The following is a 56,121-nucleotide window of genomic DNA, read 5'->3' as shown; positions in this document are numbered from 1 at the left end:
GTGGAGATGTTATATTGGTTTCACTGGTAAAAATAAATAATTGAAATGGGTATATATTTGTTTTTGTTAAGTTGCCTAATAATTATGCACAGTAATAGTCACCTGCACACACAGATATCCCCTAAAATAGCTAAAACTAAAAACAAACTAAAAACTACTTCCAAAAACATTCAGCTTTGATATTAATGAGTTTTTTGGGTTCATTGAGAACATGGTTGTTGTTCAATAATAAAATTATTCCTCAAAAATACAACTTGCCTAATAATTCTGCACTCCCTGTATACAGGAGGATGGGGCTGTTGCTAAATGATAGTTCTTTATTATTTCTTTACGGATTAAAATCTTATTTTCAAAAAGCTTCAGCATTTGAATTAAAGTTGTTTGTACTATTATACATTTTAAATGCATTAGAGCTCTGTAAGGTATGTATAATATAAACAATGCAGCTAAAGTTAATGTAATTCAGTTTTGTCAGTCAAACATAGATAAAAGAAGTAACGCTGCTCTTTATACACATATTTAACAGCTTAAATATCATTAATAGTTTTTTGTGTGGTGTCGTCCAAGTCTGTGAAAAACCATTAACGCAGCTGCCGTTGCTAGGCTGCGTCTACTATTCCTTGCCACCCTCCCGTCACAGTTTCAAAGTTACGGTTTTGTCGACTCTAACAAAACCAGCTTCTCACAAATGAACTTCCATCAAGGTTTGCCGCTGGAGGGAGAGGGTTCATTTGGACGGGATTACAAAAGGAAACCACCAGGAAGTGACAGTGTCAAAGTAAGTAATCAGTAATTATTATTATTTTAGTTTTTTATTTGTTAAGGCTTGAATGGTGAAATCAGCGGAGGGCCTTAAACCTGTTCTGTGTGGACTGACAGAAAAATAAGGATGAAAGGGAAAATGGTGCGATGGCAGCAGCAATGTCCCCTAGAGCAGCGGTCCCCAACCCCCGGGCCTCGGACCGGTACCGGTCCGTGAGTCGTTTGGTACCGGGCCGCGAGAGTTGAGGCTCAGGTGTGAAATGTATGGTTTTCAGGGTTTTTATCGGTTTTCAGCGTTATTTTGTTATCGTTTTTATCGTTAACTCGGTTTTCCTGGGTCTTTTCACGTGTGTTATGAATAAATCTTCTTTTTTTCGGTACCGGCACTAGTTTTATTTTGTTGTATTTATCCGCGACACCTTAAAGGCCGGTCCGTGAAAATATTGTCGGGCATAAACCGGTCCGTGGCGCAAAAAAGGTTGGGGACCGCTGCCCTAGAGTGCACAACCCCAAGCCCTCCCGTGGCGATGTTTCTGTTACCTCGGGTCAGCTGGATATGATGGCTACTAATGGAAGCCTCGGACCGAAGATTCAAGCTAGGTCGACATCAAAGCACAGGTCTAAAGAGATCGGGCCGCGACTTGTGCAGAGATGCAGTAAGAAAAGCCAGGCCACACTGCGGCTGCAGGTCAGAGACAGCTGCCTTTTCCACGCATTAGAAAATATTTATACTGTATATTCTCTTTCAGTAGAGCATCTCCTTTGGTAATTAAAAAAAAAACTTGCTCTGTTAAATTAATATATACCTGACACTCAATCATTTCTTGGTCTTTCAGGATGTAAACAACAAGGAATATTGGGAGAATCTGGCCCAACTATCAGATCCCAGCAGACAAAAGAGAGAGATATTAGATTACAGTGTCATTATACCTCAGATTAAATCCAAGATCCAGGCATTTAAAGCTCAGGTAATTTGTTTCAGCCTTTCACTTGGTGTGAATTTCTCCTTCTTCAAAACAGTTTTGTATCTACTCCTTTTTTTTTTCTTGTCTTGGACAGCTAAAAGGGGGCGTGGTAAAAGAAGTTCAGCAGATTCAGCAACCAATGAGGGTCCTACATAATCTGCTAGTGATTGCTGAGGTTGAGAAGTTGAATCATGTTGGCCTTGAACTTGGACTACCCCGTGTCCTCTTTGGCCTGATCCAGGATACTGTAGACAGCTCAGATTTCATTAAGGTTGCTACTTTGCATTGAAACAGTGTTTCACAATTAACTGATCCTGCAACAATGTTTCTCACTTCTACTTTGGCACCAGCAGAGTATCCCCGTCCTTCAAGAAATGATCACAGTGGTCCTGATCTACTGGGAGAAGAACTGTGCCTGGGTGGAACAAGAACAAAGGTTAGAGTCTTTTTTTGTTCCTCGCTGAAGCTGATTTTGTTCATTTGTGAAATACTCAGTGCTTACACACGAGATTCCAACTATAGCAGCTCACCATCTGCTTCTCACTCTTTAGCCTGGAAGAGTTCACCAAGTCCTTCAAAACAATTCTTAGTCAACCAAGTCTCAGTCGTCTGGTCGTGAGTACCCACTGACATTATCCAACAGCGTCAGCCATGTTTAGCATGTTTTACATATAATATTCTGTGTCTGTAGCTTTTTGATATGCATTGAGCTGGTCTGTTGTGTGAAACACTTGATTATCTGTCTTTCAGCCTCTGGCTGCTTGTGTTTTGTCTCTCTTCACACAACACAATGTTGATGTCGAAGTTGATGTGGAGCATCTAATATCCTTGCTGAAAACTCTGGTCTTGGACCCATGTGAGGTACTGAGCTCATGTAAACCTGGCAGTAATATGAAAGCTTAAAGGGATCTGAAAATGTATGAACCATTTATTTTTCTACATTATCAGCCCCACATTTCTCCACCCTCTGGTTGGGGACTCTGTGATGGCCTGCTGTCTTTGTTCCTAGATGCACTTAATGAGGTCAGACTGCAGATGAAATTTGGATAAACATGTAAATGGGTGGATATTAGCAACATATCTGTACTAAATGTCTGTGCTTTCTTGTTTAAACAGCATGAGAATGGCCCTTTGCCCTCGGGTTTAAATCCAGCTTTCTTTCTGAATCTGTGGAAAAAGATCGGTGCTTCCCTAGAAGGTGCAACATCAGACTCTGACTTCTGTTCAGCAAATGGTAATTATACTCATCCTATGAAACCTACGGTGTCTGAAAACACTTCTAATGAGAAAATCAAACTTTACTTCTTTGTGTGTGTGTGTGTGTGTGTGTGTGTGTGTGTGTGTGTGTGTGTGTGTGTGTGTGTTACAGGGCTGTATTCCTTTCTCTCTGCTTTGCTGTTTACCTTCTGCAAGGATGCATATTTGTGCATTCCTCTGTTTTGTGATGTTGGATCAGAATGTGTGTACGCTCTCGGCCGCCTGTTGGGCACCGACTGGTTAGTGTTGAGATGTCTTAATTAAATTGCATTTTTATTTGTATTACAAGTCAGCTACAATGCCAGGAGCTAACAGTAGCATCTTTTATATCTTACAGTCTTCATTTGTTTGCCAAGGGCAATCCTGGGAGACCCAGGGTGGATCTGAATCACAACACTTTATCCACACTGAGCTGCCACTTGTTATGTTTTCCATTCGCCCTGGACCTGCCTCCACACACCATGTCCACGGTTCTCCAGTTGTATGACAGCTGTGGTATTGTTACAAGCCTCCTGCAGGTTAGGGCCTTATTTTGCTCCAATAAAGATCTCGCCAACAAACATAATTCTCTGATGCAACACATGATAACTCTTGCACTAGATTCACGTTGTTGTTTGTTGTTGCCTGTTTGATGTGTGGTGAGTTTTCTGTGTGATTTTGGGTTTTTTGTGCTTTTGCAGTTAATTGAAACCCTTCTTCTTCAGCTACTGGAGCTGCCTCTCTCCCTTCTGAGCCGCTTGCTCCTGTGTGATCCCCACCGCTCGATTGACCACCTCACAAAAGCAGCTTCTTGCTTTTTCTCGCCATCCTGGGATGACCAGCTCCCTGCCTCCAGCCATCAGAGTCCTCCAACCAGGACTGCCAGCTCTCTGCTCCTCGAACTTCTGCATCTGGAAATTCTGTGGGAAGCTGCTGTGGAGCTCCTCACTCTATTGTCTTGCATAGCCCGTTGTCCCTCCTGCCCCCTGCAACTTTATGTAGAAACCTCAGTGCTGCAGCATGCACTGACTCACTCCTATGAGCAGATCAGGGCTGCCACGTGTAGATTTTTAGGAAATTTGGATCCATTCAGGCCTCTAACACAATGTGCCCTCCAACCTGACATTTTCAAAGCCATGATAAACTGTCTTAATGATTCCTGCGTGCCTGTCCGGCAGGTGGCTTGCAGGGCGGTTGGGAACTGGTTAGGCTGTATTGCAGCTGGGCTGCATATGGACACACCCAGTGAGAAGGGGATATATAGAGAGAGTTGGTGCATAGAAAACCAACAAAATAAACAGAGATACTCAGATATTGAGGCAGCAAGTGATCTGGAAACAATAAGAGAGCAGAGAATAGAGGAGGAGGTGGAGAGGAGGTGGACACATGAAGCCAGGAGGACCGTGGCAATGCTGGTATCTCTAATCTGTGATCCTGATGCCCTCATACGTTGTCACTGCTGCGCTGCCCTGGGAAACCTGCTAAATGTTGATGGAGCCGTATCCTTGTTGCTGGAGGAAAATGTGCCCGGCTTACTTCTAAGAACTGCATGCACAGATTCCCATAGTGCAGTGAGAAAAGCTGCCATAGGATCTTTATACCTGTACAGCCAGCAGGATGCCATGCGTCAGGTAAGGAGCAGGTCACAGCAGGGCACATGCTCACATTACAATAAGACAATCTCTGTTTAGAGAATTTGGTGCTTTTGAAAAAGTTACATTTTACTTTTTAATTAGAAAATCAGAAAACAGTTCACACCTCCTGGTATTAAATTTAAAGCTGTGCTCTTACGCTCAGAGCTTGTTCTGTCCTTTAGATAAATTTGTTCACTGTTTAATCTTTCACAAGTCAGTAACACACTTTGAAACACACATTTATTGATTTATTTAGATTATTGCTTTTTTTTGTATTCATTTAAAGGTCCTGATGTCTCTTGATGCCAGTAAGAAGCTTGATCAGGCTTCACACCATGCTCCTCCACAGTGTGACTATCAGCGGCTCATTGGACAGCTGACTCCACCAGAAGAGTCAGCAGCTTAAAAACCTGCTCCCTGTTTAACTTTACAACAACATATTTGTCTGAAGCCATGTTAGAGAACGACAGTTTCCCCGTTTATGAATCAAAATAAAACTGTTTTTACTGTTTAACGTCTCAGTTCATGACAGCGAGCTGTTCTAAATGTATGAGAAAAGGAAACGATGTAACTTCTTAAAAATCACGGTAGGTTTTCTTTTTCATCGATAAAATTGTCATAACAGTAATTCAATCTGTATAAAAGTGGCGAATGAGGAGTTTAATTCATTTCTGAGTTATGAGTATTTCTACAGGCATTTCTACTGTCCATTTTTGAAAAGCTTTTCTTTAGGTGTAGTGAATGTTATTGATGGATTTTTAAGGTGACATTTTTCCATATGCAGATCAACATGTGAATTTAGAGGCTTTCGCATTTCAAAGCCCTTTAAGGTCTTCTAGAAGTCTGTGAATTTGGGCTAAATAAAGTAGAAAACAGCGAAGCTGAATTTCCGAGGATTGGACGTCGAAAGCGTTTTCATGCTTTTATGATAAATTTTGTATCGACTAAACCAGAAGTGATTGATACCCATGAAAGTTTTCAGTCCTCTCTGTGTAACTGTGTCTGTCAGCTGTCTGCTCGGCGGGGCTGGGTGAGAAAAGAAGGGCTTGTCAGGGTCCCTCAGGGACCTCAAACACTTGTAAGATGAACGCTACTAAAAGTTTTTTTACCTGTCTGGTGCAAAGAATAGCTGTGTACCAGTACGCGGGACGCTTGTCGTTGTTTTTGTTCGTCTTTTTTTTGCCAAGTGCAAAGGTTCTGCAGTGTCATGGCTGCGTTCATGGACACCTTGGGTCCTTTGTCCTCCTCGGATATAATCATGATCTTCACAACTGTAATGATGATGGAGTTGAGGCTGCTGGGGTGCTTATACAGCTTCACTGCCACTGCCATCAATGTCAAGAGACAGTACTATAATTAATCTGCGTGGAATTTTGCCATGGACTCGTCCACATCGACCAGCGCCTCCACATATCTGGGGATTGAGGCGAACCTTTTGGCTCTCCCCATCCTCCTCAGCATCATTTTGGTCACATTTCTGTGGTCTGCCAGTCACTTGTATTTCTCTAAAGACTGCACAGCCTTCCATTTTTTAAATGAAAGGCTTTTTCTCCTTAGAACAACCCTAAGAGTTTTAGTATTTTCTTAGTTTTGGTATTTGAATCCGCTTTTCATAAAGTTCTGGGGAAAATATTTCAGGAAAATCTTCTGAATCTACAGAATCTTGAAACATAAATATGTTAATATGTTAATATTACACAGTCAATTCTATTCAAGTATAAGTAGGAAACTAAATTGTTTTAGTGTCAAGTTTCAATGCATCCGTTTTCTAAATGTTAAAAATACAAAAAAGGCTACAGAATTTTAAGCATAGTTGACCGAATTAAAGTTTGACCTTGAAGAAGAGGTCAGAAGTCCAAAGTAACGTGGTATTTAGAATACATCATTCTTTACATGCCTGTATGTTGTCAACACAAACAGTAATAAGCAGCATCGCTTTCAATCCTATAAATGGCATTATTGTTACTTTGACCTTCAGATCAATCTATTGACCTTCAAGGAGAGGTCAGAGGTCAAATGTGGCATATTTTAAATCTGTATGTGGTATTTCTAAGTTATAAGGCTCTTTATCAGTTCTTGACCAATAAAGCTTGATTTTGAAGACATTGGTGGATGTAAGCCAAACTTTAATGGGCTGTTAACATTACCCCACTCCACACCTCGACAAAAATATATTAAAATCCATTCAAAACATTTCGAAATATCGTGTTTTCTAGATGAAAACTGACAGTGTGTGTGCGCGCCAGTGATACACGCAGTACGCCTGATGGGCTAATTAATTCCAGAAGATGGCAGCAATGTGAAAACAAGGATGTCAGCTACTGGAAAAACCGGAGTGAAGAAGAAGAAGAACAAGGAAGACTGCTCCAATCCTGCAGTAGGTCTGAGGCGCATTACTAGTGAGTGGCTACGTGCTGTCAAAGGGACGTAACAATGGAGTCTGTTTTCCACACTGATATGAAAAAGGAGCTTTTCTGTGTTCTGTGCACCGCTCTGCTCCTCCTCGCCACGGTCACATCTGCAGAGGAAAGCGCTCAGGTGAAAAACCCCCAGTGTCAAAGTTACGCGGGAGGACACGTCTATCCCGGAGAGGCTTTCCGTGTGCCCGTGTCCGACCATTCCCTCCACCTCAGCAAAGCCAAGAGTGAGTTTCTCTCATGCTTTCATCCAGAGGGTGCTGCTAGATTAGCATTTGCATATTTAAAGTGTGCACTGATTTAAAAAAAGAAGAAGAGGAAGTTTTACTGCTTTCTCCTTCCTGTCAAACTACGACTAGCAGCTTGTGCATGTTGATGCAGCAGGATGGTGCTGCACAGAGTACCCATGTTATGGTTTAATTTTGCAGTTATTGTTGAAATCCTCAGGTGATAGCTTTATTTAAAGTTTAAGCCTAACCTGAACTCTCATGGTTTTTGTAGGACACGTCATACTCTGAAAATCTTGGCTTGAGCACCTCTCTCCGCCCCTCTGACACATGACTGTGTGTGGCGCAGTGCCTACACTTTTTAATGCAGACCTGATAACATAAATAACACTACTTTTAAAATAATAAAAGGGGACCACTAAACTCATGTGATCATGTATGGGACATTTACTGTGAAGATGTCTGAGTCATTTTCATTACTGCAGGTTTTTCCTCTTCCATATGGAAACATGAGTTTGTAGACTTTACCGGGCATAGTGCGTAATTTTGCGCCTATTCCACAATTTGCATATTTATGACATGATGCAAATGTACTTTTTAAAAGGTTGGGGAAACCTGCAGTCAGCTGAGACTAAAGAAGTCACTTGGATGAGTGACGAAATGTTTCTCCTACTGAAAACACTAAAAACGTCCAGATGAACAGAATCAACCTTTTGGGGCTTATTCCACTGGTTAATTATAGTGCATTGCTAGTTGTAGCAGAGACTGTATAATATGTTCAGTACAGGGCAGGAAATCCAAAGGAAACAAAAATGAGTAACATAACACAGGAACCTTTACTGTGCAAAGAGCATATGAGTAAGCTCTACAATGATATTTTACAAATTTAAAGTGACTCTGGACAATGTAATACTGAGCAATCTGGGTAATCAGAATTATAAAGTGAAAAGGTAAAATGAGCTTCACGTATAAACTTTTCGGCTGAGCTTGTTTGTGCCTCAGATGAGCAGCCTTAGAGGTGTTTCTTTAATCTATACTGTCCTTTAATATTTTATACTGTGTCCCAACGTTTAACTTGGTTTTTCGTCCTGGTTTAGTTTCAAAGCCTGCACCCCACTGGGAAGGAACAGCTGTCATCAACGGTGAATTCAAGGAGCTGAAGCTGTCGGACTACAAAGGCAAATACCTCGTTTTTTTCTTCTATCCCCTGGACTTGTAAGTACCATCTGATGCACACGTTACATTATCACGTTGCACATTCTGCTGGGATTGCTGCACGGAAGTGTTCTCATGTGAAAGCATTTGTTTTGTTTTTTCTGCAGCACATTTGTCTGTCCCACTGAAATCATTGCATTCAGTGATCGTCTGCACGAGTTTCAAGCCATCAACACGGAGGTGGTCGCTTGCTCAGTGGATTCCCAGTTCACACACTTGGCCTGGTGAGATTGCCGTTTCCATCACAATTTAATGGCTGAAGATCAACTCTAATAAAAACAGATGATGTTGTATTATTTTGCTCTCCTACTTTAACCTTTTGTGTGTACTTTTGATAGACTTTAATTCATTTTATGATAATGAAGACTGATGTTTTTTGCTTTCTGTTTTTTACAGGATCAATACTCCCAGGAAGCAGGGGGGACTTGGAAAAATGAAAATCCCTCTGCTGTCTGACCTCACTCACCAGATTTCAAAAGACTATGGTGTCTACCTGGAGGACCAAGGACACACACTGAGGTGAAGTTATAGCCATCATCAAAGTTTTATATCTTAAGCAGCTTAAAGAAATATTACTTATTATGTAACATTGTTATGGCTCCTTGCTGTAGGTGAAAGGTTTTATTTGCAGCTGTAAAACTAATGGTTGTGATCAGTGTGTAAATGGTAGATGGAGTGATTCTTATATAGTGCTTTTCAACTGTACCTGAGCACTCAAAGCTCGTTATACAACATGCCTTATTCACCTTCATTTCTATACATAAGTGCTTTCTATCTAACTTTGACATATTCACAGTAGCTTGGGGTTAGTATCTTGCCCAAACATATTTGGTCTGCAGATTGGAACAATCAAGGATCAAACCACCAAACTTCCAATTAGTAGATGATCCGCTTTACCTCCTGAGCCAGACACACAAAAATTAAAAGAATCAACCTATAGTGCAGGAAGGTATAAATAGTTCTAGAACCACAAAGGGCATATATGAGGCGGGGTCCTGCTGCTGACATTTAGATAATTTACCCCCATGGAAACATTCACAGGAAGCAACGAGCAGCCCCTCATGCTCTATTCTAACTCATCCATGTTTTCCTCAGGGGTCTATTCATCATCGATGGCAAAGGTATCCTGAGGCAGATCACCATGAACGATCTTCCAGTGGGAAGATCTGTGGATGAAACTTTGCGGTTGGTCCAGGCCTTCCAGTACACAGACAAACATGGAGAAGGTAAAAAGATGGATTTTATTATTAGCAGCTGAAATGTCTGACTGTCTTTTGTTTAATGCAGAATACCTAGAAACTAACAGCTGGCTTTCAGCTGAGTCTTTGAGCTGTTTCTTCTTTAAATTCTGACTAGTTCTGTGTTATTGTTTTCACAGTGTGTCCAGCAGGATGGAAACCAGGCAGTGACACAGTAAGTATCACTGGGCCAGTGACTAATATGGATCCTTAGGCACTAACTGCTATCGTCTTCCAGCATATTAAAAAAAAAATCAGACAGGCAGACATGTATTTGTAAAAACTGATGAGCTTTCTCAGGCTGGTTTCTATAGAGAAGACTGTATATAAAGATGGATGTAGTTTCTGAGTCTGAAAAGTGAAAGCATGATGGAAGCGCTTTAAAATTGCATTGTTTCTGTTTAGCGGCCAGCAGGGGGCAGCACTAGTTGCAAAAAAGCATCTGACTGTGTAACAGGCTTAGAAAATGATCCTGCTGCTCACTTGAACGATGATCTCAGTCTGTAGTTTCAAGTCTTCTTAATGCATCGTGATTTGATTTTGTAAATTATGGTCCCATTTAGAGTAACATAGACCATATTATTGACAATTAGGTTACTATGAGATACATTGTCATTGTTTTTCCAAATCAGATCCACCACTTTTTTTTGTTATTCCTTCAAAAGAGGTTTAGCCTCGATGGTTGACCTTAAATTGGTACCCAGCAATTACACTGCAAAGATAAGAATTCACCTTTTGCTAATTTTTTCCATTGTTAAGTGGGAATTACACTATGACTAGTTTATTATCAGAAATCTACATTATGTGTCATACAGTTCTTCTTATATGAAATGTGCTGCACACTAATTTAATGATTTCTTTTCCACAGATCATTCCCGACCCTTCAGGCAAGCTGAAGTATTTCGATAAACTGAATTGATCTATTTGTTTTCCCAGTCTGTGAAATCCAACACTTACACTTTAAAATTTCCAATAAAATGTGTTTTCCTAAACTGCTGTGTGTCTGGTCTCTCAAACCATGACAATGTTGAAAGTGATGTTGAAAAACTAGTTCATGCGTTTATTACTTCTAGGCTGGACTATTGTAATTCGTTACTATCAGGATGTCCTAAAAACTCCCTGAAAACCCTTCCGCTGATCCAAAATTCTGCAGTGAGAGTACTGACAGGGACTAGAAACATTTGAACATATCCAGTGACTCCCAGATTCTGGAGACACAGAAGTGAAACTACTTGTTCCCTTTCTGCTGTCTGTGCTTTGAATTTGCTGCAATGTAAATATGTGATGAACAAACATTTTGCTGTATAAAACAGCCCCAGGCTGTCCAGCATGTGCAGTGAATAATGCAGGTAATGTCTTCAGCATTTACTTAGCACGCTGAAAATGCATTTAATCATTCTAAGTTAAAGCTGCAATATGCAAATTTCACTGTGACCTTTGGGCAGCATGGTGGCCCGTTGGCTGCACTGTTGCCTCACAGCAAGAAAGTCCTGAGTTCAAATTCAGTCTTTTTGTAGATGCACTTGTTTTTTAAATGCTTTTAAGGACTATTGCAGCAGGGCCCTGCTTGCTTGTGCTTTGCAAGAGAAACAAATGCATGCAAAAGTATCAGTGCCATTGTGATTTCAAGGGTAAGATTTGCTCTTGAATGAGTAAAACAAACTCAAATGTTGCATAAAATAAGTTTACTGAAGTTTGTTTATCAGCTGCTGGTTACTAACTTGATCACCTATAGATAAAGTTCATCCTCAACCACACCCCTCTTTTTTTTGAGCTGTTAAAAAACAGGTTATATAACCTGTTTTTAATCAACAAACTGTTTTTCTTTTTCCATCAATGCAAATAACTGCATCTGAATGCAAAGAAGCAGTAACTTTTAGCAAGAGAAGAACAACCGGCTCAATGTTAAAGGTTGATTTTGTGTTAAAAATAAAGATATTTTACATTCATTTTCAAATGTGGGTTATTCTTTACTCAGCATAACAGATGTGGTTGACATATATTTTTTTTTTTAGGTCTGGTTAATATTAACCTTTTAAACAACATTCAAATGTCGTCCAGTCAACACAAAGATAAGGAGCAGAAAGGGAAAAGAAACAGGATGTAACGGGCTGTTTGCCCATATATGGGTCACCTTTGTCTGGGATGTATAAAAGAGAAGCGTCTGAAGCTGCTCTGCCACTCTGCAACGCAGCCAATGCAGTTCTGTGTATGTTGGTTTCCCCATTTCATTGTCGGGGGGTAGACTCCTGAGGAGCGGATGAAGAAACAAATTTTGCTTTTGTTTACATTCAGAGGATTAGTGAGCAAAGGGAAAAGGGGTAAAAAGAGAAAATGGCCAATTTTATATTACGGACAGCTGAACCAAAGGATGTCTCAGATATCCTGCGACTCATAAAGGTAAACCATATGTGAATTGTTAATACTTCAAGCCTTTAACTGGGAGTGTGCTTAACTAACAGAAATATGACCAAATGATCTTGCCTTTTAGGAGCTTGCTAAATTTGAAGAGATGGAGGAGAAGGTGGTGCTGACAGAAAAAGGTGCTGTGATTTAGCTTCATGATGAAGTTTGCATTGATCTGGAGTTTGAGAAAGCTTAAAGGTTTAATAATGTTATGTTTTTTTGTTGTATGTTTTTTTGTTTTTTTCAGATCTGCTTGAAGATGGCTTTGGGGATCATCCATTCTACCACTGTTTGGTTGCTGAAGTCCCAAAAGAGAAGAGCTCAGAAGGTAAAAATGCGCCTCTTACAAAATATTCTCATATTTCTCAGGAACTATTAATGTTGTTCACGGGTCTGAGCCACTATTTAATCACCTGCTCTGTGTTTTCTTCAAGGGTACACTGTGGTTGGGTTTGCTATGTACTACTTCACATATGACCCATGGATTGGAAAGCTTCTGTACCTGGAAGATTTCTTCATCATGCAGGAGTTTCGTGGTATGTTTGATGACAAGTTTTATTGCAGTGCTAAAGGTTAATGACTAACAGAGGAGAGACAACTTCTTTCCTACTTTGCGGGACAATTTGTACTCATTGCTAAAGAACTGTCTTAATTGCCCCATGAACATGTAATCTTTCACCAGGTCTTGGCATTGGTTCAAAGGTCCTGAAGGTGCTGAGCGAGGTACTTTTAATGTTGCACACTTCAACATTTTTCTGGTGACAGAGTCATCTTTATTTCAGCTGCATTCACGCGTGCACTTTTCTTTTCTCCTTTTTCCTAGACGGCAGTGAAGACCCGCTGTAGCGCCATGCATTTCATAGTAGCAGAAAACAACACCAAGTCTATTGAGTTCTACAAGAGAAGAGGTGCAGCGGATCTGTCCTCTGAGGAGGGGTGGCGTCTTTTTGCCATTGAAAAGAAAAATCTGCTGAAAATGTCTGCCAAATAGAGTTTGCCACTCTTAAACTTGTGCTGATGTTTGGTGATAGCAGTGAACTTTGCTTTATGTGATCAGTGACTTGGAGCAGCCTCAATAAATGCATTTATCAATCAGCTGTTCCCTTCTGATCACAAACCATGTCTGGGACCTTTGAGGTCATTGCTAAATTTACACTGATCTTGGAAGTTTGGTGAACACTGAAATGTGATAATTACATGGTAATAATACTACATAGCTGGAAAGTTTGTGACACTTGAACAAGCATGCTAATAAATACATAAATAAATATAGATTTTATGTGTTTGGGATTTTCCATCACAACCTAGATATCATTCTGTGCCTCTTTGCTATGTTGCCTTTCCCAAGCTGACTAATATTATAGTGCTTTTTTTAAATTTTATCATATGCACATTGTAATTCAATCAGACCTTAGAATTATTATACGGCATTAAGAGTTTCTGGGATCATTTTACTCACTAAATGCTGAAATGTCACAATATAAGAGAAAAAAGGCCCTCTTACATATTGAGTAATTTTAACAAAGTGAAAGTGTAGCAGTGTGTATGCATAAAGATAAGTATGGAGAAGTTGTTACTATTACTGATTAACATTCTTTTCTGATAACCACTAAATTTCACATAAATGCAATTGGGTAACCACCAGTTCCTTCTAAACGGGAAATTTCTGCAATAAAAACACTATCAGTAGCTAAAACTGCAACATATTTAAAACTGATGGATACATTTCAGATATTTTCTGTCTAGTTCCTGGAAATTTCTAGCTGCACTTTAGTTTTATTTTCTCTTTAGATCACTTTTAATGGAGTTCAAAGGCTGTGCAGTTGACACACTATTTGGGAGAACCTAAAGTGCCCAGGTACAGTTGTGCTGCAGATGTGGGGGGGAAACAGCTGTGCTTGTAGGCTTAGCAAAACTGCAGAAGTGACAGGTTCATTTATAAACAGGGCAGTCGTCAGTTTGTTTAAATGTTGCAGCCATGCTCTCTATCTTGAGGTGATAGTTTAATTGTCCTTTTATCGTGATGCACTGTTGTTTGGCGCGAACTGACGTAATCCTTAGTCAAATTACCTGCTGATACACCGGGCCATAGAGCATAAACTAATTAGAGTTACCGCTGCAGCGCACGCTTTCACACGACCCGCGTTGTTCTTTAGGTTATGGCCTGTTTGGTGCCTGTCGGGCTGATTTCCACCACAACCCTTCCGCATTTTCCTGCTGCTCTCGGGCTGTGACGTGTCGTGCTGACGGCGGCCTCGGAGCTGGAGGAGCGGGGGGCTGTAGCATGACAAGATCTGGCTCGAGACGTCCTGCTTTGCTTTCAGCGGTGTTCCTGAATCAACCCCTAACCCCTCCTTCTCTTCTTCTCTCCGGCCCGCCCAAATAACACAAAATTCCCGACTGAATCCTGCCCGAGTCTGGGGGAACCAGGCGGCCTGGGAAGCCGAGGAGCGGACAGAGGCATCCCTGCAGCACGAATCTGGTACGCGGCTCGTTTTTGTGCCAAAGGCGTCCGATTTCAGAGCTGTGTTTGCATTTGTACGTGCCCGTGGCCTTTTGTTTTTTACATGCATGTTGTATTTTAATTTATTTCTTTATTTTTGCTGAGAGGCCGCAAAGGGTTGGGCCTTTTCTTTTCGGGGCCGGGGCCTCAATAGAGGCCGTAATTGGCAAATCAGGCCTATCCCGTTAGCTAGCGAGCCTCCCGAAAAAAAGGGATTGTATATTCGTCTGTCGTAGTTGGCCATCGGCATTTGTTATCGATAGCTGACAGCTGATATGCATCGCACCATTCAGCCTCAGTTTCGTCTGACACTTTGTCGTCGCCGAGGAGTGGTTTAATAAATGTTAAAATTAGCATTCGTCCAGCAGTTAAGCTAACAAAATGGCGGACGCTTGTGTGATGGAAATTGGTTGTAGAAAAGGTTTGTGTGTGTGTGGGTTCAGCCCTCCTCTCGCTAGCTGGCAGCTACAGAGCTACATAAGTGTGCACTTAACGAAAGCCTCGTTTCTTTGTATTTTTATCTTTTTGCACCTGTGTGTGTGTGTGTGTGTGTGTGTGCGTGCAATCAGCCTTTTATAAAACTGTGTTTGCACCGTGACAGTCGGGCTTTGCATGTGTAATCAGTGCTAATCTTCCTCCAGTGGTCAATTGAAGACATTGCCGTGAATCACCTCATCGGGGTTTGTGTTGTGATATAGATTTCTTGTAGTGTGTGCGATCATCCGAATTTTTTAAAATGATTTCTTTTATGTGATGTCGGTGTCTTTTGAGCACAAGTGATGCGGGGTTGTGCCGCACATCTTCCTCACACCGTTGTCATCTTTTTCCACCTGGAGGTGGGGGGATGGTACATTCAGTGGAAATTAAATGGCATCCCGGTTGCATCGTTTTCTGTTTACATCTCCGTGTCCCCTTGTGTTAGTTTCAGAGAGATATCTGTGTTTTTCTTGTCCTACATTAGCTCAACTTTACCTCCATTTTTTTGGGTGGGGAGGCGAAATGTGCCTTCGATTCTGTTAACTGTAGTGATGCGGGCATGACAATAATGCCACTGGTCATTTTAGTTTCTGTCCGTTATCGCATACACGAGCTAACAGTGTAAAGCACATTTTATTTATTATTATTTTTTAATGTTGTGGTATCCCTTTTGAAAATAGCTTAAAACCACAAAGCTGAAGTCGTGGGGTTTATGTGTGTGTGTGAATTAAAGGTCAGATAATTTGGATCTTCACAAAGAAACACTGCGTGAGCAAAGACAAGGCTGCAGCGCGATTTTAACCGGGGTTGTTCTTGATAAAGTTTGATTCAAAAGTTGGTTTATAGAGTACTGCGAGGTAACAATCAAGTCTTTGAAGCCTGGTTTGGATGCTTGACGGCTTTTAATGCTCCAAGGCAGAGCAGAGCACACTTTCTATGGGACAAAACGAGAACTGAGGTTAGTGAGTGTACACCATGTTTACAGTATCAAGCCCACAGATGCCTATACATGCCCCATTTACTGTAAAGTGAATCTTGAAAGGATACGCATTAGCTGTTATGGTGGATGCAGGAAATTGTGCAGCAAAGGCCAGTGATGGAGGAGTGTGGGTGACTGTAGAAAAGCATGGAATCAACCAAAGTGGAAAAAAGATGACTTTTAAAAGTTGATTTAATATACTTAATGCTTCTCTGTTGAGGGCTTCTGAAGCGGAGCATATCATAAAAAGTTTGAGAACCACTTTGTTAAGGCACTGCTCAAGCTACAGTACTTGTGCAATGCCAGGCCACTGGTCTGTATCATGTGAATCACGTTACAGTGATTTAACAAGTTATACTAAGTCTTTTTTTGAAAACACACTGGATGCCAGGCTCATTAGGGACTTCATGGGGTAGTGTGCAAAAGAAATGACACCAGCTTTGTTGGGCTAACATTTGGCGGTGTTGACAACGTTTGCATCAGCAGCTCGTGTGGCAACTCTGACAAATTGAAATGGATTTAAAGCAGATTTGGGGCATAAACATATGATTTTTTTTTTTAAATAAATCTTTTTTCGTTCCAGTGGCTTGAGCAGCAGCGTTTTCATCACATATCGTTGTGTGTGGTTGTGTGTCTTGAGTGACTTGCAGTGGCTGCTCTGAGTGTCATACAGAAAAGAATAACTGTACACCAGTAAAATATTGTATAAGGTGGGCAATGGTGTGTAACAGTATTACAATTTATAAGTAACCTATTATCTGCATAATTTTCTGCCTGTGCTTACTTTATACTAAGCTGTCTATCATTTGGTTTCAGCTGTCCAGTAACAAATGCAGTGCGAGGACAATGGATGAGGATGTCACCAGGCTTGCAATACATTCTGAAGAGCCTAAAATAATATTGCACGGATCGGGTAATTAGCCATGCTTATACTTACAGAGTACGTCTTGCTGGTATGAGAAGTAAAATAGTACTAGCAGGATTTCTTTCTTTTTTGTGGATGGCCAGATAACTTTAAATATTTGAATCAAAGTGTTGTTTGGAAGGAGATTATATGACCATCCACAGCAAAGTCATATTATGACCGTATGACCATTTAAATCATTATCACACAATAAACCCTTGCTCTTCACTGTTATCTGGTTAACCATGCAATCCTGCTTCTTCTAGATGAAGGTGGTGCCGGCGGGCAGGAGTTTGTTGTGGAGCTTCAAGAGACTGTGTTGGTGTCAGAAGGCGAAGGGGAAGGCATGGCGGTTCACAGGTTTGCCCCAGACGAGCTAGTGATCCAGGATGCTGTTGAGGATGTGGTTTCCGAGTATGTGCACTGCGATGAAGATGAAGATGTTGCTGTAGAAACCTGTGTGATGGCTCTGGACGGTGAGGAGGAAGGTGTTGCCATGGGAGACATCCCTGAAGATGGGCTGGACCCAGAGCAGCAGGAGGACGATGACCAAGATGGCTGTGGAGATTATCTAATGATATCCTGTAAGTTTACTAGACTGTGCTGCATTTACACTTAGCATACATGTCTTTGGTTAGTTGTATTATTATTCAAGAGTTGAATTTGAAAGTGTGGGAATTAAAAAAATGTGTCGCTTGGAGAGATGGATAATTTATATGCAATTAAAAGTTAAAGTATACCAGTAAGCAGTGGCTACTCCCCTGATCTTTTTATGAGCTGTCCTATTAACCGCAGCTTATGTTCATCTAGCATTAGTTAAACATTTCTGTGGTTTTGGTACCAAAGAGCAGAAGTAAGAACTTCTGAGCTCATAGGTACACACCCCAGTGTAGTCTAACATGAAATTAGCACAGTGATGGTACCCCTGTGAAATTAAATCAATGGGTTTTAACCATATGTAGCTTGCTCATTGTGCTGTGGCAGCCCAACTGCCATGGTGGTGGCAGATGGCTGCCCCTCCCTCAGCCTGGTTCCGTTAAAGGTTTCTTCCTGTTGAAAGGGAGTTTTTCCCTCCCGCTGTCACTCAGTGGTCGCTCATAGGGGATCGAATGATTGTTTAGCTTTTCTTATAAATAAAACTGAATTGAATGTAAATAAGTGAATCTTTCTCATTTTCAATGTGTTTTTGAATGTGTCAAGTTTTCCTTTTTATTATATATTGTACAAGTTGAAGCACTTATGTGTTTAGCTTAGTTTGCTTTAGTTAGTTTGCACATCCAGCTATATAACTGCTGCACGTGCATGTCCCTGCTGGGGAAAAAATATCACACTTATAGCCACATAATGAGATGAGGTGGTCTTTTTTTTTTTTTCTCTCTCTCTCTCCAGGCTAAATTAAAATGACAAAATAGCGGACAGACAGACTCTACAACTTCTTTCTCTTGCATAGTAGTAGTTTGCATTGAAACAAAACAAAAGATCACAGTTCGAATTTTGAAAAAAAAAAAAAAAAGACTCATTAAATCTAATTTCCCTGAGTACCCTGAGATTTGCTTTAGCCATAAATGCTATGAAGAAGTCAGTTTGAAAAGGTGGAATTGAAGTTTTGTTTTTTTTTATAAGTGATCATACTAAATCATAATAAGTTGTGATCTTTAGATTTTTAGCTTCTTAAAATATGGAGTACCTTATTTGCACTCATTTCACAGAAATATTTCCAGTATGTCATAATTTACACTGCTACCAAATCTCTGCTGGCGACTCTGTTTAACCAAGTCTGATGTGTGTCCCTTTGCTAGTGGATGAAGCTGGTAAAATGGTGTCTGAGGATGGAACAGAGGTGACAGTGGAAGGAGCTGTGGAGGACCAGGAAGTGGAGAAAGATGAGGATGGACAAGAGGTGATAAAGGTCTACATCTTCAAGGCTGATTCTGGGGAAGATGACATGGGTGAGTGGCAGTTAGCTTTCTGTTAATAAAAGAATCATGATAACAAATGATACCTGGTGAATCCTGCAGAAAGCCTTTCTATTTGGGTCTATTTTTCAGAAAGTAGAGAACTGAACTTAAGTTTCATTGTGCAGGAGAATCTGTTGACATCAGTGACGGGGACACAGAGAACGTTGCGTTAACAGAGTCTTCGGGCCATACGCTCAGAGAGAAGATGGTTTACATGTCTGTCGGGGATTCTCATCACAATCAAGGAAACCACGGTGAGTCATCTGGATGCAAGGAGCGGGGACAGCTGTCATGAAACTGAACGTCACCAGTTTTTTGGTTTTGTACCTGTTGGGCTCATCTACAGGTGGGTCCAAGGTGACTGATGAGGTTTATATGGAGGTGGTGGTAGGAGGCGAAGAGCCAGTAACTCACGACCGCTCGTATGACAGCGTGTCTCTAAGCAAGGACTTCATGCCTGTGGCCTGGGCAGCTGCTTATGGTCAGCACCCTTGTCTATTAAATTGCTATAAAAACCACACTGGAAGCCTGTGCATCAACCACGTCTCTTGGTGTCCTGGTTAAGCTTTACACGCACCGGTTTTGTTTGTTTATATGCCAAAGACGTGCCGTTTCTCTCTCAGGTGCAGAAGATAGCGAGAGCTGTGAGAACCGGAACGGTGCAGCCAGCGCGCTGCTGCATATTGACGAATCGGACGGGGTGGACGAAATCAACAGACAGCGCAACAAGACCAGGAGGCGGTCAGAGCCTCGACAAGTCCAGACAGGTGAGAACGGCGCAAATCAGACACAGACTTCTCAGGCTTCTTTGGATAAAAATGAGGATTTGTCTCGCCTTTGTAGGACTGAATAGCAGAAGAGATGATGAAAGCAGTGGTTCTATCATTTTCAGTAACAATTAATTGTGAGATATAATAGTGAGTTTTTCACACCAGTGCTCTTTTTTGTTTTTTGTTTGTTTATTTTACTTAAAAAAAACAAAACAAAACAGTGTGGTATGACTAAACGTGATTGTCATTTTCACATTGTTGGCTGTGCATATTTCTACAGTTTGTACAGCACCATCCAAACCAGTTCAGCGTTTTAGAAGCAACAACTTGTTCTGCTCTTGTTTAATAGTTGTTGACAAGCAGCTTCTGTGTGCATTACCGCCCACTCCTGGCAGTTGTAACACATTACATCCTAAAAGGCAATTCTGAGAAAAACTGAGAAAATATGTAATTTGTACAAAAAATAACCGCTTTATTTATTTATTTATTTATTTATTCTAAAATATTCCCTGTTCATATTTGGCATTAGCACTCAATATAATACATAATGATTTTTTTTTTTTTTCTATTGGTTGGTACAGTTTAAAAAGGCTCATTGTTTATGATTTGCCTTCTAGCGGCAGTTAACTAGTTTATCCGGTTTATTGTACAGATGGGCTGTTTTGATGACACTCTTTATTTAAATATGATTGTCTCTGAGCAGTAAAAGCTGGTTGACATTGAATTCAGATTTTATTTGTACACTAAGCTTGATTAAAAGAAAACAATTACTGTGTGCTGCTACTTTTGTTGCTTTGATTTTCAGTTCAGTTCATATTCGATGTTGTACAGCTAAACATTTAATTGATATTTATAATTTCACCAGTATTGAAATATTTGATGATAAATACTGCTCTTCAAAAAAAAAAAAGCTTCTGTTTATGAAGGAAATGACCATCGATGTGATCATTTCCTTCTCCTTTAAAAAAAAAAAAAAAAATTCTAATTTTTTTTCTTCTCTTTCTCTCCAGCCATTATCATCGGTCCATATGGTCAGCCCCTCACCGTTTACCCCTGCATGCTCTGTGGTAAGAAGTTCAAATCACGAGGCTTCTTGAAACGCCACACCAAGAATCATCACCAGGATGTTCTGACCAGGAAAAAGTACCAATGCACAGACTGTGATTTTACCACCAACAAGAAAGCCAGCCTCCACAATCATATGGAGGTGCATGCTCTGAGCAGCAAGGCCCCTTTCGAGTGTGAAATGTGTGGCAAGGAGTTCCACCAGCAGGCGGCACTATTTTCTCACAGACTGCAGCACCACCACCGGGAGCCCAAGAGCCAGCCACCTCCACCACCCACCAAGATGCATAAATGCAAGTTCTGTGACTATGAAACTGCCGAGCAAGGGCTGCTCAATCGACACTTATTGGCAGTTCACAGCAAAAGCTTCCCCCACATCTGTGTGGAATGTGGCAAAGGCTTTCGACATCCGTCGGAGTTAAAGAAACACATGCGCACTCACACCGGCGAGAAGCCTTACTCCTGCCTGTACTGCGACTATAAGTCGGCCGATTCCTCTAATCTCAAAACGCACATCAAGACTAAGCATAGCAAAGAGATGCCATACAAATGTGAGCGCTGTTTCCAGACGTTCGCAGAGGAGGAGGAGTTAATGCAGCACGGATTAACGCACGAGGAGAATAAGACCCACCATTGTGCCCACTGTGATCACAAAAGTTCCAACTCCAGTGACCTGAAGCGTCACATCATATCTGTTCATACCAAGGACTATCCCCACAAATGCGCCGTTTGTGGGAAAGGCTTCCACCGGCCGTCTGAACTGAAGAAGCACTCGGTATCCCACCGTACTAAGAAACTCCATCAGTGCCGGCACTGCAACTTTAAAATCGCAGACCCCTTTGTTCTCAGTCGCCACATCTTGTCAGTCCACACAAAGGAGCAACAGGCCTCACCTGAAAAGAGTGAGACCAAGAGGACAGAAACGCACGCTCCTGCTGTGACGCCGAAAAAGTCCGGGCCCAGCGGGTCGAGCGGCTCTGGTCCGCCGGCAAGAGTTAGCGCGGCCAGCTTAGCCAGCAGCGTGACTGTAGTTATTGGCAAAGGACAAAAAGAAAGGCGGATTTACCAGTGCCAGTACTGCGACTACAGCACCGGCGACGCGTCGGGTTTCAAACGCCACGTGATTTCCATTCACACAAAGGACTACCCGCACCGCTGCGAGATCTGTTCGAAAGGCTTCCGACGACCCTCGGAGAAGAACCAGCATATCATGCGTCACCACAAAGACGTGGTGCAGGCAGAGTGACTCTGACCGAGCCAAATACTGTGCCACAGCAAAGAACAATGTTGAAGCATCCGTCAGACCCCGACCACCGCGCCCTCGGCACGTCGCCATTCACATTGAAGTAGTGCGGAGTGTGTGCTCCACTCGGTCCATTCTGTTGTTTTGCTCTTTTTAAATCCTCGGCCTACTGTTTGTTCAGATATGTATACACGTGTACATAACATTAATGCTCTGTCAGAGTTAGCAAACCAAGCCCCTCTGTAGACTCGCACTTTTAACTGCATGTCCCTTGCTGGTGACAGTGTGCATGGCAGATTGTGCAGATGTCTCTTTGTAGATACACTTTTTTTTTTTTTGTTGTTTTTTTTGTTGTTTTTTTTAACTTTTGCAAATAGCAATCAGTTCTCAATCACAATGGTCCTAATTATTTGTCTTAAAAACAGATGTGTAATTTTAAAAATGTTTGCATCATTTTCTTAAAATGTACTTAACAGCAGTTTGGATTAACAACCTGTTTCCAGTAGCACTTGGTAAAAGCGTGTGTGTGCGTGTGCGTGCGTGTGTGAGAGCGGGAGAGAGAGAGAGAAACAGAGGGAGCTTGAGGGACAAAAAAGCAGCCGTTGTGCTTCCTTTGCTCTGACCCGACCACTTTGTAACATAATGCTTCTTGGTGCGTTGACTAAACTCACAAATACAGGCAGAGGGGGAGTCACTCTGAGCTTTGTCGGCAGGGGGGTTATGATCATTGATTTGCTACAAAAACACAGTGAGAAACTGGATGCATCATGTTGGTGAATAAGGTTTCACACGTGCACACAAATCGCAATGCTGTCACTTGCCCTCAATGCTTGGTTATCAAATGTCCAATATTTCTGTTACAAGTCCAAAAGCATACTGTACGTTGTTCAGAACAAGTGCCCAAAGCTGTAGAGATGACACCCTCACTAACAGTATTTTTTTATTTATTTTTTTAACCCATTAATGCTATCTCAGAAGTTAATTTGACATGACTTTTTCACCCCCCCCCCCTTTTTTTTTTTTTTTTTGTATTTGTGAAGAGAGGAAAATGTTTCCTCCTCAATTTCTTTTGAAAACTGATGAACTGTTCATACAAATGATTTTGTTTGTATCGATTGACATATCTTTTAAATCACTGAAAAAGCGTAATCTGCAAGTATCAGTATGCTACCAATGTTAGACTGGGTTATAAAAAGTATGCCAGATCAGTGTCCTAATATAAGTGTCTGGTCTAAATGAGAGTTGAACAGTATATCTGGTGCTGCTGTTATAAAACTGAACTCTTTGATTTCTCCTACACAGATGTACTTTTGCCTGTAGAAAGGGAAACATGTATATCTTTTTAGATGCAACTTCAGAAGACAGGTGCTGGTGGTGTACATGTACTTTTGGCTTTTTACATTTTTTTTTTTTTTTCTTTTTTTGTTATCACCTGTGATTATCTGTTTTATATTTATTTCATTTACAAGTTGTTGTATAGTTAAGTGTAACTAGACTTCTATGGGACGTAAATTATTGTTTTGTATACAGATCTGTACAAAGCGTGTAGATGTAAACACTTGATTAAAAAGGAGATCTCAACTGTGTTGTTATGGATGTACTTCAACGTATTTGTTAAAAAAGATAATAAAGCAAAGTATTTTAGCTGTTTGGGAGTTTTTGTTTGCCAGCAAATAGTTGGATTCAATTCAGTTTTATTTATATGGAGTCAGATGATAACAACAGTTGCCTCAAGGCAAAAGGCCCTAGAATAACCCCAAGTTTGGCCAGGTGACGCTCAAATGGAGGGAGTAATAAGGGGATTATTTATTTATTAATTAATTTATTTTATAAAATCTGAATGTTTTGGAAGCATGATAATATTTTCAGCCAGGATGCCAGTCTCCAAGGAGAACTGCCTGAACTTCTCCTGCACCTCAGCGCTGAGGTCCACATCGTGCCCTGTAAAACCACAGATATAAATTTGCTGCAGTGAATATAACTACCGAATGCAAGTGTAGAATTAGACATTTTGACTTTTTCATGCAATCTGCTAACAACAAAGCTTTCACTGCCCCCGTTGTTGATGGAGTAAGTCAGGTAGCACTGATCATACTTGGCCATGCACAAGTCAGAGTATCCACAGACTTTCAATAATAAAGCCAAGTAGATGATGTTAAAATAGGTCAAATAGTGCATTCATAATCAGTTGTATGCGTCAACTATGTGGACACATGAAGGAAAGTTGTGTAACATGTACCATAAGAGCTTCAAAGACACCGTCTTATTAGTCATTACACATCTCCTTTTAAACATTTAAACCGTTCTCCGTCTCTGTCCTCTCACAGCTTGGAGAACCAACTCCAGGCCCCACACCAGCAGCTGCGTAACAATGGCTGTGCCCATCAAAACAAAGTCTCTGAAGCTGAGAAACCACAGGTCACTACTGGTGACTCCAATCGGGTTACCTGCCAGGAAAGAAAAGCGTCTGGACTTCTTTAGGTTGCTTGAAGACGTTTCACCTCTCATCCGAGAGGCTTCTTCAGTTCTAGGGTCAAATGGTGGACAGTCCCAGATTTAAACCTTGTGGGAGTATCCCCCCAAAGAGGGACGAAGGACCCCCTGATGATCCTCTACCTAATCACATGAGCCAAGGTGTGAAAACGGGTGTGGGTCACAACCAGCCAGGGTTTCGGGTAAGCTCCTTGTGAAACCTAGCCCCACCCTATCATGTGATTTCCTGAGGTCAGATGGCCCAGGGTGTGAGCCCACCCTAGGTTTCACAAGGAGCTCATGGATGATGCTTTTTTTTGTTGGTTTAAAGATAATGAATAAAACAGTACTCTACAGACATCTTAAACCACCCCTCAAGTTTATATATTTTGTTATATAAATAAATACGGTATATAAGACAAAAACTGAGTTTATACGATACTAAGGAGCTTGAAAGTCAGTCCACCTTTATTATTCATCACAGCCTGAAGTCTCTTAGTCAAGCTTTTGTGTACTTTCTGTAAGGATGTATTCAGGAACAGTTCTTTGGATGTTGGTTGCCTTTTTTTCCAGTCTCTGTTAAGATGTTTCAGTAATGTTGAGGTCTGGGCTCTGGGAGGCCAATCCATGACTGAAGTCCTGTGATGCTTTTACTGCATTAGCAGTTTGTCATAGTGAAACATGAAGCCACTGCTGATCAGACATTTGCGTAGTGGATCAACTACTGATGGTACTTTCCTGAATTCCATACTTACAGTATGTTTGCAACACTAATGAGTATTGGTCCTGATTTTCAGTCCAGTTCCTGTGTAATGTGACATACGCCAGTCTCCCTTTTCCCCTTCCTTAAGAATAGATACAGCCATCCTTGCATTGAGACTGTTTCTGATGAGGCTTCTGTGAGCAGTAGATGGATCTCTCAGGTGGTCTAATCTTCCTATTTCTTAAGGACATGACTTACAGATACTGTTCATCTGCTGTAGCTCTTTAACCCTTCAACTTCTTTTGTTTTCCATCTCTCAATTTTCTCATTTATTTAAGGTCACACTGCACAGCAAATGCAAAGCCAACACTGTTATATAATGGAGCTGAATCTGTAATACAGTTTGATTTAAGCCAATCTAAGCGATTAAATGAATACAGTAGCCATAAAAATGTCAAGCAGAAAATTATAATAATGAAGCCATTTTCTCTTAAAGCTGAGGTTAGATGTTAGAAACCACCAGGGAGCAGAGCACAGCTCCCAGCAGAGTGGCAAGTAAATTCGTATCTGCTGATGATGAGTAAAGAAATGGTGGAGGAGATCGTGGATGAAGACCTGGAAGTGTGTTGACAGCTGTGGTTGGCTCCTTTTATATAGCAGAGTGAGGTTGTGTTTGCACATTACTATAAAACCATGTTCACTATATAGCTTAGCTGCAGACATTAACATTATTTTTTAGCTGCTTTAGCTGTTATTCCAGACATTATTCCAAGATCCTCAACACTAGCCTTGTAGTCCAACCATATAAAGACAATAAATAAATAGTTGTGTTTGTAACATTTCATGAATATGAATCACTCCAGATTACTTTAAAAATCATTGTAAACTAAATTGGAATAAATTAGTGTTTATAGATAGTTTTGTCTCAGCTGTTCGTACACAGTGTTTGAGTTCTCTTCAGATTTCCATTGTCTCAGATGTGATGAACAATCAATACCTGTACTTCTTTTGTAAGCATTTTGTTAGACCAGGTTTCCCTCATTTAAAAAAATAATCTCTGATATGATGTTTAAGATATAGAAATGCTTATTATGGGATCACTCGATGGCATTGAAAAGAGAGATTCACACAGGTAACGTGCAGGTCATCCAGTAACGAGGTTTATCTTCTCACCTCCAGTTTTCTTTGTGACACTCTCCATGTACTGTCCAGATAAGGGTGCGCACGGTTCTGCATGATCTTCTAAATTAGAAAGAGCAATTCACAACAACACTCATCACAAACCAAACATCGCTCCACCGAGCATGAAGCCATCACTGGAATTTACCGATAATCTAAAGTGAGAAGCAGGCCAGACTCACATTTGGGAATAACTAATTTTGTCTCAGTTTGAACCTTGTGATTAAACCTCTTGGCTTATTAGAGAATAATTACTGATAAAGTAAAGAACTACAGCATCTCTTGTATGAATCAAACAACGATAGTTCAGCTTAATTTTCCTCTTAATTTTGCCGAACCTCAGTGGTGGTATCATGGATAGAAATGACTCCAAATCTAAAAATAGAGAATTTAACCAGAGAAGTACACAAGCAGACACTGTTGACTTAATTTCTTTATCTGCAGCTGGACTTTAGTCTGAATTACACTGAAACTGGCAATTTTATTTACTTTTACCATTTTTTAAAAGCTATTAGGCTGCTTTGTGGCCCATTTAATACTAAACTAAGATACTTTCAGTGTGAATCACTTGCAGAAACACAGGCTGGATTTAACGTGGCCTGCAGAACTTTAAAGTCCCCGTCTCAAAGTCAGTCTAAACATGCTAACAGATCTTTGTTTTTTCCCTCCAGTTCTCATTACTTTGATGTAATTATAGAAATATTAAAGAAGCAGGCAATCTTTGTTATTTTAGTTCTATAATTACATAACATTGTCAACATTAAAAATAAATAAGATAATAAAGCACTTTTGATGTCTGCCTTTTTATTTTCCCAGCAGCACTCAGGTTGGTTCTCAGTCACATTTACATAATAGACTTTAAGGTCTTCAGGCAGCATCAGCAGCTTGACACTCATCTGAGGAAGGAAGATTTGAAAGGTGGTCAGTGCACAACATCCATCTTGATTGCATTAACAATTTTATGTAAGACATTGTATTTATTTGTATTTATATATTTTTTAAATTTTACTTAAGCAGTACCACTTTTGGGAAGGATGAAAATATTTTCAGGAAGGACGCCAGTCTGCAAGGAGAACTGCTTGAATTTCTCCTGCACCTCAGCGCTGAGGTCCACACTGCGCCCTGTGAAAACACTAGATGTTTCAGCTAAACCTTTCAAAACAGATTTGTCAGAGTGTGAAATTATGAATAAATAGGACTTTACTGTATATTTTGTTAACAAAAAAGGTTTCATTTCCCTTGGTGTTGATGGAGTAAGTCAGGGTGTATTCATCATACTTCACATCAACAATGAGCAACTGGCTCAAGTGCCCAAAGCCTGACAAAGAGATATAATTGAATAGATGAAAATACTAAAAGGTTAAACCAATAATATCTTTCTCTCTGTGTGGGTGAACTCACTCCGACTTATGTGTCTGAACTTTCCAGGCACATCGGTCTTATTGGTCACTTTTTCCATTTTCCGACATGTGCCATTATAGCTGAAAAGACATGACAGAAACATGATTGATCTTCATTTTAAATGATTTATTTATATGTAAACGCCCCTTCTCTCTGCCTGTACACTCACACTTACACACTGGTGTATGACAAATCCAAATTCCCATTGGGTAGTGGGGTAATCACATACGTGCCCATTTTCATTGTCTTTATGATTGATAATCCGCTCAGCATTCGTGGCAAGTCCAATGTGATGCCACTTACCAGCAATCTGAGGGCACACACGAGGAAAGCAGCAGGAAATTATGCAGAAACACAAGAACAGCTTTATAAAAAGCATTGTTTTAAAACTCCTTACTTAAGACTACCTGATGAACTTTACATAATTGCATATTAATTATTACACTGGCATTTGTAACCAGTTCTGCATTGAAACAGTTTAGAACCTCTTGTGTTGTTTTTACAGTGTGCTCTGAGTCACTATTTATTTGAAATGTAAAGTGCTGTCCAGTTTTGCGGTGACTACTGAAGGTGGCTGCAGTAAAGGCCTAGCAGAGAATCTGAAGGGAGGAAACACGGCATTGGGCGATGTCCATGAATTCTGTAGTTCAGAATTTCACCCAAGCAATATAATCAGTTGTTAAAAAATGCCACATTATGTGCAAAAATTGCTGTAATTAATGATTAGTTAATTAATAGAGTTGTTTACACATTTGCCTAACAAGTGGAAGCTCACCAGCTGAATCTCAGGAGGAGATAAAAAATCTCTTTGGGGTTGTGTCAGAAATGGTATCAGGCCTAAAAATCCATCAAACATGAGGCCCCGTGAGTAACGGTGCAGCTGAATGTAGCCGGCAAGCAGTTAAAGCAATTATTTTGTTAAATCCCTTCAATTAAAGCTCAAATTCTGCAGTTCAAAGACGTCTTGATTGTTTGACTTTGTACAGAGACACAGGTACAACAAAGTTCATTGTCCAAATACTTATGGGAGAAACACTTGTAGTATATTACACAATATAATCTGATGAACTTGAAAATGTACTGAAGCACGCTTTCCTGCAACCCTAAGTTGGACATGTGGTTATGAAAATAGATGGGTGATAAATAAAAATGATTATCGATGACTCTTACTGTCTGTAAGTCAAAATCTGTCTGAGGTAGGATTTCAGAAGAAGAAACCATGAGGGAGCACAGCACCACTTCCAGAAGGGTGAGAAGTGAAGCCATGGCTGCTGATGAGTGAAATGATGATGGAGGAGAACACAGATGAAGATCTGGAAGTTGCTGCCTCTTTATATAGTAGACACTGAAATTACCTTTTCCCTCCCAGCCAGCACGGACACACACACTAAAAAAACACTTACACAAACCCCCGGTTCTGGGATGGATTCAAAAACATGTCAATTCGGTAAACAAATGGACAATTTTGCAACCTCAAAGTTTAATCCTACAAGGGCAGAATTATGTCCACTGTGTGAGAGGTAAACGTAAGACAGTTAGCAAGAGAAACATTCAAAGAAATAATTTAAATAACACAAACTTAGTAGTTGGGGTGTAGATCATAAGATATCAGCGATGTGACGATTAAATTTAATTAAAAAACAAACAAACAAAAAACCCCAATAAAAAAGGCTTTTTGCTCCAAAAGGATAAACAAAGCAGGTTCAGATTAACCTGTCGGCACCTGCTGGCATGCAGAGTAACACGTAACAAAAATACATGCCCACACGACAGACGTGGTAACCTGAAATTGTTTCACTGGAAACTGTCGTTTCTCTTTTATAGGTTTAAACTTATAACTTATAACGTTTCTTCATTTGTTTGCAAGCTTTTTGAAATCCTCACTTAAACCCAAACAGCTTATTATCTGTGCAGACTTTAGTTCCCTCAGAGTAAACAAGAGAGCTTTGATCACAATGATTTTTTTTCAAATTTCATTCACTAGCAATTTTTTCAATGTCACATGATCTCAATCAGCAGATTGAACATGATAGTAAAGCACTAGTTAACACATGAAATAGATATTGGTCACTCATATCAACTGAAAGATTGCAAGACAAGTAAATGTACTATAAAAGCAGGAGAAGGCTTATTAAAAAGGTCTGGAAATGAAAATGTTTCATTATTTGCTGTTTCATAGATCATTGTCAGCCCTGTTGTTGTTTCTAAAAGCACTTTAAAAATAAAGTGGCATGGTATGGTAAAATTGAACTTGGTGTTTTGCCAATGTGAACAAAAAGTCCTTAATTTTAGCATAAAAGCTTCAGTTAACCTTTTCTATGACAGTTACTTTGGTATTTGTATTAATGCCAGAACAACTAGATTACTAAATTCCATCCAAGAGTATGTGCTGTGTGGTTAACTTTGTAACCTTTTGTACACAGTGGACAGTGGTGCCAATCCACCTGTTAGCTAGTTTATGATACTGGTTAGGGACGTGATCTGTGAGGATAAGGAGCATTTGGTTCTTTAAGGACACATCAGGTACTTGTAAGAAACTTTCTTTCAGTTTCTTTTCTCCACTGTGCAGTTTAAAACCATGACACCACGAAGAGACTGATTAGTCAGTCACCATGTAAAGACTCCTCCCGCATCCTTTGCTTGCCAGTATAAATAGACCTTTGGTCCTGGAAAACAAATATATAAAAGTTATGTTGTACAAGAAATGCATTTTATCTCACTAGTAAATGAAAGAAAATCTCTATATTTTTTTTTTTATCTGTCTGCCCGTCTGATCAGCAGTTCATCTGATCTACTTCAGACTTGGTCGCTGTTTCGTTTGGGACTAGTCCTGTGTGCTGTGTTCAGTAGGCTGTTTGGATGAGGTGCTGTTTAACTGTGTCTTTCTTCTCCCAATTGTAGACCCCTGTTGCTTATTTTTTCAGGAGGAAAACACGAACACAGTGTACAGTTGAGTCTTAATAGCTTACTTACAAATGGGCTCGTCAGGCACTCTTCTTGGCTGCAGTGGTTATTATTATATTTACATGCTTCCAGCTCCCGTGTTTGCTCCGTGACAGCTCGGACTTTTCCTTTCTCTCCCTCCCTCGCTCACAGACACATAACATGTATGGTAGTCCATTCTCGCTGCGGCACGGACTACACTGCCCATGAGGCTACATTCTTTAGGGCCATGCCTGTAGCATTCTGCCTATTAGCTTAGCACAACAACAACAACAACAAAAGCGCTCTCTCACCCAGGAAACACGCAGAGAGAGAGCGCGTCACCCTGTAACCATGGCAACCGCAACGCTGCCGCCTGGAACAACAGAACATAGCTGTCAAACAAACCCAAACAGTCCTGACCCGCGACAATATGAAACAGGAAAGTACCGCCGTGTAATCCATTTATTTCAACAAAGTAACTGTATTCTGAATACCACCTTTTTAAACGGCAACTGTAACAGAATACAGTTACTCATATTTTGTATTCTAAATACCTAACGGCGGTACATGTATTCCGTTACTCCCCAACACTGTGTTTGACTGAGGAGGAATAAAGTAGTCGTGGTAAGCCAATCAAATGACCACAGTAAGATGACAAAGCAACAAGGTGATATATACCAGTTTTTAAATTGTGTTGACAGGCCACGTAAAACCAGAGTCATGATAAACAATATATACATTGTGCTTTTTCCTGAATAGTTTCGCCACGTTTACTGTATAAGGACAGCGCTAGCAAGTACTCTCTGCTTATGACCCCCCCAAAAAAAACAAAACAAAAAAAAGCCTTTTCGTGTTGGTTGAAAAATGCACCATGTAGACCAATCAAAAATGATATGGCAACATGACACTTGGTTGTTTAGGAAGAGGGGGAAGTTTTAGGAGTGACAGCGAGGGAGGGGGAGAGAGAGAGAGAGAGAGAGAGGGAGAGAGAGAGTTTTGAGATGTGAGACATTTGCGAGCATGTTTGGAGTGTGTAGTTAATGTGTTGTCTTGTGTAGTTAGTGTGTAATGTTGTGGATAGTTTTGTGTTGTGTGTCAGAACAATGAGGTGACTGCTGTCTCCAGGTAGAAAACAGGAGTGATACACCTGCTGCTGTCAGACCTGCAGGTATCAGACTTGTGATGTTATAGTGGACAGAAATTATTTTTTTGGAGTGGCACAAATAATTTGTGTGGCACCTTATTGAATGAAGAAGAAATAATTGTCATGTAAATAGTTTGAAAGGGTAATAAAAAAGGGGGATAAAAGGTAAATGGCTGCAAATAACTTTGTTGTTTGCAAAACTTGTGCATATGATTTTAAAATTGACAATTTATATTTGCATTTAAAGTCATGAAATATGATTCATTAAACACAACAGATGCTGGCATAAGAAGGTGACAGATGAATGTGTGTGTGCGTACAGTTTAATACTATGCAATATAGCAAATCTCCAGCTGGATAGTATTAAATAAAATTATTTTCTTTTAAACTTGAAGCTTTGAAAATCTCTCCTTTTTGCATTAGGACAGAAATTAATATGACAAAGACTCTTTTCAAAATTGTTTAGGCGAATAGAAAATATTTTAAAAGATGTATATAAAAAACATGTTGATGCAGAAACATTTATTGAAGCTTCTGAGCTGTTTGTGTAATCTTCTCCTAAAGTTCTCGGGTAGATTTGGCCTTTAGATTGGGAATTTAACATCTTGTACAAAATTGAAGACTTTTATTTAAGTTTGGTAGAATTCTATTTCAAAGAAAAACAAGATTCTCTGCTAAGTTAATGACATCACATTCTACATTCTAAGCAGATGACATCACACTCAATTTGCTCTATCAGATCAAAGGAAACTGATCAAAGGAGCAAAATACATCTTCTCAAAAGTCCATAAATAGGACCCGAGTGTGCTCTCAGTATGTCTCAGAACTGTGCGACTGTTTAGAAACACACCACGAGCCAACTTTTAGGAAAAAGATTTGAAACGTTCAGCAACGAACGCAAGTCCAAACCCTGATCGAATAGAAGAAACTTCATTCTACATTGTAAGAGCAAAGACAAGAAGTATGCAGCAAAACGTTGATCCCCAGGAAGGAACCTCATCGGCCGCTGTCCGCCCTAACACTAAAGCGAAGCAGCCAAACCCAAACCCAAGAGGGAAAAACCAGGCACCAAATGAGGTGACTCCATCTGCCAAACCAAAGGGTGAAAATAAGAATAAAAAGCAAAAAAATGCAAACCCAAACCCCAGCGCCAGAAACCCTGGACCCAATCGAGGGCTTTGGCCACATCAGCCCAATGCCCACTTTAAACCCAATAATGGGCATGGGCAGCATTGGTACAATCCACATTTACCCAATAATGGGCATGGGCAGCATTGGTACAATCCACATTTACCCAATAATGGGCATGGGCAGCATTGGTACAATCCACATTTTTTACCGAACCAAGGGCCTGTGCATCACCAGCCTGACCTTAGAACCAATGGTGGACCATCTCAACAACAGCCTAATCCTCACTTTATACCAAATGATGGCAGACGTCCATATAGTGAGACTGATGAAATAGCTGCACTGAGATTCCACCTGAAGGAGGCTCGGCACATGTGGAAAACCAATCTTTACAAAATGTCAGCTGCACACCACAGAGCTACTGCGGCTAAGACACAGAATGATTGGCTTCACATGCAGCTAAAGTGCTGCAGAGAAAATGCTGAAAAAACCATTCTTGAGCTCCAAAAACAACTGGAACAGGCTCGCAGAAACAGACCCGAGGAGAACTCCACCCCTGAGGTGAGTGAGGCTCCTGTTCAAGACAGCAACACAGCTGTCACAGCTGCAGAGCTGAGTGTGGACGCTTCAACACAAACTACAGAAGCTCCACACACAGACTCTACAGAGGTGAAAACTGTTCGAGAAGCTGAGTTGGAGGTCCAGTGTAAAAAACAGCAGGAAGAGATCGAACAACTCCGCGAGCAGCTCCTCAAAACACAGAAAAATCTAGAAGAGGAAGTTGCAAAACGTAAAGAACAGGAAGAAAGAGCCTCCTGTGAGTTTGTCAAGCTCAAAGCCAAACTCTTCGTCAGTGAGGCTCTTCATGACAAAAATGATTTGGAGGTGCAAAACTTAAAAGACGAGCTGGAGAAAACCAAAGCTTTCTACCTGGAAATCGTAACGAGGAAAAACCAGGAGAACGCAACAATCCAAAAACAACTCAGGCAAACAGAAGATGAAAAGAACATACTTCAGGAGTCTTTGCAGTCTCTGCAGGAGACAAGAAAAAAGGAGGTAACTGAGTACAACGTTGCCAAGCAAGATCATTCTCCAGCCCAAAAAGAGACAATGCAGTCAAGTTCCGACAAAGAGGCCACTGTTAACAAAGCAGAAAATTCTCCAGCCCAAGTCGAGACACTCCAGGAGAATAAGCAAGAAAAGGAGGAGACCAGTGCTGCCAAACCAGTGCTGCCAGAAGGAAAACCAAAAAAGAAAAAGAAGCGCAACTGGTTTCTGAGACTATTCACTTAAGTGACTTCAACTCTGTCTCCTATAAAATCACAGTAATATACAACTAAATATTAACAGTTACTTCAAGTCCCTAAACATCCATTTTAAAGCTTATTTGCTTTAATATTTAGTTGTGTATAAATTTGTCATCGGCTCCACCCAACCGGTCGCGGCAGATGGCCGCCCCTCCCTGAGCCTGGTTCTGCCGGAGGTTTCTACCTTTTTAAAGGTAGTTTTTCCTCCCCACTGTCGCCAAGTGCTTGCTCATAGGGGATTGTTGGGTTTTTTCTTTAATTCAGTTCAGTTTAATTCATTTGTATGTAAATACTGTTGAATTGAATTGAACTGAATTAAAGAAGATTTATAGGAGACAAAGTAAGTCACAGAGTGAACCAGGGTATTATAACATCTTACCCTTAAAAAATTACAATCGAGTAATCAAATAAAAAATTGGATTAACCAAAACATCTGTTGTCTGAACATTTGATTTTGTCTCTGTTAGATTTGTATTGTTTATTGCCATTTATGCTTAGAAATATTTACTCATATATGCTTAGAAGTATATAATTGATTGTGTAGTGATAGGAGGTTTGATCCTTAATAGTCTGTAACAACTCTGTGTAGCATGAAGAGGGGAGTGTGTTCACTCCTCTTCAGAGTGTTCTGGCATAGATCACACACCTCCTAGGAGAGGTCGTATCTTCTCTTGCTGATATATGGTATAACAAACACACGTATATCTGTTTAAGTGTAAGAGCCTTTTGTTCAGATGTACTGCTAGACTCCTGGCACCAGCTTTGGGGAGTCTTCACGGGGTCACATTTTGACCCCACACATATACACACACACACACACACACACACACACACACACAAGGTATTCTTTGTTCACATGTATACCTATGTAAGAGGTCATATGTTAATTAACCTATGCATATTCATGTAACCACAATAAAAGAGCAGTGTTACGGGGGAGCGGACGAGAGCAACTGGGGTCAAGTGAAGGAACTGCGCCTGTCCAGTTCTCTCCCGTGCACGTGAAACATAAAGAATGTTGCCTACTCGTGTCTTGCTTGCTGTGTAATTACATTGCCTTCAACGTTCCAGCGAATAGGGTTAAGCTATAAACCTATCAGTCTCATTTAAAACATATTAAAAGTCAAATTAGAACAATCTAACAGCAGAAATAAAAATGTTTACATGCTGCTTGAAAACATTGTTCTGTGAATGATATCCACTGTATCTGTGCTGTTGATGCCTTTTGAAAGCATTCCTAATAGCATCTATCAAGTAATATGCCTTGCTCAATGGTTCATGGAAGTATTAACAGTTTTGGTAACTGGCTTTGTAAAGTGAAATTCTACAGCCTTATACTAGTAAACGCTTGTGCTACACGCGGAAGACAGGTATAGTCAGCTCAGTATCCAGTGGAAAGTTTTCGCTTTGGCATCCACAGATGCAACAGCTCATAACAAAATGGTGCAAACAGAGGTGAATCCACGTAAATATACTTTTCATATCTGAAAGTCCTGAAGAGGACAGTGTTATGTAAAAAAAGTAGGAAATTAGTTTTTGGTTGATAATTTCTTTGTTTATTGCCACAGGTTTATTGCCACAATGATTTGTGGCAATAAACCTTACACCATTGGAAAGCCTGTTTATTTCCATTTAAACTGTGACACGTTTGCAAGTAATCAGCAGCACCTGTGCGATTGACCCCCCCGGCTCCAATTCCTGGTAAACTGAAGACAGCTTCAACCATCTGTGTGTTGAATAATGTTAATGAGTCCACACCACATTTTCTTCTTAGTAACGGAGATGTAACAATAGAATTATAGAAATAATAATTATTCAGATTACTAGTTACTGAAAAAAGTAACGGCCGTTATTCCCATCACCGATAATGACACGATTATTTGCACTTCCACTACTCATAAACTAGTGTCAGTATTTAATGATCAATATCCACAAATGAAAATTGATACTAGATAAGCACAAATCTGACTGAGAACTTAAACTTCACCTTAATTTTTCTGTCTGTCCTGCTCACATCTCCAATGTTGGTACATGTTGTCATTAGCGTGTCTTCACTGTGCAAAACTGCACAGAATCAATTGTTTTGTATTTATTTTAATTTCAATCCAGGTTTGATTTTTTTCTGTTTTGTTTTGGGGGTTTTTTGTGCGCAGTACAGATTTTCTGTGCGCGGAGACCGTGTCAGCAGTGCGCGATTGCGCACACGCGCAGCTTAAAAAAAGTGCAGACAGGTGCTTTATCTTTAACACTTTTTATTAGCCAGCTGTAATAAAGATACAGTACATGGTACGTGGTTTTAATAGCAGGCAGATAGAAGCAAAGTGATGAATATTGTTTTGGGAGATTTAATTAATTAATTCTTAATGTTTGAAAGACCAGAGATAATAAATTAAAATGAAAACTGTTGCAGGTTATGGATGTGAAAGTGATCCTCTGTGACATGACCACTGGGACAGAAGATTGGGCAGCTGAGCACTCCTCTGAAGCAGTACAAACTACAGAATTAATTGAACTTCCATCTGCTATATAAATATGATATTAAAATAATATTAATACAAGGAATACAAACTTTTAAGTCTAATGATTTCACAAAGCTTCAAATAGCTCCATTTGCTTGCTGATTACATTGTAGATGAATGACTTTCCTTACACACTTGGAAAAATGAGACATTAAATTTAAATGAGATGTCTGTTCCCCCTGATGTAACCTAACTCTAAACTCATTTGTCCAAAAAAACGTGTTAGCTTGTGTGACTCTGAACACATCTGCTCCAAGAGTGCAGTGTATGCAGTGCAGTGTACTTCAGTTTGTTTTGCAAGAAGTTCGACAACAACACATCATCAATCTCTCGATCCAATCGACATCTATCAATTTTTAAAAAAAATTAAAAGGAAGCTTTAAAATTCCAGTTGAACAGATCCCACCGAGCAGTCCTTACCTTTAAAAATAATCCCTCTTCTTCCTCTCCTGACTGTGTTTCTTACATCTTTCTCCATCTCTGAATGATGTTATCTCATAGTCTTTTCTCTCCCTGAGTAATATTGCAAATGTACCTTTAGCAGGCACACACAAACAGTTTGTTTGCTGATATTTGTTCAGCTGTTAAGAAGGTTACATGTGTATTACTGTTAAAGTATACAATCAAGAGAGTTCACAGTCACTGGTTAACACGATGGAGAAAGAGAGAAGCAGTTTATGAGCTGAAACATACCACATCATCTGTGAGACAGGGTGGATGCTGTGTCATGACACTGTAGATGTATTCACACTATTTATTTCTTTAGTGCTTTTTAATGAAAATTTACAGATTCTGATCATAAATTTTAAATGTAATTTCACTTGTTTGTTTTTGGAACATTGCTTAAAGTTCTAACTTTAAGTGGTGTAATATCTCACCACTAGATGTCAGTAGAGTACAGACTGCAGTCAGCTGAGATCTCAGATTCAGGTTCAGAAGACTTTATTTATCGCCGGCGCCAGCCCGTTACAACGGTAAGGTTTCTCCCAAGAACATAACATGAGATGCATGTAATGACTGCCGCTCTACTCACACACCTACTAGGAGACTCCCCCAACTACTACAATAGTAGGGCAACCCCCTCCCCCCCTAGTGGTGCTATAACACAATAAGGGTTGTTACACCGTACATACAGTACACAAACATCACATTGGTAGGTAGCTGAGCAGCGACCCGGAATCGAACAATGGAAAATACACAACATCAGGAAAGACAAGGAGAAAAAAGAACAACCCCCAGACTGAGCTCCAACAGGGAGATCAGTTTGAGAACAGAAAAAAACACCTCTGCGCATAGCACATGAAAAACTCTTAATAGACCATAGAAACACATGACAAGCAACAGAGATGGGTAAAAGGTGAGAGACAGCCAGTGTAGACAGCGCATCCGAGCCTGCAGCATATGCGCTGGTACCCTTTGATCCACTGTCTGCATCGGGAGGGAATAAGGCGTTTGGAAGAGGAGGGGGGATGAGTGTATATCTGCATGTGTATATGTGTGTGTGTGTGTGTGTGTGTGTCCAGAGTTCAGCTAAAACAGTGTCCTTCGCCCTGCCAGGCTAAGTAAACAGTCTTCCAGCCAACCCAGGTGGCCTTGCGTAGGATAGGAAGAAACCATCTATGCACAGTCTGTTATCAGGGTGTTTTTGTTCAGCTCCAGCCTTGAGACCACAGCTGGCGCCGAAGTGGTAGCCGCATGAGATGATGGTGGTGTGTTGTATTACCCCTCTAAAGTGCATAATCCTAGCTATGGTGGCTGCAGGAGGACAAAAAACTCTGACTGGTTGATCCCAATGACTGTCATTGGTTGATCCATATGGAGTGCAGGCTGTCAGTCTGCTCTTTACCTGAGCTCTACGTCTATTTAATCGGAAGGAGGCTTATTAAGTTATGAAAAGAATCTGAATAGAGCTTTGTGAGTTACTGAAGGCCATTTCTTTCGAATGACAGTGATACTAAGGTGAGTTGTTGAGGATGTCCTGAACTTCTTTTGTTGGTAAGTACTGCTGTTTTTGTCGCTGTAAGCCTCTGTTAGCTGGTGTTAGTAAAACTTTCATTGTTGGACGCTTAGAAAATAAATCCTCAAATGATGTGCGGGTATCACACTGTTTACCAGAGAGAAAGTGAGATTTTTAGGAGACTCAGTGATAATGTTAGCTGGCAGAATGTTAGCTTATAACCAGCTGGTGTTGTTGTTATTAAGCCAGGTCATTGTCAGCTGTCTGGAGGATCACATGTCTAATCTTCTAACAATAAATAACTGCGACAATGTCTGGAATCGTTAATAAAGAAATTTGGGACAGTTGTAAAATTGTATAACAAAAGCAATGCTCTCTACCTAACCACCTAAAATTTAGCCTTTAGATAATATGATGTAACTGATATTGATTGTGGTCAGCAGAATTACTTTTTATTCCTGAATGTTGGAGGCACTGCCTTTCAGAGCAGAGATGTCACCCTAAAAGGATGATCACTCTGCAGGGCTGACTCAGAGAGCAAGTTTAGAATAACCAGTTAACCTAACACATCTGTCTGTGGATGTGGAAGGAAACCAGAGTACTGAGAGAGAACCTACATAAAGAAAAGGGAACAGATGGGCTGTGGATCTTTGTGCCTTTTACCACCATGCCAAGTACCAAATAATCATATAGCCCACTGTAGAGTAGCCAAATGTGGTAAAAGATATTCATTATTTTCATGTATTAGTATTAGTAATGTTGAAAGACACATGTATATTTAACAGGCCGTATCACCTTTATTATAAAATTCTGATTTGTTTTGCAGCGCTACATAGATTCTTTTTGGTCACTAAAATGCTCAAAAAGGATATTTTGGGAGCACAGGTTGCTGACCCTAGAAGTAGAACAGTTACTTCTTCAGGCACTCGTAAACGCGACCATATTTCCCCAGTCTTGGCTCACTTTGTATAGCACTTTGGTCAACCTGTGTTGTTTTTAAATGTGCTTATAGATAAACTAATTGATTGATTGATTGATTGAGTACTACAAAGTGTGTGAATGGGGGGGGGGAAGGACATTTTGGTTGTGTTGTTACGGATGTTCTTCAGTTTATTTCATATAAAGGATGAATAATGAAGAAAAATATTCTAGATGTTTACATTTTTATTGTTAAAAACTGCTCAAGATGGTGCTCAGTCACATTTCCATAACAGATGGTGTAAGATCTTCATGCAGTACCGGTGAGACGATCGATGGGACAGAAGGTTAGTCAAGTGGACACTCCTCTGTAGAAGGAAAAATGGAAAGTGTAAGGTGATCAGTGCACAACATCACTCTGTATTTCAAGCTGTTTTTATAAAGAACTTCACCACCAATGTAAAAGTACCGCTTTTAGGAAGAAGGACAATATTTTCAGGAAGGATGCTGGTCTGCAAGCAGAACTGCCTGAACTTCTCCTGCAACTCAGCGCTGAGGTCCAAACTACGTCCTGTGAAACCAGGTGATGTAAATCTGCTGCAGTGGGTGTAACTTTACTAAACGGTTTACTGAACACAGCTAAATGCAACTTTACCATATAATCTGTTAACAACAAAGGTTTCATTCCCTCTGGTGTTGAAGGAATAGGTCAGGCCGTACTCGTCATACTTCACATCAACCATACGCAAGTCACTCACATAACCCCAGTCTGACAAAAAGGAAAACAGCAGAAGAGAATATGTGAAAAAAATAATACTGGATGATGATGGAGAATTATTCGTTTCCTCTCTTTGTGGGCGTACTCACACCGACTTCTGTATGTGAATTTTCCAGGGACCTCAGTCTTGTTGGCTAAATTCTCCATTTTCCGACATGTACCATTATTACTGCAAAGACATCACATTAATCTCCAATGTAAATATTTTACAAATGATATTTGCTCTGTCTGTCCTCTCACACTCACGTAAGACTGGAGAACGACAACTCAATGCCCCCATCTTCAGTTGGCTTAATTATGGCTGTGCCGGTCTTCATATTGGCTTTGCGACTGACAAACCACTGGGCATTAGAGCAAATTCCAGTCAGGTACCACTTACCTGCCATCTGTGGACACACAAATGGAAAGCATTGAGAATTAGACAGAAGCACAAGAGCTGTTTATTGTAACAGCATGTGTGCGTGTGTGTGTGTGTGTGTGTGTGTGAATGCATATTAATTAATTTACTCATATATATTAGTTTTATTCATGCTCCATCTTGAGAAAACAATTGCAGAACTTTACATCAAAGTTTCCAATGCTTATGTTTTGTTGTTCACACTGAAGACAGTGTGAACAAACTATAACCAAACTATATTTATATAGTTTTTTTTAAGCAATGGTGAAAATATATATTATGATGCAAAATCCAGGGTGAAACATAACCACATAACATAAATGGTGAAGTCAATATAAAAGTAAATTTTCCAAAGGTTAGCCTCTTGTATAGACTGCTGAACTGTCTGGTTCCCTGCCTATCCCTGTTGGATAAGCTCCAGTACCCACTTTCGATGGCCCTAAGATAGAGACATGGTTGTGAAAATAGATGGGTGGTAAAATAAAAACGATTATCGATGTCTCTTACCGCCTGTAAATCAAAGTCTGCCTGAGGTAGGATTTCAGAAGAAGAAACCATGAGGGAGCACAGTACCACTCCCAGAAGGGTGTGAAGTGAAGCCATAGCTGCTGATGAGTGAAGAAATGATGATGGAGGAGATCGCAAATGAAGATCTGGACGTTACTGCCTGGTGACTCTTTATATAGAAGAGTGAGATTATCTCCCCACCAACAGCTGCACTTATACAAACCCCAGGTTCTGGGATGGCTTCGAACATGTGACATTTTATGCAAACACTTGGTCGGTTTCATAACCACAAAGTTTATTCCTGCAGGGGCAGAATTGTATCCACTGTGTGAGAGGTGAATGTCAGACAGTTATCAAGAAAAACATTCAAAAACACACAAACTAACAAAAAAAAAAAAAAAAAAATTGAATAACAGGAGATCGAAGTTCATATCATAGCAATCACAAACTAAGGAGCTGTAAAGTAGTAAAGTTATAGTTACATGATTCATTTATAAACTACCTTTCTACTTTTAACAACGCAGTGGTTGCCTTCCAGTGCTCTCTGTGGCAGAGATCACAAAATCAAATGCACCTATCAGCATTTGCGACAGTCGCAGAGACAAAACACACGCCCTGACAGAGATAGTAACCTGAATGCTTTCTTAGAAAATGTTGTTTGTCTTTTAAGGCTTTAATGTCTCATTTTACCCTCATTTGTCTAAAAACTACTGTGCAGGGTGTACCATCCCCAGAGTAAAAAGAAGAGCTTTGTTCACACACAGTTTAAACATTTTTTTCCAAAGCTGACTGATTAGGAATCCCAAAGTTGGCTTTCCTCTTAAGTAATACACAGTCACAGTCAGACATGACATGATCACTCCTACAGGAAGCAAAGTAAATGTACTCATTTTATTTCACCTGTGACATGATGAAAAACAGCAGAACAGCTAACGCTAACAAATGGGTGTTGAAATGACAATGTTTCATTTTCTGCTGTTTCATGGGTCAAAAAGGGCGTTGAACCAAACTGAACCTCATTGGCTGAATGCGCTGCCAGTGTGAACAAAAAGTCCTGAACTTTCAAATAAAGTCTTGCTAAGCTAAGTTGCTAAGCTAACTCTGTGAATAAAAGACATTCGGTGTGACTGAAATTGTTAGCTCAGGCACGAGCAGTTCATTTTTCTAAGGAGCACTGGGACTGTTGCTGCACCAGTAAGCAAAACACACATAAACAATATATTCATATAAACTGCTACTGTTATTAAGAGTAAACCTTAATTAGTGGTCCTTTGGCGAGTTAATTGTCCCCGCCTGGTCTACAACAAATAGCTTAGAAATCTTAAGGTCGAGACTGTCAACTGCTTTAATATTACAGAACACTGAGCACTGTGTTACTTTGTGTGAACTGCTGATACTATTGTAGTGCAGTATCTGCTGTGTGGTTAATGATATAACCTTTTGTACACAGCAGACAGAGGCTACTTGCACTTGGGTCCATGTGCTAAATAGCTTTAAAAATTGGTTAGGGAAGTGGCTTTGATTATACTAATAGAATAGCCTTTATTGTCATTGTACAGGGTACAACGAAATTGGAGTGCCACTCCCTTGGTGCAAAATGCAATAATAAATATAATAAATACTAATACACTATACTGTGGCGCTGTCACAGGACAGAGATCCACCAGGGAACATTTGTCAGGATGAAGAGCCTTTGCTTCTCTAAATATAAACCAAATACTTGTAGGAAACTTTGGGAAGCGGCATTTTTCCTCATGTTGTCTATAGTTAAGTTAGCTTGGATACTTCTTACATACTTGCTCTGCAGAAAGCCAAAGAGTTTGGACCTCTGAAAACATTTCCAGTACAGCTGGATTTGTTTGTAACTTTGGTCACCTCTGTATAATCCCTTAGATTCTTTTCTCTACTGCACAGCTTTGAAACCATGACACCACTAGTGCTGAGATGTACTAGTAGCGTGTTTTGCTGTTAATGATTTCTCCTGCTTGCATTCCTTGCCAGTTTAAATAGATCTTTAATCCTGGAAAACAAATATATGAAGTGATGCTGTCAAAGAAATATATTTTATTGCACTAATGACTCAAGCAATCTGTATGTTTGTCTGTCTCTCTGGTCAACAGTTCATCTGATCCACTTCATACTTGGTGGGTATTTTGTTTGGATTCAAATAAACACTGTGCTGTGACAAAGCGGTCAAAGTCTATCACCCGTGTTGCTTTGTCTCATCTAAATGAGAGATGAACAGTATATCTGCTGCTGCTGTTTTAAATCTAAGGGCTGAACTTGTTTTCGCGACTTACTTACGTACTTTTGCCTGTAGAAAGGGAAACTTCCATGTTTGTAGATACAAATTCAGAACACTGGTGCATTTTTTTGGTCATCTTCTGTGATTATGTATATTTAATATTTATTTAATTCACAGGTCTTCTATGATTTTTTGTATATAAATCTTTGTAGATACAAAGACTTGTTAAAAAGAGGGTTTGGATGGTTTTGGATGTACTTCAAGGTATTTGTTTAAAAATTGAATAAATCAAAAGATTTTAGCCTTTTTATTTGTGTGGTTATAACAGCAGGTGGATAAATGCAAAGTGATGAATATAATTTGGTGATATTATGAGCATTCTTAATAATGAAAGAGCAGAGATAGTAAAGTAAAAAGCAAACTGTCTCAGGTCATCGACTTGAGATTTTCAGAACAGTCAAAGCTCCTCGGTGAGATGATCACCTGGACACAAGGTTAGGCAGCTGGGCACTCATCTATAGAGAGGAAAATGTAAAGAAAATGGAGAAGTGATCAGTGCATAACATCACTCTTGATTGCAGTTATTTTAAATAAAACATCTCAGAGGTAAAAGTACCGTTTTTGGGAAGGATGACAATATTTTCAGGCTGGATGCTGCTTTGCAGGGAGAACTGAATGAACTTCTCCTGCACCTCAGCGCTGAGGTCCACACCACGCCCTGTGAAAACAGATGATGTAAATCTGCTGCAGCGGGTATAGCTTTACCGACCAGCAGAACAGGTTAAAATGGATTGAGCAGAGTGTAGAATCAGAGCTAAATGCCATATTACCATATAGTTTGATAACAACATAGCTTTCTTTCTCCTGTGTTTTGATGGAATGAAGCAGGGCATACTCGTCATACTTCACGTCGACCATGCGCAAGTCACCGAGATACCCCAAGCCTGACAAAGGGAATGCAGCAAAAAAGGGGTCATGAAATTATGAAAGCAGAAACAGCAAACATACCAGATGGTTCAATCATGCTTTTCTCTGTGTGTGGGTGCACTCACGCCGATTTGTGTATGTGAACTTTCTGGGTATCTCAGTTTTTTTGGCCAGATTGTTGATTCTCCAACATGAGCCATCAGGGCTGCAAAGAGATCACTAAAACATTAATTCTTTCACATGTTGTCATTCATATGTATATACATATATATGTTCCCTATTTATTTAAATGTCCCTTGTCTATGCCCTCACACTTACCTAAGACTGGAATATGACACCTCCACATCCCCGTCAGCAGTTGGGGTAATCATGGCCGTGCCCATCTTCATGCTGGCTCTGTGACTGACAAACCACTGGGCATCAGTGGCAATTCCAATCAGGTACCACTTACCTGCGGTCTGTGGGCACATGCGAAGAAAGCATCAGGAGTTAGAAACTTTACTGAAGTGTTTTTGAAACACTTTCTGTGACCAACTTTACAAAAAAGTGTGTTTTAATAACTCGTGTAAGCTTTGGAAGACAGAAAAAAAAAAACACTTCATGTGTGCCTTCTTCTTTTTCTTTGTTTTTGAAGACAGGTACATTTTTTTTGTTCATGAACATAAGATTTATCACAGTATAAAACACAAAAATCAAAAAGAGAAAAGCCAAAACCGTATAAGCAAGTTGAATATGCATTGCTGCTGGACTTACAAACAATATAGGGAATTAAATAAATACAATGATCATAGAAATAAATACTAATGTAGCCATTTGTCTTACCGCCTGTATGTCAAAGTCTGCCTGAGGTTGGACTTCAGAAGAAACCATCAGGGAGGAGAGCATAGCTCCCAGCAGAGTGAGAAGTAAATGCATGGCTGCTGAGGATGAGTGAAGAAATGATGATGTGGGAGCGTGTGGATGAAGATCTGGAAGTGTGCTGTTGAGGTTCTGCCTGACTCCCTTTATATAGCCGAGGGAGATTACCTCTTCCCTCGAGGCCAGCACACGCACACACACTGTAAAAAGATTTTTATTAAATGCATTGCTGTTTGTGATTCATATTGCTTGCCGGAAGCTCGTCCTTGGACGGCCTGCTGGGCGGGAGAGCACGCCTGTGTAACATGTCTTGATAAAAAGAGGAACGGAATGTTCCAGTAAGATAGCTACATACTGTTGTATAGTCATTTTTCTGAGAAGAGCGAAAATACGCCGCCCTGTTGTGTGGGCACCAGTGACTATAAATGCACGAATAAAAAGGTACACTGTGTGACTCTCTCTCTCGAGACGTTCACCCATGTACATGTGATTTATTACGCTGTCTCATTGTGTTCTGTTTATATTTGCAGTTTGCCATTTGGGATTTTCCTTTAACACACACCTACACAAAACCCTGGTTCGGGGATGGGTTCAAACACATGAACCTACATGCATGGTTTCACAACCAAAAAGTTTAACCACGCAAAAGCAGAATTCAGTGAACCATATGAGAGATATAAAGCAAACAGCTGGCAGGAGAAACACAGAAAAACTAAAAATCAAAAATTTGAATAACAAATCAGATGGGATGTCAGAGAATTGGAAACCAAATAAAGTAGTAATTAAATTTCAGCTTGAGTGGAGACAAAAAATCTGTTTTGAAACAAAATACAGTGTATCCACAGTGGTAAACAAGGCTGCGGCTAAACTCCAGTGCTTTCTGCGACCGAGACCACAGAATCAAACGTAGCTGTCAGCAGATGTGACAGTAACGCGCACAGACAAAACACATGGCTCACAAACTGGATTCCTAATCACGCTTCCCTGTGTAGTAACCTGAAATGATTCCCTGGATAAGCTAACAGTGATAAGTAAATAAGTTTGTAGAATCCTTTTTTCCGCTGCTGTTCAGTGATGAAGAATCTCAAAGTTCACTCTGTTCTTGTTCACTACAAAAGGTAATCAATGGTTCTTGAAATAACAACCATTTATGTTACAAGAATGAAAGTGTCACACCATCCATCACCCATCTATCTGGGTCCAGATTGAACTTGTTTGTTTGTTCACTACTCACAGATTGTGGCCTTCTGGTAATTTGGTTAAAACATAAGGGTTACCTTCTTGTGACCTAATTACTGTTGCATTTAGGCCAGATACCAGTCAGTGACCCCCCCGGTAAGCTCTGACTGCTAGGGAAACACGAGCCCAGCAAGTCAGCGTGCTGGCTGCTGGATGAAATCAGTCCCAAAGATTACAAAGGATTACGAATGTGAATGCTTCGGTGGTGAGAAGGCTGCTGCAGTTTCCCATACTTCACATGGAAGATGCAGGAGGTGGTAAATGTAACTCCTGTGCTAATCAAACGCTCCATTTGCTGTTGCCTGCACTGCAGGCAGTGGGTGATGTCGCCTAATTTGAGTGAAGATGTCTGACATTGTTTTCTCTCCCGGGGAAATGCTCACAATGAAGAAGTTGTCCTAATTTAGTCGTCTTAAGTAAGCGTTAGTTTGTGTTTGTTTGCTGACATTTGTTGAAAATTGCATTTTAAATTATCCTGTTTTAAAAATGCCACGTTTATAATATTCAACAAGATTTTGATGGACAACTGATCGACATCTGCTCCGCCCCCCTTTAACACTTTGTACAGTGCTATAAATTATGCATAAATTGTGTTGTTTATCCCCCTTTTTCATCTCTTCATGTGCACTTGGCACTAGTGATGGATACACCAACACAATCGTCTTTTACGTGTTTTTGTTCCCTCATTTTAGGCTGAATAGGTTTAATATTGGGAAGTCTTCCAGTGATACAATGACTTCCCTCAAATGTCTTAAACCTGCTGTGAACCGACTGAAAGTAGCAAACACATTTCATTCCTCTGTGTTTCTGGGTGCAGGCATGTGAGGCATATAAAATCCTTGCCTGCAGAAGCAAAGACCTTCAGTCTTTGTTTGTGTGTTTGGATTTGATATGTAGATTGGATTTTGATGAGTACTTGAATAGCCCTGTCATTTTCAGTTTTCCTGTGGCCCAAATCTCAAGGCAGTGCTGACTTTGGATAAAGTGTGTTACCAACTTAACCCATAGTGGTAGCTGTGGGAGGACTGCCATTAAGGAAGCAACCAGCCCACCACCCCCACTTATTTCTTTTGTGAAGGGACACAGATATTTTTTCTTTGTGATTAGATTTTCCCCCCATGTTTGAATTCTATTTGTTTTAAGGAAACTGTATTTTATACTTACTTTAACCCCTTGCTGAGACTGGTTGTTTAAACCTAGAATCAAGACATTGCTGTAGCTCTGTTACACCACTACATTAAAGTGACAAACTGACCGAGCAACAGACTTAATATTAATGTTGTTGGGTGTTTTTGTTAATGTTAAGCACAGAGTGGCCTGAGGGTGGCACCAGAGGAAAAGCTGCGACTGAAAGTGCTGGCACTGAAGTTATAGGGATGAAATACGCCTTCAAATGGAAGAAATGTATCGGTATAAGAATATTTATTGATGTGCTCCACCCAAAATGTGGATAATGAGAAATAATGCTAAATAGTGAAAAGTGTGCAATGAAAATTGAGACTGGAGATTACAGTAGAATAGATAGGGTTTCATTTTCAATTCACACTATGCTGTATGACTGAGAACAGTGATTTAACAGTTTGACATTGCAGAATTTTACATAAATTATTATTATTATCTATAACTGAATAATTAGAGAAAGAATTGGCGTGTGTGTTTAGATTTGTAGATCAGTGTTGAAGGCACCGTGGGTCAGTAAAGACCAAAAAACATTTGTTAAAAAACACACACAATAATGCAGCACATTGCAGAGAAAAAAAGGCACAAAACGCACATTTTATTGTGACCAAGGTGATGAACTTTGTACTTGCTCTAACCATCACATGCAACATATTTTAGACATTTTTTAACATCTTACATTGAGCTAAGCCAGCCTCTGTGTTCTGTATTAGTTAGGCCTCTTCTCACAGATGCAGATCCTTCCATAACTTGTTTTTCTTGCCCTCTTATTAATTTTTATTTATTTATCTTTGTTTCTTTTTAAATTTCCAACTTGACCAGTTTAGTGATGTCAGTATTTACTGAGTGCATGTCTGCAGAACGGGTCAAAAGTGACCATTTGCTTTTCTTTGGCTTTTCCTCTGATACCATCTTAAGGCCAGACTTTGTATTTTTCCCACATTGCTAATGGATATTAAAATAGTAAAGGAAAGCTATCCATTCTTGAATCCAGCAGTTTGGTTTCTGGTTTATCTTCTTTGATTTGAACTCCTTTTTTGTATCATTTTGAAGTTTATTAGATTTTTTTGACTTGCATGCAGTGAGATTATTTTTTATAAAGACAACATATTCTTCTTACTTTCTGCAGGTGTATAAAAAGGCAGGCTATAATGTCTGCAGTCTTTGATTAAATTTTATAAAAGGCACAAAATCCACAGACTGTCTTGCATGTGTCCGGGTCAAAAGCTTCAGCAGAAAATGGTGCTAAAAATCCAAACCCCTAACACACGTATGCATCTTTAAACAGTCATTAAAAACATGTTCATATTAATACCTCAATCCTGGAATGTATTGAAAAAGAAATATGAACTCTAATTCTTCATCCATGCATATTACCACGATGTCACCGAGTGCATTAAGCACAACTAGACCAAGTCAGTAAGGCTGGACCGAGACGAAGCTGAAGCATCTGTCATGGTGAGGAACTCAACCCAGTTCTGATAGAAGCCACGAGAATACTCTCCTGTGTCAACAACGAGTCCCCACAGGCGGCTCTGGCCCGTTTTGTTCCTCAGAGCCAGCTGAGCCTCTCGCTCCGTCACGTTAAAGCTGATATTGAGAACTTGTGTCACCAAGAGGTAAAGCAGTCCACCTGCGACAATGCTGCTGTACCACGCACAGGTAAAGCAAAGTGCTGTGCTGTAAAAGTAAGGAGAACAAATCATTACTGCAACATAACCTGCCTTTTCTTCTCATACTGGCAGGACAAATTCAAGAAAAACACACCAAAAACAGTAATTAAAAATGTCATTGATGAACTGAAATAATTATTTAGTGATTAAAGTTATTCAATTTCAACGCTGCAGCAGAAAAAAACATATAGAGTGCTGTACCTAGACTGAGTGTAGACGCCGGGGCAGTAGAAGAGCGCCGTCATTAGATACTGACGAGGACAGAGGCTGCAAAGCACCAAACTGATCCCGTACAGAGAGGTCAACACAAACACAGAGAGGGTCAGCAGGAAACTGCGATGGTTTGCCTGTCCTACACAGCTGTTTATCCTACAACATCTCAACAGGGACACACAACACCAGAGAGACCAGGTTACATGTATAGCTCACTATCACGCTGTATATAAAATGACAGAACTGCTACATTTACGGATTTTAACTAGTTTAGAAGTGACTGAGTGACCTGATTTATCTTGTTACATTATTCTATCATTATAAGCCCATGAGCTTTTCCTCTTGGCTGAGCGCTCTGCAGGAGTCAGTGTGACAGAAAAAAAATCTCATTTGCAGATGTCCCCAAAACAAAATAATAATATTAATAAAAAAAAATCTAAATCCATCTGCATGAGTTTTGGAGTATGTTTATCATAATCTGTCAAAAGGAACTGATTATGGAAAACTTGATGACATGTGATGTGTTTATGGCCTGATGAGGCCCATCATGTGTTTACTAAATTATGATCTAATGTTAAAATTAAACTCTATTTTTTTCTAGTGTGGGGAAATGTAAAAGAGAGTTCCGTTAAGTTCAGATAAAACTGAGGTTATTGCACTCGGCCCTAATAAATCTTAGAAACATGATGTCTAACCAGACACTTACTCTGGATGGCATTATCAGGGCCTTCAGCAACACTATGAGAAGCCTGGGAGTTGTTTTTCACCAGGATGTGTCCTTCATATGAAACAAATATACAGTACCACTTTTTTCATCTGCATATTAATATATAAAATTAGAACCATACAGTCTCAGAATGATGCCACAAAACTAGTTCATACATTCATTACTCCTTGGCTGGACTATTGTAATTAATTATTATCATGTTATTCTATAAGTTCCCTACCTGCCTCCATTATTCCAAAAAACACTGCAGTGACAGTACTGACGGGGATGAAAAAGTCATTTTTGCTTTATCTTTCCCTTACTCTGAGGTTTTTCCTGACTCCATGTACCCTCTTTTTTGCCTTTTCTCTTGTTTTACTTCTTTTCTCTTTCCAATACGCCCACAACCAGTCATGACAGATGTCTGTGACCCCGGGCCCGATTTGCCAGGGGGTTCTCTCCTCTTAGAGGGGAGTTTTTCTTTCCCACCTTTGCATAGTGCTTACTCAGCAGGGACCATTATGATTATGAGGGTTTTTCGAGAGAATCTCTACCTTACAGTCTAAAACACCTTGAGGCAACTGAATAAACCTGAACTGAATATTAAACACACAATGCTTTGCTTACAAAGGAAATATGACGTGAAGTCAGACCCACCAGATACAATGGTGATCCAGACGCTGGACACATGAGCCACAGGTTCGACAATGACCAGCCCGCGGTGGTCGCATTATTTTGCACAAAGGACACCTGCTCCACTTTGCTCCGAGGCCCTCCTTTGGGGTTTGCAGCTCTGCTGGTGTCCCTGAGGGAGAGGCTGGTGATTGGATAGATCCATTATTTACTTGTGTGGACTCCTTTTTATCCTCCTGACTGTGACTGTGAGAGTCGTGAAGGGCAGCAGTCACAAATCCTGGGCCTTTCTTGGTGTGAATAAGAGAGACTATAGTGAAGATCATCCCAGAGGTCACGGTGCACACCTGCAGCTGGCTGACGTCCCCACGCGGTAAAATCTCTGTGATGAAGAGGTAATACATGTAGGCCAGAGAGTACAATGCGAGGGTGAGGAAGAAGAGGGTGCGTCTCTTCTTTCGGTGCGTTGCATAGTAGTACCACAGCACCAGGCCAGGCAGAGCTGTCAGGACGGTTATACCCAGCAGGTAGTGCAACGCTGCAACCTTCAGCAGCAGAGGCAGCATCAGCAGGGCGGGGATCAGGGAAATTTCCAGATTGTCAGCCATGGCACCAAATACAGGAGACTGAAATGTACTTTTAGAAGGTTTGTCTTTCAGCCACCTACAGAGAACAGTGGTCATAGAGTTATAATTAGACAAATGTTTATTCATGTGTCTACTCATTTCCCTTTTCACTGATGGAATTTATTTTCAAGTTCTTGAGCTGCATGCAAGGTAAAATTATTGCATAGTTGGCTTTTCAGGTTTGAGACATACACGATAGTTTGCTTTGACTCTAGAATAATAGGAAAGATAAGATAAGGCTTTTGCGTTCTGAGAAAGCTGTTAGAGCCACTCTAACCAATAAGAGGGGCCGGCCTAATAAAAAACCAAGAAAGAAAAAAGAAAAAATGATACGTGCCCTCCTTTTCTCTCTCATTGTTAATTTTGGCACATTTTTAGGAAGTAAAGTTAATTTGTTTGTGGCAAATTATTAAGAATTTACATAATTCAAAAATCTAAATAAAAAATAACAGCATCCTGCTACAAGACTTAATATGATAATTCAGGTATCACAATAAATATATGGTAAATTTGCATCTTTGCTTTTCTCTTTGAAAGTTTTATTCATTTTTATTAGAAGTCAGTAGACTCCCTACCAGCACAGCTAAGGCTCATCTTGATCTTATTTATCTGTGCAAAACAAAGAAGAAGAAAAAGAAACTTCATCTGTTTCTTGGCCACGACACATTGCCAGTAAACCAGTGTGGGTGCGTGGACTATTTCCAGTCTTAAAGCTAAGCTTGTTATCCAGCTGTTGGCACTCGTTTCATGTTTCATTGACAGACATGAGAATGGTATCACCTCCTCTCGCTTTCTTTAGAAAGCCAATAAACTAATAGCATAAAATCTCACGCTATTTTCTGTTTCCTTTGTATCTGGTTTGTGTCCAACCTTTCTTAGTGACCACATATAACAAAACAACAGCTACTTGTGTGGCTTTCTAACAACAGTACGACACATACAGCACACACTCCTTGATTATTAGTTTATTCACCCATTTCTTCACACCTCCATACCTGTTAAAGGCTTCATCCAGATCCTCGCAGTCGCAGCAACATCCGTACTGGTAGAGATCGCATTCACAGCAACAGATAGGATCATCTGGCTCCGGGGGCTTTAACTTCTGCCATTGCATAATGGCCTGCTAAAGATGGAGATTTAACAAAAAAAAAGGCCATTGTCTTTTTTAATCATTGCCACTGTCATGATCAATAAAAACTATCCAAACAAAGAGCCTTTATTGATTCCTTGTTTCCTTACGTGGCCTTGAAAGACCCCACAATTAACTTGCAGTGCACAGAGAAAAGCAAACATGCTCACGCACACACAGCTCTCACCCTACCTTACTGGTCTCTAAGTAGATTGCTTTTGAGAATTAGTAACAGTGCTGACAAATTTAGGATCTGTTTTCAAGATTATATTTTAAATACAAGAAATCACAAAAAGTTTTAGACACCTAATACAAAAAACATGCATAAACAACTGCACAAGATAAGGAAAAACAAAAAATATAATCAGAATCAGCTTTATTGACCAAGTGCTCTGGATATTTCTTTGCTCTCAATATACATAACAGAAAAGACACCTGGAAATAGTGGCAACAGCAACATAACACAGACAATAACAACACATAGAGCATATTTGTGTTCATACTCGTTGATGCTATTAATACTATAACAGCACAAAAAGATTTATATTCTGTATTAGAGTAACAAATACAGTATTAAACAGATTATAGCAATGCGTACATGACCTGTACTTGTAACTCTAAAGATCCCTGTTTAAAAAAAACATATCATTTCCATAATCAGAGTATTCTCAGTCTTATTATGTCCCCAAGAGCTTCTAATGTAATTTGTTGAAACAAGGCCACGGTGTCCGCAGGGACAAACTATCTGGGCCAGCAAACCGAAGACTAAAACTCTCTGAGATGTCTTTGAGTTATTGTGTGAGTTATTACACTAGTCTGATTTGTATCTGTGGTTATAGCCTTATTATGTGGCATCGGACACACAGCTATACAGGAATTTCCAGAAAAAAATAATTTTAAAGACAAAAATAGTTATTGCAATCAGACTTTGTCTGCTAAAGATTGTTATTATTCAGTAATAACTTAATTAGCACTATCTAATACTTCTAGGTGTTAACTGTTAATAAGGGACACTCACAAAGAAAAGATTTATTGTGTTGACTTACCTTTTGTCTCCAATGCAAAAACAAAACACACGTTGGCTCAAAAAAATTCACAGTTTCTGCACGAGAGCAACGCCATCCACAGCAAACAATGAAGAGGAAAATGCTTAAGAAGATGACCCCTTGTCACCAGGCTTCTTCTGCGAGTGACTGAAGGGGAAAAAAAGAAAAGCGCAGCCTAGTTTCTCATCAGTCATTTGTGATGAAAAAGGAAATTGGCATGTCCCTGCCCCGATGGTGCTGTGGCGACACCGAATCAGTGCAGTGAGATGGTTTTCATTTCTTGGATTCCCATGGTGGAAGCGTCCCAACAGAAGGCAACTTGAAGTCCTGACAAGTAGCTTGATATTGTGTTGCATCTGCCAGCTCACATTTCCAAAGACTATCTTTCTCACATGTCATTAAATAGTTCACAAGTCGTTCTCGGGGATACTCAGCCTGCTTCTGCCTTACAGCTTCCATCAGCTACCATTTTTTATTTTAATACTGGCGTGCTTGGCAAATATAGGCCCTCCCTCATTTGGTTGAGGGAGCCAGAGAGAGCCAGGAGTTTTTCATACCTCTGCCCACAGCTGAGAGGCTGTGTTGAGGTATTCAAAAGCTGCAACAGCAGCCCTGATAATCCACGCTGAGCTGAACGAGGGTGCGTATGAGAAACATGACAGGCACTCAAAGATGAGAGAGTGAGCGATGATCCACGGGGCAGCCCCACCCTCTGGCATCATATTTCCTCCCACAAGCAACCTGACCTTAAGGCTCACCCACCGAAAACTCTCGAAGAGTGCATGTGTGTGTGATCAAAGGCGCACGGGAGGCCTCTGTGTTCACGCTCATAAAGCCCTGCGCGGTACACATTGCACTCTTCGTGCGACGACACTGGACACCGACACTAACGGTGCGCTCAGTGACCCATGCAGGGAAGTTTTCTTTTCTCACCTGGAGCCAAGGTCCTTATTCACATCAGTTATAACACATGTTCATGCCTATGAACACTTTAGCAGACAGTTTATCCAACTTCAGCTTGATCTGGGTCACTCTGCAGCATCAACCAACTTTAAAATGAAATGTTGTTGCAGCTCAGTGAAAGGGGAAAGCACACTGGAACCTGAAAGACAGACGTTAGGACCCATAAGATATCTTATCAGAGACAAAATAGCCAGTATGACTTTTACTAACAACAGTTTAAATAATGAAATAATGGTCATCCTGGCAAAACAAAAGGTTAGACATGCTTTGAGTCTAACCATGCCACTTTCGCTTGCACATAAGCAAATCCATTTACAGTTTTGTTAATGTCCTCTTTACACACACTGCCCCATGAATCATTACTAATTCAAGAATAAGAGAAAGAGGGGCAGGTGCATTATGAGCTATAGGCTGGTAATGTCTGCACTGGATGGACAGAATCAATGCAGAGAAAAGCTGCTGCTCTTTCTCCGGTGGGTTACGCTTCCATTAGTCCTAATGGAGCCCGGAACCTGAGATAGCGACTCTAATCTATTTTAGAGGGTTTAATGCTAGGGAAATACACTGAACCAACAGCGAATGCTGAAGATTGTGCATCAGCAAACTGCTAAGATGCTGATAATGCAGTATGACAAATAAATGTAATAATCAGTCCATCTCCTTGTCATATATTTGTGCGCTAATGTACTAAAGTATCACATATCGAGTTAAGATGCTTTCAAAGAGAATAACATGAATCATCTTTATTTGTCAACTGACAAAGAGAAAAGAAGAACCCGTTTTTCGTTTTGCTTTACAGGTAGTTTGCTGCAAACATCATGGAAAACCACTGATGTTTATAGTCAATTCTCTATCCTTTTTAGTGGATAACAGCGATCCCGGCCAATTCTTATCTGGTAAATCTCTCAAGTTCCTCTAGATTTGATGATCTCCTGTCATGGACCTTGGTCTTCAGTTTACCCCACAGATTTCAATAGGATTCAAGTCAGGGCTTTGTGCAGGCCAGTCAGTAATGCTCATTTTGGTCTTTCGAAGGTAGTTCCTCACCAGGAGTGACGGATGTTTTGGGTCATGGTTGTGTGGGAAGACTAAGCGACTCCGTTTTGTGGCATCTGGAACTGGCATATCCTCCAGTTCCAGATGCACTGAAGCATTCCCACAGCATAGTACTCCCACTACTGCTTTTCACTGTGGGGATGGACTACCTTCTGTTATATGCTTCTCCCATCTTTCTAAAAATATAAGCAGCATCTCTGTGGCCAAAGAGCTCTAGTTTCTTCTCATCTGACCAAAGAACTCGCTTCCAGTATAGTCTTTCTCCAGGTTGTCCTTAGCAAACTTCAGTCTGGC

At 40.2% G+C, this 56,121-nt stretch overlaps 8 protein-coding genes across 15 annotated transcripts; 5 read left to right on the top strand and 3 right to left on the bottom strand.

Moving 5' to 3' along the window:
• The first annotated feature begins 604 nt into the window (after positions 1 to 604).
• Positions 605 to 5,108, top strand: LOC120442315 (serine/threonine-protein kinase 36-like). Of its 5 annotated transcripts, none has more exons than XM_039618679.1 (14): positions 605 to 778; positions 880 to 926; positions 1,255 to 1,450; positions 1,599 to 1,730; positions 1,822 to 1,998; positions 2,081 to 2,163; positions 2,279 to 2,342; positions 2,478 to 2,588; positions 2,676 to 2,750; positions 2,844 to 2,961; positions 3,097 to 3,223; positions 3,322 to 3,502; positions 3,665 to 4,594; positions 4,884 to 5,108. In XM_039618679.1, exons 1-14 carry the CDS (start codon positions 689 to 691, stop codon positions 5,001 to 5,003), a joined length of 2,451 nt encoding a protein of 816 aa, XP_039474613.1. In that variant the 5' UTR covers positions 605 to 688; the 3' UTR covers positions 5,004 to 5,108. The 5 variants fall into 5 exon arrangements, with proteins under 5 accessions (XP_039474613.1, XP_039474612.1, XP_039474614.1 ...); XM_039618678.1 differs by having other exon boundaries at positions 2,078 to 2,163; XM_039618680.1 differs by having other exon boundaries at positions 2,072 to 2,163; positions 3,689 to 4,594.
• Positions 5,109 to 6,943: 1,835 nt separating this feature from the next.
• On the top strand, positions 6,944 to 10,686 carry prdx4 (peroxiredoxin 4). The gene is made up of 7 exons (XM_039618682.1): positions 6,944 to 7,241; positions 8,339 to 8,456; positions 8,564 to 8,680; positions 8,853 to 8,975; positions 9,552 to 9,682; positions 9,835 to 9,869; positions 10,563 to 10,686. The coding sequence occupies exons 1-7, from the start codon at positions 7,031 to 7,033 to the stop codon at positions 10,611 to 10,613; spliced, it is 786 nt and encodes a 261-aa protein (XP_039474616.1). The 5' UTR covers positions 6,944 to 7,030; the 3' UTR covers positions 10,614 to 10,686.
• A 1,175-nt stretch (positions 10,687 to 11,861) lies between these two features.
• LOC116336238 (diamine acetyltransferase 1-like) lies at positions 11,862 to 13,374 on the top strand. The gene is made up of 6 exons (XM_031760070.2): positions 11,862 to 12,094; positions 12,186 to 12,237; positions 12,348 to 12,428; positions 12,535 to 12,636; positions 12,783 to 12,823; positions 12,924 to 13,374. Exons 1-6 carry the CDS (start codon positions 12,029 to 12,031, stop codon positions 13,089 to 13,091), a joined length of 510 nt encoding a protein of 169 aa, XP_031615930.1. The 5' UTR covers positions 11,862 to 12,028; the 3' UTR covers positions 13,092 to 13,374.
• Positions 13,375 to 14,384: 1,010 nt separating this feature from the next.
• Positions 14,385 to 23,649, top strand: LOC116336230 (zinc finger Y-chromosomal protein 1). The gene is made up of 8 exons (XM_039618602.1): positions 14,385 to 14,638; positions 16,876 to 16,972; positions 17,230 to 17,547; positions 18,763 to 18,912; positions 19,047 to 19,175; positions 19,268 to 19,402; positions 19,545 to 19,688; positions 20,702 to 23,649. Exons 2-8 carry the CDS (start codon positions 16,906 to 16,908, stop codon positions 22,000 to 22,002), a joined length of 2,244 nt encoding a protein of 747 aa, XP_039474536.1. The 5' UTR covers positions 14,385 to 14,638; positions 16,876 to 16,905; the 3' UTR covers positions 22,003 to 23,649.
• An 8,882-nt stretch (positions 23,650 to 32,531) lies between these two features.
• Positions 32,532 to 34,452, top strand: LOC120442329 (vicilin-like seed storage protein At2g18540). Of its 3 annotated transcripts, none has more exons than XM_039618723.1 (2): positions 32,532 to 33,058; positions 33,101 to 34,452. In XM_039618723.1, the coding sequence occupies exons 1-2, from the start codon at positions 32,787 to 32,789 to the stop codon at positions 34,242 to 34,244; spliced, it is 1,416 nt and encodes a 471-aa protein (XP_039474657.1). In that variant the 5' UTR covers positions 32,532 to 32,786; the 3' UTR covers positions 34,245 to 34,452. The 3 variants fall into 3 exon arrangements, with proteins under 3 accessions (XP_039474657.1, XP_039474658.1, XP_039474659.1); XM_039618724.1 differs by having other exon boundaries at positions 32,541 to 33,075; positions 33,118 to 34,452; XM_039618725.1 differs by having other exon boundaries at positions 32,541 to 33,111; positions 33,154 to 34,452.
• A 5,428-nt stretch (positions 34,453 to 39,880) lies between these two features.
• LOC116336190 (lipocalin-like) lies at positions 39,881 to 43,721 on the bottom strand. Its single transcript, XM_031759989.2, has 6 exons — positions 41,335 to 43,721; positions 40,677 to 40,816; positions 40,520 to 40,599; positions 40,308 to 40,421; positions 40,122 to 40,223; positions 39,881 to 40,020 (listed from the first exon to the last, which is right to left on the bottom strand). Exons 1-6 carry the CDS (start codon positions 41,428 to 41,430, stop codon positions 40,001 to 40,003), a joined length of 552 nt encoding a protein of 183 aa, XP_031615849.1. The 5' UTR covers positions 41,431 to 43,721; the 3' UTR covers positions 39,881 to 40,000.
• Positions 43,722 to 43,871: 150 nt separating this feature from the next.
• Positions 43,872 to 45,548, bottom strand: LOC116336191 (lipocalin-like). The gene is made up of 6 exons (XM_031759992.2): positions 45,329 to 45,548; positions 44,825 to 44,964; positions 44,632 to 44,711; positions 44,410 to 44,523; positions 44,196 to 44,297; positions 43,872 to 44,094 (listed from the first exon to the last, which is right to left on the bottom strand). Exons 1-6 carry the CDS (start codon positions 45,419 to 45,421, stop codon positions 44,075 to 44,077), a joined length of 549 nt encoding a protein of 182 aa, XP_031615852.2. The 5' UTR covers positions 45,422 to 45,548; the 3' UTR covers positions 43,872 to 44,074.
• Positions 45,549 to 45,964: 416 nt separating this feature from the next.
• zdhhc23a (zinc finger DHHC-type palmitoyltransferase 23a) lies at positions 45,965 to 54,485 on the bottom strand. 2 transcript variants are annotated; one of them, XM_039617971.1, is made up of 5 exons: positions 53,809 to 54,485; positions 52,629 to 52,756; positions 51,032 to 51,670; positions 49,657 to 49,737; positions 45,965 to 49,462 (listed from the first exon to the last, which is right to left on the bottom strand). In XM_039617971.1, the coding sequence occupies exons 2-5, from the start codon at positions 52,745 to 52,747 to the stop codon at positions 49,189 to 49,191; spliced, it is 1,113 nt and encodes a 370-aa protein (XP_039473905.1). In that variant the 5' UTR covers positions 52,748 to 52,756; positions 53,809 to 54,485; the 3' UTR covers positions 45,965 to 49,188. The 2 variants fall into 2 exon arrangements, with proteins under 2 accessions (XP_039473905.1, XP_031615956.1); XM_031760096.2 differs by having other exon boundaries at positions 45,969 to 49,462; positions 49,657 to 49,824; positions 53,809 to 54,482.
• Between the last annotated feature and the right edge of the window lie 1,636 nt (positions 54,486 to 56,121).

Source organism: Oreochromis aureus, linkage group 10, assembly GCF_013358895.1.
Source record: "Oreochromis aureus strain Israel breed Guangdong linkage group 10, ZZ_aureus, whole genome shotgun sequence".
Classification (NCBI taxonomy): domain Eukaryota; kingdom Metazoa; phylum Chordata; class Actinopteri; order Cichliformes; family Cichlidae; genus Oreochromis; species Oreochromis aureus.
The sequence above is the reverse complement of the archived record's forward strand: the minus strand, read 5'-3'. Positions and strand labels throughout refer to the sequence as shown.

Coding starts and splice junctions, on each gene's coding strand:
- LOC120442315 (XM_039618677.1), top strand. CDS start 689: ATGAACTTCCATCAAGGTTTGCCGCTGGAGGGAGAGGGTTCATTTGGA. Junction 779..879: donor CAGGAAGTGACAGTGTCAAA/GTAAGTAATCAG, acceptor GTGGACTGACAG/AAAAATAAGGATGAAAGGGA. Junction 927..1,254: donor GCGATGGCAGCAGCAATGTC/CCCTAGAGCAGC, acceptor TGGGGACCGCTG/CCCTAGAGTGCACAACCCCA.
- prdx4 (XM_039618682.1), top strand. CDS start 7,031: ATGGAGTCTGTTTTCCACACTGATATGAAAAAGGAGCTTTTCTGTGTT. Junction 8,681..8,852: donor CAGTTCACACACTTGGCCTG/GTGAGATTGCCG, acceptor TGTTTTTTACAG/GATCAATACTCCCAGGAAGC. Junction 9,683..9,834: donor CACAGACAAACATGGAGAAG/GTAAAAAGATGG, acceptor TTGTTTTCACAG/TGTGTCCAGCAGGATGGAAA.
- LOC116336238 (XM_031760070.2), top strand. CDS start 12,029: ATGGCCAATTTTATATTACGGACAGCTGAACCAAAGGATGTCTCAGAT. Junction 12,238..12,347: donor GGTGGTGCTGACAGAAAAAG/GTGCTGTGATTT, acceptor TGTTTTTTTCAG/ATCTGCTTGAAGATGGCTTT. Junction 12,429..12,534: donor AAAAGAGAAGAGCTCAGAAG/GTAAAAATGCGC, acceptor GTTTTCTTCAAG/GGTACACTGTGGTTGGGTTT.
- LOC116336230 (XM_039618602.1), top strand. CDS start 16,906: ATGGATGAGGATGTCACCAGGCTTGCAATACATTCTGAAGAGCCTAAA. Junction 17,548..18,762: donor AGATTATCTAATGATATCCT/GTAAGTTTACTA, acceptor TCCCTTTGCTAG/TGGATGAAGCTGGTAAAATG. Junction 19,176..19,267: donor TCACAATCAAGGAAACCACG/GTGAGTCATCTG, acceptor GCTCATCTACAG/GTGGGTCCAAGGTGACTGAT.
- LOC120442329 (XM_039618723.1), top strand. CDS start 32,787: ATGCAGCAAAACGTTGATCCCCAGGAAGGAACCTCATCGGCCGCTGTC. Junction 33,059..33,100: donor AATGGGCATGGGCAGCATTG/GTACAATCCACA, acceptor TGGGCAGCATTG/GTACAATCCACATTTACCCA.
- LOC116336190 (XM_031759989.2), bottom strand. CDS start 41,430: ATGGCTTCACTTCACACCCTTCTGGGAGTGGTACTGTGCTCCCTCATG. Junction 40,817..41,334: donor CAGACTTTGATTTACAGGCG/GTAAGAGACATC, acceptor GTGTGTCCACAG/ATGGCAGGTAAGTGGTACCT. Junction 40,600..40,676: donor TTGTCGTTCTCCAGTCTTAC/GTGAGTGTGAGA, acceptor ATGTCTTTGCAG/TAATAATGGTACATGTCGGA.
- LOC116336191 (XM_031759992.2), bottom strand. CDS start 45,421: ATGCATTTACTTCTCACTCTGCTGGGAGCTATGCTCTCCTCCCTGATG. Junction 44,524..44,631: donor GTTCACATACACAAATCGGC/GTGAGTGCACCC, acceptor TCCCTTTGTCAG/GCTTGGGGTATCTCGGTGAC. Junction 44,298..44,409: donor TGTTGTTATCAAACTATATG/GTAATATGGCAT, acceptor CTGTTTTCACAG/GGCGTGGTGTGGACCTCAGC.
- zdhhc23a (XM_031760096.2), bottom strand. CDS start 52,747: ATGCAATGGCAGAAGTTAAAGCCCCCGGAGCCAGATGATCCTATCTGT. Junction 49,825..51,031: donor CTGGATCACCATTGTATCTG/GTGGGTCTGACT, acceptor GAGATGTTGTAG/GATAAACAGCTGTGTAGGAC. Junction 49,463..49,656: donor GGCGTCTACACTCAGTCTAG/GTACAGCACTCT, acceptor TTACTTTTACAG/CACAGCACTTTGCTTTACCT.